Source organism: Acanthopagrus latus, chromosome 4 (assembly GCF_904848185.1).
Source record: "Acanthopagrus latus isolate v.2019 chromosome 4, fAcaLat1.1, whole genome shotgun sequence".
Taxonomy (NCBI): domain Eukaryota; kingdom Metazoa; phylum Chordata; class Actinopteri; order Spariformes; family Sparidae; genus Acanthopagrus; species Acanthopagrus latus.
The window spans coordinates 14,097,905-14,158,852 of record NC_051042.1 but is presented as its reverse complement, the minus strand read 5'-3'; the positions used below and the strand labels follow the sequence as shown (position 1 = coordinate 14,158,852).

At 42.1% G+C, this 60,948-nt stretch overlaps 3 protein-coding genes across 8 annotated transcripts; 1 reads left to right on the top strand and 2 right to left on the bottom strand.

The window, feature by feature from the left end:
* Positions 1-4,127: 4,127 nt before the first annotated feature.
* zdhhc13 (zinc finger DHHC-type palmitoyltransferase 13) lies at positions 4,128-15,185 on the top strand. Its single transcript, XM_037096439.1, has 17 exons — positions 4,128-4,223; positions 6,230-6,414; positions 7,841-7,963; positions 8,625-8,702; positions 9,101-9,245; positions 9,362-9,426; positions 10,600-10,762; positions 11,219-11,344; positions 11,449-11,582; positions 11,732-11,832; positions 12,160-12,284; positions 12,373-12,435; positions 12,528-12,621; positions 12,788-12,871; positions 12,966-13,123; positions 13,228-13,325; positions 14,565-15,185. Exons 1-17 carry the CDS (start codon positions 4,200-4,202, stop codon positions 14,701-14,703), a joined length of 1,905 nt encoding a protein of 634 aa, XP_036952334.1. The 5' UTR covers positions 4,128-4,199; the 3' UTR covers positions 14,704-15,185.
* A 1,338-nt stretch (positions 15,186-16,523) lies between these two features.
* Positions 16,524-20,204, bottom strand: csrp3 (cysteine and glycine-rich protein 3 (cardiac LIM protein)). 2 transcript variants are annotated; one of them, XM_037094427.1, is made up of 6 exons: positions 20,060-20,204; positions 19,162-19,273; positions 17,808-17,979; positions 17,281-17,410; positions 16,898-16,991; positions 16,524-16,778 (listed from the first exon to the last, which is right to left on the bottom strand). In XM_037094427.1, exons 2-6 carry the CDS (start codon positions 19,271-19,273, stop codon positions 16,705-16,707), a joined length of 582 nt encoding a protein of 193 aa, XP_036950322.1. In that variant the 5' UTR covers positions 20,060-20,204; the 3' UTR covers positions 16,524-16,704. The 2 variants fall into 2 exon arrangements, with proteins under 2 accessions (XP_036950322.1, XP_036950321.1); XM_037094426.1 differs by lacking the exon at positions 20,060-20,204 and adding an exon at positions 19,615-19,752.
* A 1,873-nt stretch (positions 20,205-22,077) lies between these two features.
* On the bottom strand, positions 22,078-29,157 carry e2f8 (E2F transcription factor 8). Of its 5 annotated transcripts, XM_037094422.1 has the most exons (14): positions 28,933-29,157; positions 28,790-28,839; positions 27,435-27,684; positions 27,193-27,346; positions 26,565-26,882; positions 26,164-26,325; positions 25,794-25,931; positions 25,392-25,607; positions 25,205-25,286; positions 24,385-24,829; positions 23,986-24,252; positions 23,746-23,881; positions 23,298-23,644; positions 22,078-22,912 (listed from the first exon to the last, which is right to left on the bottom strand). In XM_037094422.1, exons 3-14 carry the CDS (start codon positions 27,603-27,605, stop codon positions 22,745-22,747), a joined length of 2,604 nt encoding a protein of 867 aa, XP_036950317.1. In that variant the 5' UTR covers positions 27,606-27,684; positions 28,790-28,839; positions 28,933-29,157; the 3' UTR covers positions 22,078-22,744. The 5 variants fall into 5 exon arrangements, with proteins under 5 accessions (XP_036950317.1, XP_036950316.1, XP_036950319.1 ...); XM_037094421.1 differs by lacking the exon at positions 28,790-28,839; XM_037094424.1 differs by lacking the exon at positions 28,790-28,839 and having other exon boundaries at positions 27,435-27,635.
* Between the last annotated feature and the right edge of the window lie 31,791 nt (positions 29,158-60,948).

Here is a 60,948-nt window from a genome sequence, read left to right as displayed (position 1 = left end):
TATTATTTTTGCTCTCAAAGTGTTTTAAAGCCGTACAACATGACGTTCTGACAAAATCGGTACAAATACCCCGATCCGAAGTTGTCAAAGGACGTCGGTATTATTCAGTTCCACAAAGGCTTTAATGGGAGCAAAGTCTACTCGTGCAGCGCCGCTCTGCTGCTCTGTCAGCTGTGAAACACACATCCTCTACATGTTTTCTTTGGATGGCCTTACTTCCTTAATCACTCCATTTTTCCTGACCCCAGTGGCTGCCGGTTGATGAATACGGACTTACAACAAACGTAGAGGCCGAGTATGTGTTGATGCCAACGTGCACTTGTCCTTTTTCCCTTTTCATAAGAATACTGTAATTCCTCTTCATTTAGCTTTCTACGCTCACATCTCATGCAAACTGTCTTGACCCTTTCCTCCTCTTTACTTTTATGACTTCCTTCTTGACAGCTCAGTTACTTCTGCTTGGCGCACTCGAGCTGCTCTCCAGTAGCCACGCTGCATGTGTTTAATGGGTTTTACTTAAAGTTTTTTGAAATTTGGGGGGTGGGAAGAGAATAACCATAGTGGCAAAATGTTTTTTAAGTGTCAAAATCTGACAATCCCATTAAAACTCATTAAAATCAAACAACATACAATATAACACCAGCAGCTGACAGATTAGTTGTTTATTTCGTGGCACCAGTGTGTACTATATATTAATTGTTATTGTAATTAAATATTAAGTGCACCTTATATCAACAGCAGGTCTCCGATGACTTAACAAAGAGAAACAAACAACAAATCGCTGAAAAATGTGACAGGATTTAATTAACAATCGCTCACAAACAAGCTGAAACACCATGTTCTGTGAACAAACAATCAATCATAAAAACTAAAGCTGAGTTTGTCAAAAGACACCAAGATAATCAGGATGAGGGTTGGAGCAGCACACGCATACAGTGTTTTTATACAAGCGACACGCAACAAGAGTGTGAAAAACCAGCAGTCCTCAACATAAAGACTGACATAAATGTTTATGTTTGTTAGCAAAAGGTTGTCAGCTAAATGAAAAGGCTGCACTCCTCCCTGCCTCGATTGTCACTGCTGAGGTGCCTTTGCGCAACGCCCACGTGTGTGTGTGTGTGTGTGTGTGTGTGTGTGTGTGTGTGTGTGTGTGTGTGTGTGTGTGTGTGGGATCAGGGTCCTCCGGAAAAAGAAAAAAAACGGCTTGTGGAAATACTTCAGTAATGAACCATAGGCAGGATCATCCACAGTGACGGCTGATAACACTCATGCACAGTAAAGATACAATACATTTAACAAGGGTAGTTACACTGAGAATGAATTCCTTTGAAAAGTTATGCAAAGAGGGCAGCACGCACTGGAACGGAAGTATTTTTAAGATGACGTAAGCTCAAGAGTCAAAAACAGAGAAAATCAAAGTGATTGAATGATGGATAAATATGAAACAAGACAAAGCAAGTCCATAATATAATACAAACAGCATACACACACTATTCATTTTTCACATGAAGATATGACAATGAATGGCAACTGCACGCATGTAAAAATGTAATAAACACGGTATATAGTAATATGTAAAAATATAAATATAATTGCACAGAGACGCTGAACTGCAAATACGCTGCATTTTACCTGTTTGCACGGATTTTCTTTTAGACAAAACCAGTGCTTAAAACTGCTTACCACAGTAATTTAGATTTTTACGTTTTTCCTTTCAGGCAGGTGTTAGTTTCTGTCATTTATGGTTCAGAAATGAGGCTTAAAACTGGGTGGTAACACAGTGGTCTTTTTAAGTTATCTCGATGCAACAATAGCATGACAACGACAGCAGACTGGATGTTCACTGTGATCTATTATCTTTCTTGATTGAATGAACTTATGTTGGTTCACTTCTCTGCAGCCTGCAGACAGCAGTCCTTCTGATTATAGATTGAACGACGGCGCCATCTACTGCCACTCAATCTGAAGTGCAAGACCAGACTGAGGACAGTGTTCTAAATGATCCATACAATGATGACATGTAACTCAGTGCTGTACTTAGGCATGATATTTAGGCTGTAATGCAATACCTACAGTAAGAGGTTTACAGTAATTAGCCATAACATGGGATTCTTTGGAGTTGGCTATCTCATGTTAAATGGCAGTTGACCGTCTTAACACAGACGTGAGATCATTCTGACTACATCTGTCTGCTCACATGCACTGAGAATACAGGTTCTTCCTGATCTTAAATGTAAATAAAGACAGGGCAAGGGAGCTTACCGGAAGCTTACTAAGGCCTCCTGACCAATTTGAAAAACTGAATATAAAGAAAGAAAACTTGCCAATCTGACTATTTCAGAGTCACAATTTGAGTATCTGACAAGAAGAAAATCCGATGTTAGTGAAAACACAGCGCAGCTGTGTTTAGTAAAGCAGAGAGAAGGCTAAGTTGTCTCATCCTGCTTTCCACCTCATGTTTCCATGTTCAATGTTTGAGTTTGTCCACAGTTCACAACCTCTTCACTATCATCTCCATGGTGACAGTCACTTCAGATCAGGCTTTAGTCCAGTTTTAGCTTGAGGACACTCATCAAGCTGTGGTTAAAGAAAGAAAGAAAGAAAGAAAGAAAGAAAGAAAGAAAGAAAGAAAGAAAGAAAGAAAACACCTCCCCAGCACAGGAAGCTGATTTCATCTCAGTCACCCATGCTGTGATTTTATCTTGTGCAACACAAGATTTTCACTGCATGCGATGTTCTAAAATGTAATTCTGTACTGAGTTAAATGTGTTAAGACTGTGACACAACATTGGATGAAAAAAAAAAGTTGTTTGTTACTCGGTTTATTTGCTGGCCATGTAACTGTTGCATTACAAGTCACATCGATAACTGTGAAGCTTCTGTAAAAAAAAAAACAAAAAAAAACAAAGAAAGAAAGAAAAAAAAAACACCTCTCTGGCACGAGAAGCTGATTTCATACAACTGATTTTAACTTGTGATATCAAAGCATGTTTCCCCAGTTTTCGGGGAACATGCATGTTGTGTTTCTACCAAAACAAAAGCGTTTTCTATGTATTTCCATTGGGGTGTTCTACAATATGTTTTTACTGTTGAATAACGAAGGCACAAGCGGAAAACGTCCTGTAGGCGGGAGTGAAACAGTCAGTCACTTTCAGGAAGAGGAAAATGCATCAAGGAAATAGAAATGGCCAGAAACACGATTTCCTGTCCAACGCTTTCGCCTTCAAAATAAAACGACACAACACACTTTAATTCCAATGAAACATGAAATGATGTATTCCATCTCGCTTTAAGGTTAAGCTTTGTGTTGCTTCATTCACATTTGACAGCCCTGCTTTCAAAGCAGTATGGCCTAAACCCCTTGCATGTGTGCACAAATACTTGGCTGATAAAGTTGATCCTAATTCTGACTATGATCCTCCTGAATTTGTGCGTAAGGAAATAACCCCCAAACATTCCTTAAGCCAGGGAATATGCCTGCAGTGTAGTAAAAAGTACCCAAAAATTAAGCTTGGGTAAAAGTTAGGATACACTGTCAAAATCACAGTCACACATGAATAGTAACTGAGTGAGTATCTGATTTAAATGTATGGAAATTGAGTTTCAGAGGCTTAAAACTAGGTCTCACTATCACTATCACTATCATTAGCCATATTCCTATAGCGACATCATAGTGAATGGTGCACATCATGAATGTTTTTAGTGTTCATTTGAATTTGCATTATAAAATGTTTCTGATTGTTACTGACAATAACTGACAACGTTTTGAGAACGCTTTACACTACAGCAGACGCCAGACTTGAACACCAAGATAGTATAGGTCAAAGCAGCCACATCAGCTACAGTCAGCAACAGCAAGGAGGTGAGGAGCGAGATAAAGTACCCAGACTCCCTTAAAAAAAATCACTCAATTTGGGAGGTGTTGAGTTTGGGCAAACTTTCTAAACTTTCTGAAACGCTGTCAAGGAGAAATTCTTATTTACTTGAGCCTTCCTGTAGATTCGGCATAATGTTATAGCCGGCTACTTGACTCTTACTCCCTGCATCCATGGCTAAGAATGACAGGAAAATTATGTGAGTACGCCTTCCTGCAGTTTCGCCACCAAATGCCTTTATTCTGAAAATCACACTGCGGAAGTTGTACGTTGATTCTGGCCCGTCCAGCTGCAGGAACTTTGCCTTCGTTCCTTCACAACAAGATGGACTGGAATGAAGACGATGGTGTAAGTGGGATTCTGTTTATCGGCTCCTCTTGTCGTCTGTGTTGCGAGGTGACTGTTTCATCCGGCGTAGACTTGTCTGGCGTAGTTTTCCCGGTGTTATCATAGCACGTTGTTAGCATCAACTAGCTAGCTTAATGTTAAATTGTAGCCCGTCGGTGAAGCGGAATAACCTGTCCTCGGTGATCGACACGGGCTGATCAACTGTCTGGAGGGCTGTTAGCTTCTGTGGGCGTAGCTAGCCCGCCGCTCGTCACCTGAAGTGAAACTACTAGCTAGCTAAATCTCTTTACCCCCAACCTCAGCAGTCAGATTCAGCTAATTGTATTTATGTAAAAGTATGGACGAGCACGTTAGTGAGAGTGTGTTCGATTAGTCTGATTGACATGACGCTACGTTGACAGCCAGCGTGTGTCTGACCCCGTCACTGTGCGGTTACCTTTCTTACCTTCGCCCATTATAACGAAACCGCAGGTAATCCTCTCTCGGAGCTTAACTCGGTTGCAGTTTCCTTGAACGAGAGTCGTCAGCAACATGTGTCGGGTTCATCCAAATCCACATGTGTCGTGTCAGTAGTTAAATGTTAATAGTTGAGCACAGGAGTCTGACAGCTGGCTTTTGCCATATGTTGTTAAGTGAAAGGCTAACGTTAGCTGCCCGGGTCGTGTCATCACCGGCATCAACAGAGGATTGAATATAGCAACCAGGTGCTAAAAGGAGTAGTTCATCCCAAAATACTAAATTAACCCATTCATTCACATCATGGCAGCAAAAACTCCTTTGAAATTCGCAGAAGCACCCAGTCACCCTAACCCATGGAGACACAGCATCAGTGTGCTATAAATGTGTCATTTTGAGTGGAGCCCCACAGGCTGTCAATATTTTGGGATAAATAAGGAGTAAAAATAATAATAAATAAAAGTCTTATATCGACATGTTGGCCCATAATGCACACATTTTTTGCAGTGATCCCTCAAATGTAATGAAGACATGTAATGGACGTAGGATATTTTACGGTTGGACATTAAACTGTATTGTCTAAATGACATCATTGCTCTAAAACAGGAAACTTTAAACTGGGAATTTTTTAATTACATCTTTCACCCTGAAAAGTTTTTTTCTGCCTCTCTACAAAAAAATATTTTTCATATCAGTGCATTTCAGACTGAACATACTTGCAACACTGAAATATCTGTGAGAGGACAGTATCAGCTGATAACAAGGTGCGACCAGTACAGCAAACGCCCTCTAATTTACAGCATATCAAACAGAAAACATGGCCCTTTAAACTGTTATATATTATATCTATATGTCATCCGACCATCCATAATATCATTTCAAGGTATCGTCACATTGCCTAACCCGACAGCTTATGCACAAAGACCCAAATGTTTTCTAGCTGTGTTCATTATTTACCTCATTGATGGCTATTTTACACAAGGGCACCTTATAAATACAAAATGTACCTCACCTGAGAAAACAGCCAGGTCACCACAGTGAGTGAGGAAAATGTTGAGAATGTGGTCTGTGGAAGAGTTTGATAATCTTACACCAGCTGTTTGAAAACCCGATGGACATTTTCCACATTCCAGGGGAGAAAAGAGACAGAAGACAGTGACGTACTGTGTATTTGATGTCTTGGAATAATCTGTTTTTTTTCCAATGGAATCTTGATAGTTTAAGATCTAAAATAACTGGCCATCTGGAGTTGATGCGTGCATGTAAGTGTTTTGGGTATTTTAGTGTTACTTAGATAAAAGACAGGTGAGAGATGGCAGGAATTGAGAAGGGAGAGAAAGGGGAAGAGATACAGTCGAGGTTTTTGGCCAGGCTTGTTGCTGCGATGTTGCTTCTCCTCAGGCTCACTCAAATAAATTCAATATTCTTCTCAGATTACTACTTAACTTTCAGGCCCCCAGAGTCTGAGCTCCTGTTCTCTGCCATTTTAAGAATGTCTTATGGACCGTTTTGGAGCAAATCTGTGTTTTCTCTGCGCCCATTTGTTGCAGGGCTGTCACCACGGACATGGAGGTCATTCTCACAGTCACGGGCCGAGAGCGGCGCACCCCTTCATGACAGGTTTTCACGGACAGTTCGGCAAAAGCCCGGATCAGACGATGAACCTCAGCCAGCAGCCGAAGAAACGGTCGCACATGGACGACAGCAGCAGTTGGGACATAGTGAAGGCAACACAGTACGTAATAAACTTGTGCACTGTGTCAGCTGGTCCACATTTCAATGTATAATGCCACAGTTGTCAAAGACAGCAATGGGTAGGTAGTAGTAGGTAGTAATTAAAGTTGATCTGTGACCATTCAAGTTGAAAAAGATCTCTGAAATTGACCAAAACCTTGTCAGACTATAGAGTAAGACAATCACAGCTTTAACTTGACTCCTGTAGTCTTTTTAAAAATGCTTTTCAACGGGTGTCTGTACAGTATTTTCACATGGGTAAGAAGATGTACATTTCAAATATATGACTGTAATTCTATAGAGCACAGAAGTAACTACACACCTTAACTCTCCACTGTGAATTTCTGACAGCATTTGATTGATATGTTTGCTCAGGAGCTGCACAACAAAACTCAAGGAATGTACAAATTCTCTGAGTGCTCTGTGTTTAATCAGCGGACGGAGGGCGATGACTCATTCTTTTGTCCAGTTTAAAAGCAGTTTAGGACGAAAACCGCAGAGGAAACAAAGTCAGTGCTTCACACAGCAGTTATATCACAGCACTTTAAGGTAACTGAGCTACTAGCAGCTTTTGGCTAACTGATCGGGGAGTTCAGGTGGAGCCGAGCGAAGGTCACTCTTCTTTATAGACCGGTGAACAAAAGAGAAGAATATGCAGAGCCACTCCTGTCCGTCCATTCATCTCTCTGTCAGTACAGTCGGAACCGTGGGCGCACTCTTTTCACGCAGACCGAAAACAAGATTGAATGGACTTGATTTTCTACTTAAGCGCACAGTAGAGGGTTTGCCATTGATTCGTCCTTGCTTCAGCTGTACTATTGTTCATCGTATTCAGGGTGCTGTATCTTCTTTTTCTGCACTGCACAATAAAGGTGTGGATCTTCTCTGGCCTCACAATCTGATTACAATTCACCTGTCCATGATTTGAGTGCGCAGTGAACTTCGATGCAACTTGATGCATGTCAGCATATCACATTGTTAATTTACTGCTGCAGAGACTACTTTTCGATCAATTTATACTATCAGGAAGAGAAATCCAAACTCCCTTTTTATGTAGAAAGTCCTATCAAAAGTCAGACGAAAACAGTCTACAATATAAATCTGCATCTTTCCAATGCCAGTATCAGTGCGACCAATCTTTGAAAAAAAAAAAAAGACAGAACGTAAATCCATCTGCAGTGCTTTACATGTGTGCTGGAATTTACTGAAATATAGTTGACATATAGCAGCTTTAAGACAGGGCTCTTCCTGAATGTTGCGAACATCACAAACAGGACGCTGCTGCACACATCTCTACGAGTTGTCAGCAAAGTTGACCTCACCTCCTCAATTCTTGGCTAATTAGCTGTCAACAGCACAAAGCATTGGCCCGGTAGTTGCTATTCTTGATGTGTTCATTCAGTGCTTTCTCCGTGTCACCCTGTCAGGTTTGGTATCCTCGAGCGTTGTAAGGAGCTGGTGGAAGCCGGATATGACGTCAGGCAGCCGGACAAAGAGAACGTCACTATGCTTCACTGGGCGGCCATCAACAACCGCGTAGAGCTGGTGAAGTAAGAGTCGCACTTATCACGTCAGTCTCGTCACAGCTGACTCACCAGAGACACAAAAAACCTGTTTTTTTAACTTTCCACTGCAGGCATTTTAAACACGCAGGCTGTCTGTTCTGAGTAGTAGTAAGTAGTAGTAGTAATACCTTAGGCTGAAGTTTAGAGTTTAGATATCATTTTGGGTGTAAAGTCAGGAGACTCTTGGATATCCTGCCATGAAGTTTCATCCTGGAGATCATTCTTAGATTTTGATTGGTTAGATTAGATGAAATTAGGGTAAAACACTGTACTGTATATCAGTGAATTGTTAAAAATTCCTAATTCAAAGATGTATTGAAATTCATGACAAAGCTGTTTTCAAGTCATGATCACTCCACTGTATGTTAGCATAAATTACTCAAATTTAGAGTTACGTCAACCAAAGCAAGAGTAAGAGTTGATGTATTACGTCTTATTAAAAACAGCTTCAGTACAGTGAGTCCTTCCTCAGCGACCTTTCAGTGTCAGAGGCATATCAGATGTTGCGCAGTGCCTTCAGCAGTAATAACCAGCATCACAAGCAACATCCAGAAAAGAAATAGAACCCACTGAACAGAAATAAAACAAGCTCCAGCACAGTCGAAGCTCATTTGTCCTCTGCATCTTCCCTGCTGTTTCCTCACAGGTATTATATGTCGAAAGGGGCGATAGTTGATCAGCTTGGAGGAGATCTGAGCTCCACTCCTCTTCACTGGGCCATAAGGTGACTGAATGACCTCAAAGTGTTTCAATGCTAGAGTTTGCTTTGTTCTTCTCCTTATTATTTACATAACATGGTAAATGTCAAAGGAACGGTAGAAACAAAAAACAGCCTTTATTTTCAGCCCCTCAAGGCTGCCATTAAAACCATTTGCCATAAATGAACAGGGATTATATCATGTCATTATATTTGCATAAAATATACAGTAAAGACAAATGAATACATTAACATTAACCCAGAAGTTACCAGTGATGTAAAGAGAAACTCAGCTGTGGCAGTTAAATCATGGATCTGGTTGTGTTTGGCTGACGTTTTTTCTGCAAGGTTATGTGTTGGCTAGTTTTAAAACATAGTTCAGTACCTTCTCTATAAATCTGTCTTTGGCTTTTGTCCACGATGAGGCAGGGGCACCTCCCCATGGTGATCCAGCTGATGAGATACGGAGCAGATCCCTCCATCGCAGACGGAGAAGGCTACCGTGCTCTCCACCTCGCCATCCTCTTCCAGCACATGGCCATAGCAGCTTATCTTATGGCTAAAGGACAGGTCAGACCCCCACAATGACTTTACATCTGTAGAGGTCTTTTTCTCTTGGTTCAGACTGATTTTACTTATTTTTCTATCTTGATTTGTAATCCTTTCATTTGCCTGTCTGCCTGCAGGAAGTCGATGGGCCTGACTGTAACGGACAGACACCACTGATGTTAGCAGCCCAAAAGATTATTGGGTTAGTAAATATGTAAATGCCTAAATATGCTAGATGCTGTGATTGTCACATGTCTGTGAGGACATTTTCTATTTGCAGATGTAGTCCGTGTGTTAAAGTGATAGCTTATTAAAGGTGCGGTCAGTAATTCTAATCAATCATCTTTTAAGTACTTTTTTTTTTTTTGGTCAAATTCGATCAATATTTCCTCACACTCTTCTCAGCTCTGACTCTGTAAAAGGGAAACCACAGAGCCGCACACGATATTACAGCCAATCCGCAACGTGGAAACCGCCTACACTCTGACACTGCACAGCGGCATCTATAGTAGCCAGCAGAGGAAGAAGTCTCTTTAGTCTGATGAAGAGAAGTTTTGCTCGAAACATCACTACTTTGGTGTGTTAATGAGGTAGATATATGAGCCCTGCCGTGTGCGGGTTGGCTTATTGTTTTATGTTTTGCTCACTTTTAGCTCAGCGTCTGCTCATTCTGGTTTTATGTACGTGTACGCTCCTATTACTGCTGGCTACTCTCCCTCAGCCACGTCCTCACACAGTATCTGAGATGTCACGTGCCAACTTAGTATTAAAATATTTGACTTGCTATGGCAGATCTCACCTTCTTTCCTTTGGACTTGGACATATCGAGGCTTACTAACTCGCAGCCAGCAGTCGCTCTGGATTCCACTGTATTAATCATTTGGTCAACAAGCCCAGTTGTTGTTGTTGTTGTTGTTGTTGCCTTGGCAATGGTTGTCCATGAATTTGGGCTGAGGATGTTTTGAAGGAGCAGTGAGGGGATTAATGCATTTGTTTGGCTGTTGAGTTCCATTATCAAAAGTCTTTCCCCAGAATGACTTTTGACTTTTACAAACATTTGGTGTTTTGCTTTTTTCACTGGGGTGCATTTTTCAAGTTCTTCTTTGCCTTACTCATTAAAAAGGGTTTTTTTAGGTAAGAGTTTAAAATGCAGTACGTAAAATTTATGAAAAGCCTATGCAAATTAGAAAAGATGTTCTTGTGCAGCTGTCAAACTGCCTAAAATATAACAAATATTGTTTCCCGATTCTGTCTGTAGAGTCTGTAGTCTGATAACTATGAAATACAGACTTGAAGCCAATGCACGATCTACTTACATTACTGTCTAGAGATGATATCGGAAAAATAATCGACACATGTTGTTCTTCCGTTCTAGACCCGAACCCACAAACTTCTTAATCAAAAATAATGCCTCTGTCAGTGCTGTGGACAAAGTGAACAGGAACACTCCGCTGCACTGTGCCGTTTTGGCAGGAAACGTAGAGGCCGCCCACATCCTGCTGGAGGCCGGGGCCAGCGTGGACGCAGAAAACATCAACGTGAGCTTCACAGAACTTACACTGCAAAAGCAAGATGTCAGATAGTGTTGGTGTCAGTCTGCTGTCAGACTGGGAGTAACACGTCCCACTAGTTAGCAACTTGTATCTGTCATATCTGTTACAAGACCATCTGGCTGCAACAGTGAAGCCATGCAAAGTGCAAAATGTTGAAGACACATAAGGATTTGGCATACCTGGAATTATTAGAATTATTTAAAAATTATTTGTTTTATTGTCCGTTAACACCGACTCAGATAGACTGCAAGGTCCACATAAGTATGAAAATGTGTGGAGATGTTTCAGCTTCACTTTTGGGGCGCTGTCACGTCCTCAATTTTTTATATTCAGCCAATGGTTTAAAAGCAGCACATTTCTGAACAGTGGTTATCGTCTTACATTTGGAATTGAAACAATAATCTAACCCTTCTTCGTGATGTATTAATGCTTCTTCTTCAGGGTCACACGCCCATCGACTTGGCTCACCAAGTGCACAGCCCGCTGCTCATCCACATGCTCAACCACGTCAAACAGGAGAGGATTCGCTCCAACTCGCGCTGCGTGCGGATCGTCAACAGATACAGGGTACACGGACGCTAAAGACTACACAGAGACAAACAAATCTGGTCACACGTATTAAAAAAAAAACCCAGCAACCTCTCGAAACGCCATCTTATTTGCATTTACAGGTCTTTCTACAGTTTTTGCTCTGCACTGCCATGCTTGGAAGCGTAGGCGCCATAGTTGATATGAACTCAGAGTCCTGGCTGCTCAAAGGGATCCTGCTTGCCTGTGTGATAGGTGTGATCAATGTGGCCTCAAGGTGAGAGAGCCTTTCCTCTGAAGTTTCCTGACTGTTCATGAATGCAACTGTAGAAAGAGTAAACAACCCGCATATTTTGCTCATGTGTGCTCCATCTGTATGTTGTCTGCTTGTTTGTAATTTAATAAGAAATGTTTGTGTCTAAACAGGAACTTCCCAGGTCCAGCCTTTCAGTCTCTCCTACCTGCTACAACTCTCATGGCCTCAATCTTCTGGATGCTCGTCACCTGGTGCCTCTGGTTCCTTCCAGATATCCTTTCTTCAAAGGAAACAGCGCCGTAACAAGACAGTTATGTGGGTTGTTCAGGGCTTGTTTTTGCATTTCAGTGACATTTCACATTTTAATTGAGTTAAGACAAGTGTATGCCTTTTGAGATTTGTTTTAAAGGCATTCTTGGAAATGTAAGATGTTTGTGTCAGATGCATCAGTAATTGAGAAACAGGAAATAATAAAGAGATGTGAGCGCCGCACAAACACTGCTGTATTTAAGTGCACCGTACTACTTAATTGTTTTCCCTCATATTTGATATTCTACTCAAGCTCATAAAGGAAGAGTTCCTTAACCTGTAACCCCACATGGACCCAGCGCCACAGTTCAGGTCTTGTTCACTCTGAATGCCACTGCTCTGCTTTACTACTACTTCCGCACCTGCAGGACCGACCCAGGCTTCGTCAAGACAACCGAAGAAGAGAAGAAAATGGTGGGAATGCCGTAAAAGTTACCAAGTAATACAGTCTTACGTGTTAATGTCTAATACATAACTGAGCGGCACTTTGTTTGTTTACCAGAATGTGTTGGTGTTGGCTGAAGCCGGCTGTCTGGACCCCAGAATATTCTGCACTTCTTGCATGGTCAGCTTTTAACACACGACTTTTATGCTTGACTGCACTGTTCCACAAGCACCATGACAAACCCATGTTGTTTTAAACTGCTTCGTTCGCAGGCAAAGAAGCCAATGAGAACAAACCACTGCTTCTCCTGTGATGCCTGTGTGGCGAAGCAGGACCACCACTCCGTCTGGACCAACGGCTGCATCGGTACGGCAGATAGTGACAGCCACAAAATCAGTATCATGTGAAACGTCGCTGTAGTTTGAGAGCGCACACTTCACCGAGGATCAACAATCCTCAAATTTGTCATATAGTAATTAAACTATAAAGTATTGAAATGGGTCTGTCAGCAACACATTTTTTCATCCTCCAGGTGCGAGGAACCACCACTATTTCGTCCTCTTTCTGTTCTCCCTCATGATGATGGGAGCCTGGATGTTCTACGGTTGTATCGTATGTGAGTGACTCAACACTAACGGTCTAATAACAGAATCTGGCACAGTTTTAGATCTACACAGGGTGCAAATGCTTGGGCTTTGCGTGTTTTTCAGACTGGTCGATTCACTGCGTGCTGCACTATGAGGATCAGGGCCTGTGGGGAGTGGTCTCCGGCCTGGTCAGCTGCTCCCCATGGCTGCTCAGCATCCTCCTGCTGGCCTTCTATCACGTCTGCTGGTCCGGCTTGGTCCTGGTGATACAGCTCTACCAGGTGACTCGCTGCTTGTTCACAACTTGAAGAGAGTGAAGAGAGAATGAATGGAGTGTCTTCTCTGTACATGTGGTGACGGATGTGTTTCCTTTGTGTGGGAGCAGATCGCCTTCCTGGGACTGACCTCAGCCGAGAGGACGACCCTGACATTCCACCAGAGGAAACTCCGGCAATCTGTCTCCCTGAGACAGAATCCATACAAGTGAGTTCATCAGTGTGTTTACTACTTCAGAATATGCGCTGAATTAGTTTCTTCATGTGTTCTCTCTGGAATTCAAATTAGAGTTTGACCACAGTTTTTAAAACATATGTAAAACATTTTTTTTTGTACACATGTAGTGCAGCTCTATAATGTCATGTTCTTTATTTCAGTTTGCTAATGAATGTGTAATAACAGATGGTTCATGTCTTCACTTAACGGCTATGTTGTAATTATGATGCAGGGGGCACTTTATGCTCTTCAGTCAAGGTCTGGTGCATTAATGAACGTCTCCTGTACATTAGCTCTGATTTATTACTGATACCACCGTGCCAAATGTGATAGAAGTGTCTATGGAAAATCAGAAGTGAAGTCATATTGAACAACGTCCAAGCTGATGTTTGCAGTTGTCTGCTGAGAGGGCTGTGAAAGTGCAACTACATGTGCAAATTAAAACAGCAAACTGTAAAGCTGTACCTGCATCTGAAAATGAATCCGGTGGTTCGTTTTCAAATTACCACTTAATTTACAACTTCTCAGCATATCTCAGCACAATATTAAGAAAAAAAAAATATTCTTCTTCTCAGACGTTGTCAAACTATACATTTGACCAAAATAATATTCAGTCCTGTCAGGACCTTACATACATTTGTTGTGATTATTGACGCCCAGACTGGCAAAATCTGAAGAACTGTGACCTAATAAGCAGCCCCTTTTAGTGTCGACTTTAAATCAGTTGCAGTGATTCAAAATGAGTGATTTGAGGTATCTGGTTAGAAATGATTCCGTTTGAATGAGCTTTTTCTGTTTGCTGAGAATTGAACTGAAAGTGCTTTGCATGGTTTAGCCGGTTTCACAGGAAGTAAGCTCCCTCAGGCGTTAATTTATTTGCGTGAAATCTGGTTAGATAAGGCTGCAACTGTGGTTGTGAATAATAATGTAGGTGAAGCTCTTGCAAACAACGCTGGATCATGAGATTTAGTAACGTCTTGAGTTTCCTTTAGTTCCTCTCTTGTACCCTCTAAATGTGTACTACTTCAAAATATTTTATTTGGTACTCGTCGGGCCATTTGAGGAAGCAAACTTTGCAAACAGTTCTTTACCACACATGATAACAATAATAAAAAAAAGAAAATATGGTTCTGTCAGAAAAGGGTTGAATAAAAACAATATCCAACACCACAGGGGCGAATTATGTCAAAACGTTTAAGTCCTGAATCCTCTCCAACTGTCCCTCTGCAGTCTGGGCGTGGTGAAGAACCTGGTGTCGTTCTTCCAGCTGCGTTGCTGCGGCCTCTTCAAACCGGCCGTCATCGACTGGACGCAGCAGTTCCCGCCCGGCCGCGACCAGCCGATGTTCGGCCACACCGACATGGTCTGACCTCCCCGCCACGCCTCGCTCAGGGTCAACGGTCAGACTCTTACAGTGGTTCTGGACCAAAAGCACAAAGTGTATTTATTTATTTTTTTAATGGGTTGGCTCCTTGTGAAGAGAGACCACCGTATCAGAAGTCGGGAAAACACAAAGCATTGTGTAGATATTGTTGAAACGGATGCTCTTTGTACAGACTGCTGCTGCCTTATACTTGACCAATGTAAGTGAGATGAAAATCACAAATGTTTAAATTTGGGTAAGGTTAATCAAACCTTCAAACGCCTAAATTGTGATTGAAGTTTTGAGATTTTTTTTTTTTTTTTTTATGAACACATCAAGCCTATTTTGTATCATCTGTTCTGAGGAAAAAAAAGGATCTTTGTACGCGTCAACAGCTGGTTTTATGACTTTTGTAAAAGTTGCATGTGTTTAATAACGAATGACCACTATATTACTTCAATAAAGCAATGTTGTGCCTGTCTTTTTAACTGGCTCTGTGTGGACTCACGAGCGTCAACATAGGGGGGGTGGACAGTTTAACAGAAACACTGTACATCACATGTACGTGAACATCACTGTGGTGCAGATTGGTCAACTCAGCAGTAGTATTTTATAATCTTTTTCTACGTTAAAAAGAAAGTTAAGGGTTTGCTGCATGTGCACCATGTATTGGCAACTACTTTAAATCATAATCACAAATACAGATGTGCACTCTGACCGTATTAAATTGAAATCAAATTAGTAGTATGTGTTACTATCAACGGGTCTGAGAATCAGATTTTACATTTTAAAGCTACTTTCACATGTGAGTGAGTATTAACTAGTAATACTTGGGATAAATAGCAATTTCTGTTTTGATTGGCTTCTGTATTAATTTTTTCATTTATGTATATGTAATTATGTTGTATTTTGCATAATAAGAAGGGAGGAGAATACAGAAATCAATTCAGGTATAAATAATTAAATCAGTTTAAAAATGATAAAAGATAAGTACAAGAACAGAAGGGTTGATGAGTAGAGAAGCCAGCTGAAACAGAAATCTCAAGGTCACATATTCTAGATTATTAGTGCCATATCATTTATTTAGCAAGGTATTTATTGTGGCAGGTTTAGTCCTCCACAGTACATTGCCATGTAGTCCCGGGGAAAAACTTGTCTGGTTGGCCCCTGGAAATCCTTCTGATGGTATAAAGCAGCCACTGTGTTGAAAGTGTCTGCGGGTTTGTATTGATAACTTATAGGCACAAACTGTGTAACGGACAGAATCCTCTGCTGGAGGGACCTTTAAAAACAAAGGGAAAAAAAGTCCTCTGTGTCGTCATCTCTTCTAATTTAATAGAGTGAATCTAATACTGGCTGTGATATTAGTCTGACAGAGACATCTCATCCCAGCCTGCTCTGCACGGCTGCTCACACATAATTGTTTGGGAGAAATCAACTCATTCCACGTGTTAATCGCTTGTTGCCTTGATTATCCTAATTAATTATTGCGCAGAATATTTATGAATGCAAATCAATTCTATTAATAATTGACTTAAACGAGATGAGGCTCTGGGAATTGTCTCCTCACAGCAGGAAGTAACAGTGATGGAAATATGTTAATTGACTCGTAAACAGGGTCGAGCGAGTCATTGTGCAGTTGTAACCATCAACTATAATTAATAATCCAAATAAAATCAGCATCTAAAATCAGGGACATAGTCTAATAATGAGTTAGTAGCAGTCTAGCTCATTCCTGTATGTGATGTACAAAAAAATGTAACCAAAATGCCCCAGATTTAAAATTCTCTTTTCCCTTCCTTTAAAAAAAACTTTTTTCAGGATACATTTTCAGGTTTCAAAAGTTATTTTATTTCATACTCAAAATCAACACTTAAGTATTATGCAAAATTTTACCCAAATGTTCAAGATAATCTTGACTTCAAAGTATTGCTCGACCCTGCTGTTTGATACACGAGTCTCCACTGAAACAGCTGCCGTGTGACGTGACCACAAGACCACAAGCGCTCACTGTCGTTCCTCCAACATGGCCTCGTTCCCCAGCCCAAATCCTTTCGGGCCAAAGTTTTTGGCGTAGCAGACTGAAGAGAGAATTAGAAAACCATGTTGAGTTATTTTTTTCTACATTACTGTGCGTGTTCTGTGTGTGTGTGTGTGTGTGTGTGTGTGTGTGTGTGTGTGTGTGTGTGTGTGTGTGTACCTTTACAGTAAATCTCTCCATCCTTGTCTGTCACTGTGGTCGACTCCAGACTTTTACCACACAGGGCGCAACGGAAACAGGTTTTATGCCAGGGCTACACACGCACACACACACACACACACACACACACACACACACACACACACACACACACGTAGAGTTATTGATAATTATAACAACAGAGAAAAACAGAGCTGTCTAAGAGCTAAGACAGCAGTGTTGCTGCACTGTTAAACCCGAAGCAGCATGACACTAAACGGAGCCAAATTCATATTAAAAATTGTGCCTTTTCAAATGTGTGGACATAAGATAAAATACAATGGACAAAATGACATTAAAATCAAAGCCAATGATGAATCGGAGTGTCTCTGGACGGTCCTCACCTTCCCTGCTCCCATCACCTTCTCTGCTGCGTAGACGGCTTTGGAGCAGCGAGGGCATCGATCTGAACTTCCAAACTTCTGGGAAAACTTATTGGCAGTGGAGTTTGAAGCAGCTGGCTGGGCTTTGGAGCTAGAATGAGGGGGGGAAAAATCACTGTGTGATGATATTTCTGATCATTGGTGTTTGACTTTCTTACCTGTAGTTTATTTGTTCAGGTTTTGGGCATTCGGTAGATCTGTTTTTAACCAACTGACCGCAGATACTCTTTTATGTATTCACTAACTTGTAATAGTCTCATCACTTCGCTTCACTCATATCACACATATCTTACTTGCTTCTGTAGCTGTTTCAGACAGAAACCTTCATCATGCTGAAGTATGGTGAAATAAACCTCCAAACAATCAAAGGGCCAGTTCACTCAAATCCCTCAAAATTAAGGGCTATGATGAAGGGGCAACTGTATTGCTCAGCACAGCTCATGTTTTATATGTGATTTGGGTGAAATGACCCTTTAAAGAACACACACCTCTGAGGCTGCAGGTCTGCGTTCTGTCCAGGAGGATCAGAGCTCAGAGCTCCAGCTCCTTGCCCGTATCCGTAGCCTTTTGGCCCATATTTCTTGCCGTAACAGGACTTGCAGTAAATCTCGGACTCGTGCGCTGCGACCGTGGTGCTGTCCAGCCCTTTCCTGCAGCTCACTGTGCGAAAACACAAACAAGTAGAACATTTCAACCAGTTGTGTTTGGCTGTGTGTAAAAAAAAAAAAAAAAAAGGGCTCAGATCGTCCAGACTGGGGAGTGTCACGGTGGAGCAGTGGAGGTTAAATAAAGCCTCCACCTAGCTTGTTTTATCAGTCAGCGTTGGCGTTACACAAGGCCAGATGTCTTGTGTTTGCTATTTATAGGCGAGGAGGAGAGTGTTGGATGAATGTTTGAGTAAAGATGAACACTTAGCAGATGGATGAGCTTATCGCGGAGGCCTCTCAACGCTCCCGCTGGAACAGCCCAGCAGTCCCACAGATTCACGTCCAGCCAACTGCAGAGTGTTTGTTTGTGTTTGTGCGGAGAACAGCAAACACATATTAGGCGTCCAAACCGAGAACCGGGATTAGACCTAGACTGGCCGTACGACAACATTCTGCTGGGCCGCAACAAGCCAGAGAGCAGCGATTCACTTTCAAGAATATGTTACATTAGATAAGGGAGTTTTAAGGGTGAAAAAGTGAGCAATTGATGAGAGAACATAAAGTGCTGGCTAATTTGTAAAAAAAAAAAAAAAAAAATAGAAACAAAAGAGCAATAGGAGCAGTGAAGATTAGAAACAGCGAGACAAATATATAGAGAAAGTTGAAATTAAGATGAAATGAGGCAAGAAAGACAGGAATGATGCAAGGAACAATCTTTGAGGGAGGAGAGATTCAAGGAAGAACTTAACGAATGAAGGGGACATGCAAGAAAGGAAGCAAGTAAGAAAAGACGGAGGGAATAAAGACAACAGTTTGCAAGAGAGAAAAAGAAGGAAAAAAGGGGGAAAAGCAAAAGAGGTCAGAAGAAAAAGAAAGAAAGAAAAATATATGTTAAAAAGCATGGAGGGAAAAGGTGAAAATGGAATAAAAAGAAAACAAAGAGGGAAGTAAGTGAAAAAGAACAGGAAGAAAAGAGGAAGGAATAGATGGGGAAAAAAATCAACAAGACAGAAACTGAGTAAATTAAAGATGTGAAGGGATTATTGAAATATTAAAAAAGGCACACGTAAAACCCCAGTTCAGAATGTCTCAACAAATGTCTTCAAAAAATATCTCAGAAGTGTGACTCTGCCGATCCACCCCGACACTCTCCCTGTTGAACCGGTGAGGAGAGGAAACGAAGGCGTCCGCTCACTGCAGATGAAACAGGTCTTGTGGAAGCTCCTCCCGTTACACTGGATCTCCTCTGCGTGGTACGCCGTCTTCTCGCAGGCCGCACACTTGGCACCTCCTCCCCAGTTTGGCATCTTAGAGAAACAGAAAAACAACCTCAGAACCGCAGAACTGCTCAACTTTAGTCAATCTTCAGAGTACCGGCTCAAATGTAAAAGATTACACCCCAAACAGTTATTTAGAATCTAACGAATGACTACTTGGAACATTATTTTCTCAGCTACATGAGTTGTTTTAGGAGAAACGTGTCTTTAATCATTCTGCTGCAAACATGGCGCCTTTATATTGCTTGCTTTGTCTGACTAAAGCTGGCCCTATGAGGCCAAACCTCAAATAAATTCAGTTTATAGTGATGTAAAACAGATAAATGACTGCAAATGATCACACAACACAAAAATACAGTTGACTCTTTCACCATTCTACTCAAATTTCCTGATAAATCTTGTCGTTTTTTTCGCCTCGCTTTGACTCCATGGTCCCTGATGATGTGTCGGTCCTGCCCTTCTGATCTTTTGAGTGCCACGCCAGTTTCCACTCGTATCAGAGGCTGAGCACCACCTCACAGGACTGGTATGTGATATTCCAAGAATAGAGGCTTCACTGAGACATCACGCAGACAAAAAGCCGCGCTGCCTCGGCATCAAACGTGGAGTTTCTGATTTTTGTTCGAGAATGACCAGCAGTCTCACAGAAAAGTGTCTCTTGATGTTTATGTTCATGTAGAAAATAACAAAAGTCTAATACAGTAAATATAATTCCATCTGCAGAGTTAATATTCAAACCAGAACACAACACGTCCCCCCTGCGGTACAACAAAGAACTCAACCTCTAACAAGAAGCTTCAAGGAAACCAGTCCTACCTTGAATCCACGCCTGTGTGCTTCGGTCCTGAAGTGTGGCAGTGAACTCTCCTGGGCAGTTTAAATACCGTCCGTCTCTCCATCACCCGCGGGCCACCGGTGACGCTTCGATGAAACTATCCTCCTAAAATAACCCGTGACAGAGCAAAGCCCTCTGACCCTTCATCACAGGCTGAAAGAGGCCTGAACATCAGCCCCTCACACATTTGTTCTGGACCCACAGCCATGTGACAGCTGCATGCAGGGGCCATGTTACATGATAATGTATAGAAATGAGGGGAACTCAAAGCATGTTAATGACAGCTACACACCTGAATACGTTTTTGAGTTACACCACTTTTCAGTTTTTTTTTTTTTGTTTTTTTTTTCCTCTTTGGATTCCTGTGTTGATTTTTCATGGCACTCGTTTGATGAGCAGGAAAAATGTTATATTTTCTACTTTGGTACAGAGTACAGCAACGATCCTGCTGAAATAAAACTTTTCGGAATTTAAATTTTTTGGAAAATATGACTCATCGTGCAGGCTGCGGTCTCGAGAGTGGCATGGTTAAGCTTGCTGCTCAGGGTCTAGCGTTAGAAAAGCAGCCAAAAACACAGTGACCTGATTAGCAAGTGAAACACATCATCCCAGCAGTTTACCCCGGGGACTCTGTGATGCTCCCTACATGCCAGGAAAAAAAAACTAAATGAGTTGCTTGGGTCAGGTGGGTGAAACGTGGAGAAAGGCCTCAGTAATGTTGAGACATTTCATGCTAAATTCAAATCATATCGCACAGAAATTAAACTTGTTTAGCCACGTGGGAAAACAGCCTGTTTCCAGATCTCTTAATCACCACCCACACTTCAGATCTGTCCAGCAGTTCATACGGACATTAATGTTCTGAAAGACATCTCCCACTTAAACTCAAGAGGTCAAGATTAGCAAGTCAAATCCTCCAGTCAGCTGAGTCCTCAAGAGATACTGAGAATGTGTTTTGGATAAAGACGCTCCAGTAAGATATTCAGTGAACATCAACTGAAACGTGCTGTAGGAAAATAGAATCGTGCGAACAGACAAATGTATATCGAGTTTCAGACCAATGCTATCAGTCCAGTCAGCTGGTGAAGATGAGCAACAGTTGGAGACACTGTGGATGATTAAGGCCGGACTTATATGTCCTGACCGCCGTGCACTTGCACTGACAGTTTAATTGTCTTGAGGTACAGTCAAAGTGCAGCTTGTCAGACTTTGCTCAACTTGCAGTAGTGCCAGTCAGCGCCCTGCCAGCCTGAGCTGCCAATCTAAACTTTTCATCCTGGGCTTTTGGAGATTGTTCTCTGAAAATGGCCGCCTGCCGCAGAAGAGGTTCTCTGTAGGTTTATCACAGGAGGCATTCCTTTCACATTGTCTTCATAATGTCTTTATTCTAGCTGCATTATCTCGTAGCTCCTTGGCCCTTATGGTACATTTATATCAGCATTAATGGAGCTTTCCCCCTTGTGGCAGTTTGGTTTCTCTGCCATATGTGCTCAATAGTTGCTGTTGGCAGCTTCTCTCTTCAGTTCTAACATTTTGACAAATCATACAGCAACAGGTGTGTCTTTGCAGGGTGTCTCCACAGACACCTCACTAAAATACTCTGGCAGCAAGAGGCATTATCAGCGATGCATGACCTTGTTAGGCAATGGCTTGAATGCAAGGCTTTCATTAGTAGGTAACAATCATCTGATTAGTTGATGGACAAAAAAATGAAGTATAATCTTGATAATCAATTGATCATTCAGTCTTTTATCAAGGGCAAGACACTGTCTGTCCTGTTTCTCATAATATAATTCAAAGCCTTCTCTGTTCGTATCCTTGTAAACTGAGTACCTTTGAGTTTCTGCCAATATTTAGACAAAACAAGCAATCTGGAGATGTTATTTCGCTGACTATACAACCAGTTACCCTATAATAAAAGTCCTCTCTAGTATCAGCTGCATATGTCTGCTCTCATAACAATCCAATAGTTGTGAAGGAGTGTAACTGTAGACCAAAACGCACATGAACGCCACATGATGTTCTTACAAAAATGTATTGTATTAAAATTCAATTAACATTTTACATTTAGCAGGACATCAAACATGAAGGCAATCTCCTTATAAATTAAACTTATCAAAATGTCTGATTAGTCTTAAAATGAATCACATATTCACATTTCTTGACAATTCCATTTGAACAGGGGTAACAGTTTACATGTACATATGTGCAAACATCATTTAACAAAATGATCAATCAACAATGTTGCCAATCAAACTCATCTTTCAGTCGAAAAACATCCATCTGACATGTTCTTTATAGTTGACTTTTACAACTCTTGGTAATTTCAAGAAAAAAAAAAAAAACGATGGTTGTGTGATGTAACTAAAGACAAACAAACAGACAAAGAAATCCAAATTCCCTCCATTAGATTTTGCAACTTAAATCCTACCAGCATGACAATAGTGTTCATGAGCATCTGCTGAACTTGCTTAGAAATCAAGTTCCCACGTGTCCACAGGGACACAGTTGAAGTCTGCATTGCAGCTATTTTTAGAGCGGCCTTTGAGTGGAGGCAGTGAGTCCGCTGCGAAAGGTTCAGAGGTAATGAAGACTGTAAAATGATAAACCAACAGAAAATAAAGACACCCAAAACACACACACACACACAGCACACAGAAATCCCTTCAGGAGTCCTCAGTGGCAACGTCCAGCTTCCTCTGAGGGATGTAAACAGTTTTGGGGGCCAGGTGTCCACCGGTGGTTACCATGGCAGCCAGAGGGGAGAGCTGGACCGGTGTGTGGAAGAAGCTGTGCTGGGGGAGCCCGCCGCCTTTGGGGGTGGTCATCAGAGGCTGGACGAGAGACAGCGGTCAGTTAGTCTCTAAATTTAGACTTGTTACTTAGAAACTAATAAATAATAAGATTAATGTGGACCAAAATAACCGGGAACTACTTTCTTCCAAACAAACAGCCCTCTAGTTAGATACACATTACTCAAAATCCAAACACATAACTATCCACAAATGAATTGATTTAAAAACTGAACCCTTTGTCAAGTGTTTCAATCAACTTGTCAGTGTCTTCATCTTATCAAGTCGATGTCTAACATAAAAGAGCAGCATTAGTATTTCACTCCCATGAAGTTGCGGCACTACCAGTTAAGTACTATTACTCAAGTGGCATTTCTGACAAAGCTCCTCCAGAATCACAGAAGACCTAAAACAGTTTGTTCCCTACCTGTTGCACACTGAACAGAGCCACTGGTTGCCCGTTTACAGACTGCTGGATTGGCACAGGGGACACAGGTTTGATGAAGACCATGCCTCTCTGCTGCAGACCCAGTGGGCCAGGCAGCGGGCTGTGTAGGGTGTTGCTGGCACACTCTGGAGTCTGGGGGACAGTGAAGCTGTTTCCTGGGCTGGAGCCTGAGATCAGACCCAGGTTCTGCAGGGTGAAGTTGAGGATGGCAGGACTGGGGCTGTTGTGGCGGTGGGCCTGCTGAAGGACGTGTGGCGAGGCAGTAGCGGGTTTGTGAAGGCGGATGCTGGTGGGTGTAATCTCCTGGGCCAGGGAAGGTCTGGAGCCTGTTTATGACAAAATAAAATGATTCCGATCCTCCTTTACTGTAATCTGCAGTTTTTAAAAGCAATTTGAAATATTTAAAGACATTTGGGGACATATTTACCTGCGGTCGGCGTCTGGTAAATGTTGTAAGTTTGAGTTGTAGCCTTGCTGCTTTCTCTCAGTGAAACTTGAACTTCCTTGTCGCTGATGAAGGACTGCTGGGAGATTGGGATGAGGTATCCAGCCGGTACTAAAGTCTGGAGGCAGAGAAATAAATGTCATGAACTGCTGTTCAATCGACTGACACCAGAGTTTTAAAAGCGCTTCTGCTGTTTAGTTGAAGCCGTGTCGGTGTTTTTACCTCTGTGTTGAGTTGTCCTGGTGTTAGAGGCACAGCTCTAACCGGTGTTAGCCCTGCCTCGCTGTCAGAGTTTGCCGTCTTGTCCTCTCTGTCCAGGAAGGTTTCCAAGCTCTGCTCTAGTGTCTGAGTGACTGCAGCACCACCAGGGGTGTTTACAAACTCCGGGTCCAGGTGGAGGGCGCGAGGCGAGGGCCGGCTTGAGAGCTGACTGGCGCGATGGGCCTTCAGGCGGGCCTGCAGGATATCACACAGCTTTGGAGAGGTGTCCTACGGGAGGCCAATTAGAAGAGTGAGGAAAGCATTTTAAAATGTTTTAGGTAAGAAAAATGTTCCTCCATCACCCAGAGTTCTGTAAATCTACCATGCAGGAGGTCATATAGTTTATTTTCCATTTTTTACCTTAAAGTTGGGGTCTGTCCTCTTGGCTTTGGAAGGGCTGCTCTCCGAGACTGAATCTGCACGCAGCCGTTTGAGCGTATACTGGCCCGTCGGGCTCTGCCCAGTCTTATCCTCAAAGGTCATAGAGCGCACAGCAAAGCTGGATGGCTGCGGCCTGGCCAGAGGGTTCGGCCTGGGGGAAGAGGGCTGCAAATACACAGCGTAGGGCCCGCCCCCTCGCTGCTGCGGTAACAACACGGGGATCAGGGATGAACACTGTGCAGGGATGTATGCAACAGAGCCCGCAGGCAGCGCCGCCAGCGGGGTGTGTGGGGTGAGGTGAACAGTAGTGTTGACTCCGGGCTCCTGGGTCGGGGCTAGTGACGGTGCCTGAGGTGGCTCCATTGAACCAGAGGAGGTCGGCTCTACCCTCACAGCAGCAGGTTTTTGAAGTTTGGGTCCAGTCCTGGAACAGATGCAGGATGCTCATTTATCACTCAAATCTAAATGCAAATCTACAACAACCTTTAAATTAAAACTATGGTTGGGAGCTGAACTTGACGTATATTCTCTTGTTCTAGATTCAGGTCATCTAGACAATTCAGATTTATGATTTTGAAGACCTGTTTAAGATAATTTAAGGTTAAGTTTTGGTCAAATCATCTTTTTCTTATTGAAGTTTGCAGTTGGTTTTGTTGTTTCTTGACTAACAACAAGTCATGCTGCTCCTGACAGCAGCATTCTTACCAACCACATCGGCGCCACTAATAGACAGATGCAGCAGACTGGATTTATAGAATCCTAAACAGTTATGAATTAGTTTAAATGGAACCAAACTTACACTGACTCCTGGTCAAGTTGGATCTTACAAATGGCAGCAAGTTGGGCCATTTTGTTAGGGAAGTCACTGTTTGACGATTCACCTGAAGACGAAAGAAGAGACAAAATTTTACATCAGCGTCACCACTTCATTAATAAACAAACAGCACAATAGTAACCTTGTATTAAGAAACATGATCTGTACTCACTGAGAGAACTCTTGACAGGACTGCTGGGGGCTGAGTTGATCTTGCGGCGGTCTTCCTGAATGCTCTTGGCCAGCTTTATGAGGGAGGGGTGTCGGGTGAAGCTGCGTTTAGCTCCAGGTGATGAAAAAAGGTTTTTGGCACAGTTTTCTACAGATGAACGGGACTCCAGGATGCCTTTATTCTTGGATTGGCATTCGGATGTGGAGTCTTCCAGGTCTGAAACACAAATGAAATGTTTAGTCAACTGAAGTAATATTTTGAACACACTATCAGAAACTCTGGCATCCAGTTTTTAAAATGTTTCAACTCAAAAAACAGTTTTAACCATGTCCAAAATTCTTCCCATCATTGAACCGAGATACTAACAATCCTAACTAAATGGGAAAAGAAGTCCAGCGATACCTTTGACTTGTGGGAATTCTTCTGGGCCGACCCATTCAAAGGCTGGTTTCCTCCCCCTCTCTGCCGTCACGTGGACTTTCTCGATGAGCTTCAGGCTCCGGAGCACGTTAGCTATATCATACAGCCGCCGCACTTTGGCTGCAAACACGTGAGCAAACAGCAAGATTATACACTCTGAGGTCTTTAAATCTTTGTAACATCTGCACGTGTCTCCACGCCGTCCACACTATTAACATCTACCATCCGATATTAAAACACTGCATGAAAAACAAAACAAAACAAAACACGTTGAACATATTGGCACTGACATAGCCTCAAGTCAGCTGCTCTTCAAGATGAGTGTAAACTCTATCTGGGGCTCAGTACTCACTCTTGAACTTGTTCTTGTCTTGATCTGCACCCTGGTCCTCTCCGATCAAAATCTTGGCGGCCACATCCAAACTGACAACCCGGGGATTAGACACCAGGAAGAGCATGACAAACTTCTGGCTCATCACCCTCAGAGATTTGTCCTTTCGACTGTTAACAGAGGCTGGACAAGACAAACAGGAACTTAGAAATTCTGATTACTGTGCATTAAACAAAAAAATAATAACTATAAACAGACTGAGTTCCGGAACATTTGTATGACTTTTTGTTCAGGAGGGGCAGTAAATATTTTTTCGAAGACCATTATTGCTTGTTATACCCAGGAATAACCAAAAAGACTAAAATAGACAGGCTCTAGCACCTTCTTCGGGTCTAAAATCTAACAGAACTCCAGATCATCACCTGCTTTGAACTCTACTCCTGGAAGCTCCACAAAGAAGAGCTCCCTCTGGCCCTGCTCCCCACTCTCTGGGTCCACCACCACGTCCTTGTTCTCCTTCTCCTCCCCGTCAAACTCAAACTCCTTATCCAGGAGACGCTGCCGGATCTGTTGCATCTGCTGGCCGTACCGGTGCTCCTCGCCCACCTGCTTTAAAATGGCCAGAGTCTGGGCCAGTTTGCTCCGGCCATGCCACGTGTAGCGATTCTTGGCCGAGCGGCTCACCATGTGGAGGCTCTCCAGCACGTTCATGATGTCGTAGATGCGCCTGCGTTCTACATCTGTATGGAAAACACACACAGAATTGCCTCAAGTTAATACATTAATGGGTATCATTATCAGTAAAATATCTGATTGCAGTAAAGGAACTCGAACCAACAGCAATAAGTCATACAAGACTAAAATAGACAAACAACATTACCTCATGATTACTAGTGGTATCATTAACTGACCATTGAAACAAGAACACTCATACAAAGTGTTTAGTAATGAAAGCAACCAAAAGCTATGAGGTATGTGACATTCACTGTGATCACTGTGGTTGGATATTGTGTAATTCAATTTGTTAAGATGGCAAAAAAGCAGACGTACTGAGCTCAGTGGCCACATCATCCAGGCAGATGTCGTTGTTGAGGGCCGGGTTCGGGCAGTCTGGGTAGCGTGAGAGAAATTTATGACAGAGCAAACCCAGACTCTTGTCTTTCCTGCTGATCCATTTCTCAGACTCTTCTCCATTCTCAGTGTCCTACAGGAAGATAATAGAAATCAACAGATAAGAAATTTGTTAATTTGAACCGATCAAAGTTTTAGCGCCGTTTTAGTGTTTTTTGTACCTGTGTAGGGTCGACACCCTCCCGCCCGTCGTTGTCCATGCACAGCTCCTTCTCCCTGTTCCTGATGTCTGGACTAGCTGCACTGATGAGCATTTTGAGGTTGGAGGTGGGTGTCCAGGGATCAACTGAACCTGCTTCCCTTCCTTTTTTAGGTGTAGCGAGGGGACCCATGGTTGGATGGTTCTCCGTTAACACTGCACACTAAGCAAATAATTTCCTGAGTATTTGCTGGTGCTACAAAGCCATCATCCTAGAGGGATTAAAAAAAGATTAAAAAAAACAAAACCAAAAAAAACATCATTTCTACTGAGGTATATCTGGATTCATGACAAAAAAGTGAATAAGCGATTCAAACTCTCTACTCATATTTTCCATGTTAGATTTTATGTTATATATTACATTCCGTGTATATTTTCCACCTTATCATAGGAAGATAATATGAATTATACTGGCTCATCCTCCTAATAAATGACATTCATTTAAGGAGCGATGTCAAAAACCTTCAAATCCACTTAACTTAGCTGCATTTTGCCTTGACCTCCAAGTTAACTATTAACCTAAACTTGTTCACATCGTTACATTTGAAAAATCAATGGCCTAGTTTTTATCGTATGTTATTCCCCACAATAATCTGTACCAGTAGTCGCACATCTACATTAATTCATTCTTCACTCCTACATAAAGTTCTTACAGCACATATTTTCACAGACAGTCTTACCGCTTTTTGCCGAAATATTTGTCGGGTACCAACAATTAAAAGCAACCAAGCGTTAAAACTATGTACCGACAATTAAGTTAGATATTAATTTGCTCCGTGCCTTTCACGAATGCTAAGATTAATCACAAAATCAGTTTAAATCTAATCAAAACACCAGATTTTTTATTGGCGGTAACTGACGTACGTTCCAACGAATCGCCGGGCCTAACGGACGCGCCGGTCCCGCCCTTTTTGTTGGAAGCAACCAATCGGAGCGCCGCGCCGGACAGCGTAGCGGAAGTGGTAACACTGTCCCGCGCAGGTAAACTGTTTTTGAAATCCTTGGCGCGGAACGTCTGTACGGTACCAGCCGGCAAGCTCGCTTTAAACTTCCAAACGCTGTTTCAAAGTCTGAATCCTCGCTACAAGGGGAGGGTTTCATTTCTATGATAACACGTTTGAAAAAGCGCGCAAGTTCTCCCAAAAGTTAATGTTTGTTGTCATGCAGACAGCAGTGACCGCCCGCCGTCTGGTGAGGTTCAGGGTTTAAATTAACTTGCATAACAAAACACAGCGAAACCAGATAATCTAGAAACGTTACACACATCAGCAGCTTTGGTTTAATTAATTCACTGTTACTATATATAAGTTACACGACCTGCAAGTGTAAGTAGCAGTTCACGCAGAGGAGGCGGTAACCCAGCGACACTGAAACCAAAGCTGTAGTTAGTTTAAACATACAAATAAAGACTTCTGATCAAACGTTAGCTACACCGATTGCACAGATACACGTAGACTTACCCAAATACGAAAAAAAAGCCTCCCTCTAGAAGAGACGTCCCATCGTCACGGCGATGTGTTGTGGGTATCAGAAACGTTCCTTCCAAAAGGCGAGTCCGGGGCGCTAAAACGTGGATTTAAATACGAAACCTTGAGGTTCCACGCAAAGATAAGTCAGAGTCCGACATGCAGTAGTACACACTGGGTGAAGCTCTCACTCTTCTGCTTTCCCGGCAGCGGCCCTCTTGGTCAACTTTTCTACAGTGGTGAAAAGTTTGCCCAGTTGTGTCGGTGACCACTCGTCACCATTTGGCCCGCCCAGTCGGAGCATGCGCTCTGACGTCAACCGAGCTCCCAACCCCGCACTTCCTCCCTGCGTGATACAGGCGGGCCCGGATCATCAGATACTGTATGTCCCTCACATCTGTATTCCAGATTGACATAATGATGGTGAACTAATTCAGTGTGAGGCCAGATGAATATTCAGCAGTGATCATTTCCAGACTGTTCATGTATTGAGATCTGAATCTGCCATGATCATGGACGCCTATTATATAGTAATCCTACAGGGGACATATGGCTGGATTATCTCTTTAGGGGTCCCTGGGGAACAGTTTGCTGTTGGGCCCCCGATGATCACCTACCATCCAGAACTAACAGACCCACCACACTCACACTGTTGAACGATACTGTAGGCGATGTAAAAGCAGGATTCTGATGTTATATACGTGGTTAAGATGGAGCTTAGTTGGACCATTTAATACAGGGCTGATTATTTTAATTGTTAAAACATGGATTCAAACGTTGTGCATTGCATTATATTTAACAGGGTAAATTGCACATGTCTTTTGTAGAGTATGTTCAAGTATTTCCTATATTGTCTTCACTTTTGTATGATATCATATGACCATCATATGATCAGATGACCCCTTTAGTTATATTCCACCTCTATCAAAACCTGATCTGCATGGCACTAATTTCTACTCTGTTCCAATTTGGCACCCAAAATAGCACTCGCTTCTCCTGCCGACTTGACTCAGTGGTTATGAATCTTGGATGGAAAAGGCTCTGTAATCTCTCCACCAGCACCTAAAAACTGTGAAAGATTAAGGTTTGCCACACCATCTCATTTGCCCTAATGATAACTTAGCGACGACAGAGAAGGAGACCTACATACGCACAAGCTGTTGTAAACAAAGTAGCCCGAGGACGTAGGCAGCATGACAAAATGATTGGCCTTTTGGATTGGATCTCTTGCAGAAAGACGGGGGGATGAGTTGAAACAAATAACTCACAGTTTAGGTCCACTGTGAATCCCGAATCACCAGTAAATAACCTCATTTGTTTGGTTTAAGCCTTTGAATACATTGTGGTTAATGTGGATTTGCATTATCTGAGTGTTGGGGTATTTCCTAAACTGTTTGGCTGCTTATAGGAAACTAGTAGCAGCACAAAATAAGAGAATGGAGGGACGCTGCTGCGAGCCTTGAGTATAGAGCAACTGTCACAGAAGCCCAGGCTCACAAAGTGTCACAGATTAACTGCGGGTTTGAGTCATTTTCCTCAATTGTAGATTTGTTTTCACCATTTGAGTACAATATAAAGTAATGCAAACCCTGCTGGCCCTGTGTCAGTTGTGTGTCTGGTAGCTGATTTGTTTCTGTTGGACTCAGTCTTCAGCTGTCATTGCGATGTCTCTGTGTCGGCGCTAGGTGGCGGTAGAGCTCTCCTAGCCGGGAGTCGCCATGGAAACCGACGGGCGCCTTCAAGGATGTTGCGAGAGAACGGCGGAGCTTCAAGTACCCACTGACGTCATGTTAGGGATGTGAGGGAGAGCTAGTGGGACCTTGATGCTGCCTTCAGGTACCCCCCGTAAGTTACTGACTGATAAGTACTCATATAGCCAAAGGGGTTCAATTAAAAGATCTGTGCATAAGATTAGAATCTTTTTTTTTTTTTTAACATTATACTTTTATATTATCACTCAGGTTTCTGATTGCTAAACAAGGTTTGTTTTTAAAAGGTAACAAATCTAACACTAGCAGAGGTAGGGATCGAGTTGTAATTCCATTTCCCAAGAGTAGGCAATATGTCGGTTAGTAAAAATTCATTTTGGATAGATTGTGAAGTGAGAAACAGGCTAGATAATAGCTATTACTGAGGGAAACTGTTAGACAACAACACAAACGGCCATGAAAAGGTGAAAAATGGATTACACTCTCCCTTCTCACTCCTAAAATCAACATGAAATGAACTTTAAAAAGGGTCAGAGAGGGCATAACAATATACAGAACACTACATCAGTCTGGTTAGAGAAATGGGGATAAATCCAAAGAGTATAAAAGATAACAAAACCAACAACCTCAAGCTGAAACGATAATATTAACTTAAAACAACAAGATAAAACACGTTTTACATGTGATTTTTAAAGAAGAAAATGGTTTTGGTGCAAAAAATAAATAAACAAATAAATAATTGAAGCGACAGCGTCAGGGCGTGGAGATTCCGACAGCGCCTGAACGTAGCAGCTGGCTGCTCCGCTCGCAGCCGGAGGAACGGACAGCGCTGCACACGAGGCAGGGACCATCTCCACCGGGAAGGACAGAAACAGACAAGTGCGAGGTGAGCACCATTTCTTAGCACACACACTGAGCCCTAACGTCTATTTCCTCTCACAGTTCATTCATTGTTGTTTAACTGGGGCTACGAGGAACAGTTTGCAGAGAGCTCAGAGCTGCAGCCAGCCTGTCACGCAGCCTTACGAGGTCTCAGATCCTCCTGTAGGGATGCTGCAGCAGCTCGAAACCTTCGGCAAGCAGCTTTGGTCCAGATTGTAACTCCTGAGATAGTGTTGTTGTTTTTGTCAGGCGCAGGCTCGGTAGTCGCGTTCACTACAGTGCTCACTACAAAAAAAGAAGTGAAAAGCACGACAGCAAGTTTTGGACCCCTAAAAAGTTGTTTGCTAAATAAGTGTTTTCTCCGTGTTGTGAATGGTGAACGCTCACACCTGCAAACTGGCGGTTTGTTGAGACCCACTCTGTTTTTTTTTCATACAGGCATTACAGACAGGTTGTTGTACCTGCCAGCATTTAAATACGTGGCAAGTCAAGCAGAACTTCAAAAATAATTTGAACATTCCTGATTTGGTTTGTCCAGACTGCATTAAAGGTGCACCATGTAGCTTTGAAGAAGACATTTTAGTCAGAAGAGAAAGTTCTTTACTGCCTGATTTATTTTTCATATACCTAGACCAACCAGACCTTAAAGTTTTACTTTGTTTATATTCTGGGGGCCTTGTTTTGGACTGAGAACATCTTTTTTATTCAATTATGGAAAACAACAACAACAACAACAACAACAACAAAAAAAACAATCTGAGTTTGTGCAATTTCCCCATTAATATTGTAAATATAAAAATTCTGATTTCAAAATGTCTTCTCCAAAAACATGCTGTCTGTAGGTTGCTGAATATGTGTCTCAGCTTGTTTTTGACACCTCAGCCTTTTGCTTGATTGCCTCAGTTTGACTCTGTTTTCCCTCTCAACACAAGCCCCTGTCAGGATGCCACCCCTTGACCTTTCAGCTGTGAGTGACGGCAGCTCTGCTTTCTCTGGACATTTCTTGCTTTCCCTTTCATAAATTGGTGGATCCTTCCTGGAAAACTGACAAATTATATGCACAATTTGCTGCATAAAACCTGAAACCTGCCCACTTCTTCCTCTTTTTTTTTTCTTCCAGTGGCAGACAGATTGAAACTCAGCCTGTGGAGAGGGATCAGGATGATGAAATCTCCATGGCAGCAGTGATGGTTTTGAGAGAGCGAACAGTCCTGGTTATCTCAGGTTTCCGTTCTGTCCCCAGCCCCTCAGGACATAGAGCTGCGAAGAGAAACCACCAAGAAGCGATATGACTGAGACGAGGTGTGTGGCTGAGGTTGCATCCTCCCAGAGATTGGGTGTCACCTTTTTCATGAAGCAAAGTTGATGGACAGACAGTTTTTCCTATTTTTGCAGAGACATTCATGCACCACAACTGGGAACCAAGTGGGAAGGGGACTTAAATACTTCAAACAGGTACTTCCCTGTCATAAAGGCTGGATTTTAAGCAGTGGCAAAGTACTCACTCACTTATGGGAAGATGGAGGCAGGAGCAGAGGCTAGTCCACAACAGCACCCGAGGAGGAAACCTGTGCTGCACTGCTTGGAGGACCAGAAAAGGGTGAGTTAACGACTGATCCTCCTTATCTACCAGACCTGTCTGTCTCCTCTGTGTTGTGTGATGGCGTAAGAGTACAAACAAGGCTGATTTAGTGCTCTTGCGTGGACAAGCAAGCTTTGGAGTACTGAGTTGAGCCTGGGACAGGCTGATACATGGGAGATCAACGTGCAAAGCATAATACATACACAGCTGACTACTCTAGAACGCCTTCTCTGGTAAATATATATCTGTTTTGAAAGGTTTGAGAACATCCCCTAACCCGAGGTCTCTGAAAGCTTACACTTAGATCCAAAAGAAGATTAAAAAAACAGTCTCATTGCAAAGACAAAAATGCCTTTACTTTGTCAGGGAGGAGTTCTAAGTATCTGCACAAGTCTTTTGCATCCTTGCATTGTGACCTAGTCTGACCTTCACCAGGAAAACCAACTGAGCTGTCAAAGGAAGCATGACTGTTTGATTAAAAGCCAAAGTCTGTGAAGTCTTCTTTGATGGTTTGTGGTTGTGTAGAATTACCTGAGCTGTCTGCATTAGGATTGATGGAGCACTTGATACCGGGACTAATTTTCCCAGTTCCAGCTTCGCTCTGCATTTTCCACACAGTGTTGATGTGGTGCCACAGCTGTATGCAAACCTCGCAGCTCTAGTTTGACTGTGGATGAAAGGAATGCATGTGTGTGTGCTGAAAAGCCTCGACAGCTCCTCTTCTTTGGTGTATGAACCCTTTTCCATGTTATCAGACACATTCAGAAAATCTTGCTTCACTTCTTACAGTTAAGCTGATGCTTGGGAGATACAAGGTTTTCACTCAACTCTGACGATGTGCAATTGTGAAAGATGGGTACAAAGGCACCGGGTGCAAAGGATGGATAGATGTCTAAGTCAGAGCACACCAGGCACACTGAATTTATTCTGCTCGCTTGAAATGAAAGCTGATTCAGCTACATTGATGCTACATTCAGTGCTCTGCCATCAGTGCCGCACTGGACAGCGCCTGTTGGCGGCTTTTTGGCGGGTTGTGGATTTAGAGTTTTTAGCTGTGAGAGAAACCACTCTGAATGGCTGGTCAGGGAAGTGGACCAGTGTCAGTGACAGTCTTTTGAGCCTGTCACTCTAGTATTCATGATTCATGTCTTATTTCCTCCACCTATTCACCAGTGCCATTTGCAACTTTTTGCCAGATGTATTCTCGATTCGAAGCAGCATGTTAGTGAAAGTGGTGTCAAAAAGGCTGCTTAACCATTTACAAAGGTTGTATACCCACAGAGGGGTATTTCTGTTCGTGCAGGCACAGAACACTTGTTTGCCACCGGCTGTAATTTTTTGGCTCAAGTAGACATGAGTCAGCCTTTGCACACAAGTCAGACGGCAAATAGTCCGGGTTGGGTGACCTCACCTGAGTTTCCAAAATGTGGGGTCCCCTGCCCAGGGCAGCTGGGTCAAAGCATGCATGTCAGAGTTGGAAGTCTGGTTCTGATCTAAATGTATGGGGATCCTGTGGCTTTACTCCCTCTGGTACAGGTGTGCTGGGGATCACATTTGATAAGAAGGTTTATTTCTCTTCTCATTTCTTTGCTGTCCTTCCTGGTCCTCCCCCTGTAAATAATTGATTTGATCAGGTGTGTTAAATTAGTCACTTGGGATTATGTAGAACATGAATATTAATTGATGCGACCATAGTCCCAGCTGCTGTTTTCCAATTTTCCACACTGCAGAGCTGCTCTCAGGATGCTAAGTGACACACTGTGCAGAAAAAGGACAACATTTCTATCCAGTGGTTGGTTCAAGCATGACGCCCACCGTTTATGAATCCCACCCGGACAAGTTTTTTTGTCAGCATTGTTGTTGCTATGGTAACCAACCCTGATACCATTCATAAATTCAGTTTTCGCGCTCTGCATGATCAATGACTTATCAGCAGCGACATGTCTAAATTTTATTAGAAGTCTCAGTTGCAGCTGCAAAAGTGGCGGCATCATCAATCGGATCCCAGACGAGGCCAGACGCTCTGAGCTCTCCAGGGAAGAGGGGTTGTGCCAGACTGAGCCAGTACTCACCTTCCCTCTTAATGGACATCAGCCGACTTAAATAAATTGAAAGCACTGAGGTATTAACGTGGACACACGGGCTTCCATTGTCGGAGAATTACCTGAGGCTTCCATGCAGCAAGGTGCAATGTCCCCAGACAATTACCCAGGCTGCGTGAGTTCAAGATGCTATATGTGATACTCATCCCGGTAGGAGGTAATTGGATTTTGTTCCCTTTTGTAGATTTACTCTCTCACATGTCCCGAGCTCTATATATTAATGTTCATTGAGCAATCATGAACCTACATGGGAAAGCAGAAGTGAATCAGGGATGTATTATGTTGTGGTGAATGAGGGCTCAGTGTTTGATGGAGCAGAACTGCAGACTTTGCTCCAATCAGAAACCTGTCCATTTGTACTTTGTTGGGATTGAAATAGGTTTCAGTGAGATTGGATCTATAACATTATGAATTTTCCATCTGCAGACAGGAAATTATTAAATAACGTACGGTATGTACCTTGTTGTAGCTCTAACTGGCAGAAGGGAATCCCGTGGAGCATAATGTAACCTTTTCAGAACCTGTTAAAAACCTTGATCGACACTGAACAATGCATTAAAAGAGAGTAAAAGTATGTTTATAATACCATGTCCCCGTGAAGCACCGGGATTAGAAGTTGTTCAGTTTGACCAAAATGTATTTGGTTCCTGATAATCAGATGATTCTTGGGAGGACAGTGACCACACCAGCAGGCCAACATCCAGAAACATCTGTCATCATCGTCAGTATGAAGAGCCAGAAGTCAAGACCTCAACTCCTTCTAACATTATAGTCAAATGATTAAGTGACCTCAAGCATTTAATGTTGTAAATCTGATAGAACTGTACCGGCTGTCCTTTCTTGTGGTGTGAGCTGTAATTTAAAAAGAGATAACATTTATTTGCACCTTTCTCCCTGTAAATAATCACTTTTGTGATTCAAGGAATTAGATTAAAATGTATAATTGGAAATTAAATGAACGGACACCAGTGCCACCAGTGTAAAAAGGCTAAAATAAAATGATTAATCGGAATACATATTCATCAGTCTAGTGATTCACTGGACAGAATAAGCAATGGCTAAACACTAACGCATACGGTGCTGAAATGCTGAATAGTTCGTTAGATTAAAATGTGAATTTTCGTAATGTTTACATCCCTCTTTTTTCATTAAATTCTGGCTTTGAGTCTAAAAAAAGAGATTTCCTTTCTTAGCTGCTTAAAATCGACTTTTGTTTGACCATAAACCACATATTCATCCTTTTTGATTCATTCATTGTGTCTCCTCTCCATCACAGATTTATGTGAGCCAGCGTGAAATTCAGTTGGAAAGATTTGAATGCCTGTGAACCAGGTTTAGACAGGCATGCTTAATTTATTGGAGCACAGTCAAAGAAAAGGAGCTGTGAGCTGATTTTGATTAACAATGTCTGAGCATCATATTGGACAGTTGGCATATCGCTGCCTCCCATACAGCCTGGATCCTGGGAGAGCGCTAATGAAACACTCAATTCTATGTTACTGAACTGCTCTTTGATTTATAGCCTGACCTCACAGCGAGTTGTTGTGGATATAGTACAGATTTACAGCACTGATGTTGAACATAGTGTTGACATAACCCTGTGTTTCCCTTTAGTCATGTTTTGAAGTTGCCTCAGTGTTTGGTGAGAAAGCAGTGCTCACAATATCTTTATTATCCAGGGTGTCAGAACACGAGCTGGGTTTCGTTACGCTGAGAAAGTGCGAGGTCCTCAAACAGGCAATCAGGAGAACATAAAGACTGAGTTTGACAGCAGAGCTCAACCCCTCTCGCTGGCGTCTGTGAGAGATGACGAAGGGCACTCACAAGGTGACGGAGAGCATTCTGTAATGGAATGTATTATTGATTCAGCCCATTGACGATGAAAGGGATTTGACACTAATTGCTCAATCAGGACCATTTGAAATTATGTATTTGTTTTCACCGGTCGTTTCTGACTGCTCATTAACCGGCGTTTGATACGGTTGGGTGGGGTTCTGTAGGATAATGAGGTGTTTACAGTGGTTGTGTGTGCTGCTCTGCTGCAGTTATTCTCTAACAGTCTCATAATTAGCTCAGAGACACAGATGAGTAGGAAATCCTACATGGCTTTGTTTATTTCCTTCACATGATGGACTTAATCCTGAACCCCAGGATACAGTTTGTACCCCGCAGGAGAAGCCTGCTTCAGGGTTTCTTCCCATGGCTGCCAGGCTCTAGTGATTTCCAGCCTGGGAAGACTCATGAATGTCCTTTTTTAATGATCTTAATATGGTAAGCTATCAAACATAATGTACAGCATGCTGACATGCACACCAGCAACACCTCCATTCATCCATCTATCCAAACATTGTCACAGTGCCACCAGACTAAGAATGGAAGCCAAATCACAAGTTTTCCCTAGCTACATTCCTCCAACTCCTTCTGGGGTATCTCATATTGGATATGTCATTTCTCCAGAAATAGAGGTTACATGAAATATTACATAACGACTAATGCTCTCTGTGGACAATCCTTGGAATACCTCCACAAGGAGGTATAAAGGAAGCATCCTTATCAGATGATGAACTGCTTTAACTGGCTTATTCTGCTACAAAGCTGCTGCATCTCTACTCCTGTATCCCTTCTAGCTCGGGTAACCTGAAGGTTCAGTTGTTTGTACCAACAGTCTTTGGCTTGTCGTACACTGAAAAACAGATCAGTTTCACATACATTAATCACTTATTATGTGTAATGCAGTTGCCTAATTACATTTAAGTTGATTTTGAAAATAACCTATAATGGTAACGCTGTGAGCATCCACACTGATGAATGAAAATATTCCATAGACAGTGGTGCCAAGCTTGAGTTGCTGTAGCCTACATTGCAAGGAGAAACAAAAAGAGAACAGAAAGATGAGTTCATGAAACCCTACAGAGATGAGACACTCAAACAGATCATTTTTATTTATTTATCAGTTATCTTGACAGTCATCAGAAAGGACATCAGTAAAGACAGAATGAACTTCAGGGACCCCATCAGCACTGTTTGGCAGTACGTCTCAGGTAATATGTAGCCTGATATTACATTATATAAGTGTTTAAGAAGTGGACGTGATGGTCTGTAGATTCAAATTCAGATTCAAATTTTTTGGCTGTCTGAGTTCATCAAACTGCTCTGAAAGGGATCCAAATAATGTTGTTTGCCACGGCTGCTGTAGTTGTGGTGTGGACTCCACCATCCACCAGAGACAGAACGATTTTTAAAGCAGTCTATTTTAAGTTTGTGTTAAAGTTATTGTACTTTAGTGCCCTTTAGTGGGCTTTTAAGGATTATGGAGGTAACCACCTTTTTTTTTTTTTTTTTTACATTTCCTGCTTTCTCTACAGTGTTTCCTCTAACAGGGGACACTTAGCCAGACATATGGGCAAGGTCACTGTGGCCGTACCCTCCCTGAGCTGCCAACCTGCTCATTAGGACTGCAACATCTGTGCTTTCCACCACTCAGATTGCTGCAGTCAGTTCCCTCTGACATCATTCTCTTAAACAAGCTAACAAATACTGAAGGTCAAACCTTTTCCACTAGTTGTGATCATTTGTTGCTGACACCTGAACACATTTGAATAATGACGGGTATCTATGCTCTCAGCGAGATTTGACGCTCAACTCCAACCTCAAGTCGTGACATCCATTAGATTTGTTGATCACCGCCGCGAATCGTCTCTCCACTGTTACATTGGCTTGTTGCCTAGATATGGAGAGCGACCAGAGAGTTGACAATTTGTCATTGACAGGGTTTGATTGATGATGTGTGCTAGCCTCTCTGCACTGCTGGTATTGAAAACTAATTGAATGTAATACCAGAGAGATAGGATAGCATGATGACAAACGAGCAGCCTTGTGAGGTTATTTAGAACCTATTGTGGACATTAGCCCCCTTTAACAGTTGTGTCCTTTCCTGACTGGATCTCTCTGATAAGTGATTACCATCTTTAGTGATCGTAGTGGCTGACCCTTGTTATCTTATTTAGCCCAGGATGCTATGTTGCCCAAGCTGACGTCAACCACTTTCTTTTAAAGGTTTTCAGTTAACCAGTAAAGAATCGGCATGAGTAGCCGGTTCTGGCACTTTGTGATAGTGAAAATCTCATGAAAGCTGTTTCGCCAGTAGAGATGAGGGCTCTTTTAGGCTCTGGTTAAGCTTTTCTTGCAAACCAAGGCAGCTGCAGAGGAGAGACAGGGGATTTATTTTGGTGAAGGACTGTGTTTGTCCAGTCATGCAGCACTGACGAGCGCTGGGGCTCAGGGGTTTGGATTGGGGAAGGGGAGGAGGGGTTCAGAGGGTGGAGGTGGGCCCAGGCAAGTAGCTCTGAGGCTGGGGGTGGGGAGGATGCTGCACTCAGGATGCTGCTTGGCCCTCAAGAGCCATCTGGCCCTTACCCTCTCCCAGCGCCCTGAGGGAGGGTGAAGGACAGGTGGCAGGGGCTGGTGGGATGGCCTGGACTTCGGCTATGGGGCAACACGATTGGCTAGCTGGGCCCCCTAAAACACGACCCCACACATACCAAACGCCTTCGCAGCTTCGTGTCAGGAAGGACATCCTCGATGACCCTAGAAAGAAAATCTTCTGGCTTCAGTCTGAATTCAGTCATCCTTTGGTACTTTATAAATGCATTTACAATTTATACTACACAGATAAATAATTATAAATAATATAAATAGTTCTATTAGTTTTAGACATCTGAATAGTTTGGTAATGAGACCCATTTTGCCCCTTTTTCTTTGAGCAGCAGCAGCTTAATCTGCTGTACGTGCGTACACATTTGTAGCACAGCGATTGTAGTGAAACACAAAAATGACAGTTGTGTCAAAATATGACAGTTTAACAAAATAAAAGATACACTAAGTGCTATCTCATCTAATTTTATGTAACAAAGTAAAAGATGGAATAACCAATTGAGATGCAAGTGTACACAAAAAAGCTGCATATTTCCCCGCTCATTTTAATTGCATGAACAGTTTTCTTTTATTAAAGACAGGATTTTTGCCCGAAGCCTCCATAAATTTTTAGCTCTAATGGAAAAAAAGGCTGGTGATGACTTGTTCTGTTTCATAAGGCTGTATTGGTAAAAGAAAGCCAACACACAGCTGAATTTGGACTCTACAAATCAACAAGATATCGGCATTTTTAGTTGAGTTGTGACCGAAGTTACCGTGGGCGACAGCTCGAGCCTATACAACTGGAAAAATGATGTCGTCAGTATAACACCCAGCAGGGTGTGTGATGGTCCGGCTGTCCTGACTCGCACAACATTGTAATCCCCGTCTGGGGGTCAGTGGCCAGGATCTGGTTCAGTCTGGTTCAGGGGAGGTGCTCTGCTGATGAACAGGTGCTCCAGCTCGCTCCTGTGGCGACAGGATTTCCTCTCTGCCGTTGTATTCATATACAAACACACACACACACGGAGAACAGCACATCTTTTTAATTCTTAATTATTTCAGCGGGTGGCCTTAATTGGGATCAGTCTTTGAGGACTCTTCGATCTTTAGTTTAATTTCATTGAATAATGAAGCGATAATTAAAGCTGAGAACCAGGGTTTGTCATATAAGCTGTCTACCCCCCATCAGACATAAAGGCTGCTTCCACGTTCACTGATTAATTATTATCACTTTTAAAGTCAATTAGATGGATTCTTGCCAGTGGTTATATTTGGAATTATTAGATATGCATTTGTTTTTTCATTTCAAGCTCATAAGAAATATAGAATTCATGTGCAGCTCCTGTGAGAATAGCTTCAGGCTCAGGTTGTGTGTGACTGGAATAGATAGAAACAGGTAGGCGAGACTTAAGAGATTTAAACACATTGCATCTCTTGTTGCTGCTGGCATCTGAATACATGCCAAAGCCCAGTGCCTCCAGATCAGCATGTATGATACTGTAAGTGGGTCTTTCTTGCCTCATTGGCTTAATGTGAGTCCACTTCAGCCTTTGTTCTAGAAAGACAGGGTTATCTTGTGTCTGCAGTGTGTGTGTGTGTGTGTGTGTGTGTGTGTGTGTGTGTGTGTGTGTGTGTGTGAGGGATTGAGTGGTTGTCCCAGCCTCTCCAGGTTATGTTTTCTCCAATCCATGCCCTCATCTTCATCCTGGGAAATACAGTTGGAATTGAATTTTACACACCAGGAATTTTCCAAGTGATAAGGAGGGATGAGGGGTAGAAAAGGTGCTGCTTTTTATCTGTAGCCCCAAATGTGGAGCTGGAGGTTCTTCATGTTCCTCCAGCCAATTCCCGACATACATACACGCATACACACAAACTCCACAGCCTCTTAACCTCAAACCTACCTCTGTCATTGTGCCCCAATAGCCAAGGCTGTGTTGGAGGCTGCAGACAAAGGAACATGGAGGAGACGGAAGGTGGACAAGCTTTCTTTACACCAGCCTTCTTTTGTTACAAGAAATAGAGATTTCTGTCATGTCTTGTTCGATGAAATATTGCTGGACAGTGTTTGCCTGCAGGGCTCTGGGCACACAAATGGCATCCCGATGATGAACAGTGGTACTAAGGGAACATGGGACCTTGTTTTAAAATTTGCTGCAGGCCTGTTTTTCTACAAGGAAAATTACGTTCAAAATGCTGTTATCATTAAATTATGTATTTATTTTGAGCCCACTTTTTTCCTTTTACCTTGGAGAATTCAGGAACATGGCACCATCAGGGTTTATATTAGACCAAGAAACAGAACCATATGGTAAAAAACAAGTTATATTGCAATTACTTTGATAGATAATGCTAATTTGCTGTTGGCTGTACCACATAAAGCTGTTTTCTTACATCTGGAGAACAGGGCATCTCTGCAGCACTGCAGTACCTCATTATAATGCTGTTTTGTCACACATTTAGATTTGAAAACTTTGATATGGTGTTTATTTTATTATAATGGTACAGCCCAAGCCAAGACTAGAACCAAAAAAACATACATCCACAGCTACACAGATAACATGGCTCTCAAATGGTAATTGGTTGCATCTTTATGAAATCCAAGCCCTTCATTATAGTGCCTGTTTTGTAGCTTCCGTGAGATAATTTGAGATAATTTATCTGCCATCCTACCGAGGGATTAGACCTCAATGCTTGTTTTATCTTTCTTAATAAATAATCCTGTTTTATTCATGAAACATATTTTACACCAGTGTCTCTCCCAGCATGTAATCCGCTGAACATGAAGTGATGAATCAGACAATGATTTCCTGTCTCCAGCACCTTCCCCCAGCCTCTCTCCACCTTCCCAGACACCGCTGTTGCTTTTCTCTGCATTTTAATGCACTCTCTAGTCGATGCGCTGCAAGGGAGTCAGGGGTGGTGGTGAATGTGGAGGATAAATAGGTACACAACATGCAGAGGTGGGAAGTAGCTAATTACAACTGCTTGTTGCTGTACTCCAGGAATAATGCTTGTAGCTTGGGGGTGTTTTTATTTCTTTTGCATATTGGGTAGCAGACCGACTATGTATGTTTCATTAGAAATGGTTATATCACCGCAACAGTTTGATGATTGGGAAACATTCTAAGCTGCATCCGACCTGTTGTCAATTGATTCAGCTGATGAATTGTGAAGCAAAAACAGCTTAATCTTGCTCAGCAGTTGCTCTTTGGCAACAAATTGAAAGATAAATCTGATAAAATACAAGTCTATTTTTTTGTACTTCACTTCATTTCATGCAGCTGTTTGAAAACAACACATGAACTTGTAATAGATTGACCATCAAAAACTTGTTTTCTTGGTCCACTTGGGGGCAGTGGACACAACATGACATATCATCACTTTGTCAAATGTAAACTTGAGTTTCATTCCTTTTTTTGAGGTGTTGTTGGTTGCTACCAACTCTTCAGTGAAATGTCTGGCTTGAGCTGCTAAATATTCCACTATGTTTTACCAGCTATTTGCTAACTGTCTGTCTGACAGTTGGTGCTGAGCAGGTAGTGTAAGGTGGGGTTTTAGAGGGCTGTCATTGGAAACCATTGCATACTGTGGCCTGAAACAATACTATGGGAGCACTGAGTGTGAAGAAGATGGTAACGGCCAAGGCAGCAAAACAACAAGTTGAAATTCACCCAAGTTCAGTAAGCCAACGGGAGCTGCAGATTCTGATGATGATTCTCTGCAGGTTCTGAACTACTCTCAGGTTGTTTTCATCCGGTATACATTTATTGATAATAGCTGCTTTGACAAATGGTCGTTGTGATGGCAGACAGTAGAGACTACGCTGTTTGGTCCCTCTATGTGAGATTAGTGTGAATGTGATGCTTTTTTTAGTTTAAATAGGTGAAATGTGTGCACATGTCTGACAGCTTTAATTTTAGTTGTAAGAGCACGGAGTGCATTTATTTAATCAGCTACATTTAGGGCATTTAGTAGACGCTTTTGTCCCAGGTAATTCATACATACATTCAGACATTGATTTCGGCTGCTATCATGCAAGGTGCCAACCTGCACAACAGGAGCAGTTTGGGGTTCAGTATCTTGCCCAAGGGCACTTTGACATGCAGGGAATAAAAAAATCTAGATATTAATGACCCTTTTAATCATAGACACATTATTTAGTCTACTCTGAGCAGGTAGTTGATTAGATTACAACATGCACTAAGTGGTGATGATTTGTGCATTTTTTTGTTAAATTGGAGTCCTGTGCTGCCATCTGCACAGCTGATTTCATATTCGAGTAAGATTTGACTGTCTACATTTCAGTTGTAAGCTTAATGGCTCATTAGTAGAGTTACCACAGATTACACACAGCATTGTGTTTATGCAGATATTTAATATTTTTGTCACAGTGGATCAGGATCCAGAGTTTCTTCTCCCAGGAGAGTGTGTAGTGTCGTGTCCCTGTGACGGCTGCTGGATGCTGCCTCAGCACTATTTTGGCGGGCAGTGCTGCAGTCATGGAGCTCTGCCGTAATTGAGCCATTCAATTCCTGGGAGAGCACTACGCTTGGTGTTAGAACAGATGTTTTTCATGTGACTCTGTCTATAGTTAAGACACAATCAATGTAAATAACAAGCAGCTGGGATGACGGGAGGGACAGGGTTTCTGTTTCAGGAGGAAGGGGGACCTGTTAGGAAATATGTAGATATTACAAAAATTAATATGAGGATATTTGTTTTCATTTACACTATTAGAATTTTGAATTTTCAAATACTCATGCCCTGCTGTGTGCTGCATCGACAAAACTGAAGTCTTCCAGTGGGTGACAAACTCTCACAGGAAATGTTTTAATCTGGAGGACATCGTGTAAACTCAGGCTGTTTGTGAATGACTCTTGATATGGATGGTTCTAACCAAAGAAATACAACATGCAAACAGAAAGTTGTGCTTTTGCAGTCAGTCATTTACATTCATTTGACGCACTGAAGGCTAATGAGGCATAAATATCCATTTTTGTGTGATGATTTGGAAATGATTACATTTGCACCAAAACATCAGCAGAAAAATCTGAGAATGAAGACAGTCCACAAACATGTTTTCTGCCACAGTAAATAAACAGTCTCCACACACTTCACAAAACTGAAGCAACATATAATGGCAATATATTAATTACGGGTAAAGGGGTTCTAGGTTTGAGTGTTTTTATCAGGTTGCTTTCTTTTTGTAGGTAGAATTGGCTGAAGTGTAAATAGATTTTGAACTTTTGACATCAGTGGTTTTCCTGCATCACCTCTTGGATTGCGACATATCTGAAAACTGTAGATGTATGCGTGAGACATCAGGACCAACCATGCAAAAATATCCCCACTTATAATTAACATGTAGAAGCTAAAATGTAAGTTATTTTCCAGTGTGCAGCATGCAGTTTCTTACAGAACTAAATACAGAGTAATGGAGGAATAGCACATAATTTCATAGGGGTTTGGTACAGTTCAACATCTTTAAACATGCCTGACTTGAAACATTTTTTTTTAGATATCATGGGTGATGGGAGCCGGTTGTGACGCAGTAGACTGAGTCTTGTCTGAAGACTTGCTGGATTTCTGAAAATGCTGTGACCTGTATTGAATTATAATGATTAGCCCTACCATGCTTTTGAGAATTTATCAAGGTAATAATGTGTATCGTGTATTGTGGCCTCCAAATATTGCAACAAATATTTGAAGGTCACATCATCCAGCCCTATATTTGATAACATGCATATAAAAATGATAACCCACCCTCACATATTAAGATTTTGTAAGATGATCTTTGATGTTTGCTATTGATGGATAATCCCGTCTTGGAGCAACACCAGACCCAGACACTTAACTTCTTCATTTGGCATTGTGATATATGCAGCTATCGATCAACAAACTCTCTGGACACAGTAGGTAGATAATCCAGGATATCAAAACTGTCTTGGTGAAAATGCAGCTCGTGTTGGTAATTAGATGAAGGTCTTGTATGAGGTGAAGTGAGACTGGTCTGTTGCAAGGGGTCAGTCCAGGACACAGGGTGGACATATGGAAGCCTTGGAATTCAAGGGTCAACCTGTATTGGATGATATGGTAGCAGAATACACACACACACGCACGCACGCGGGCACGCACGCACACACGCGGACACGCACACACGCGGACACGCATGCACGCACACACACGCACGCACACACACACACACACACACACACACTCTTGGGTCACCACAAGGCTGTATTCCTGTTACCCTAATCCAGGCCTCCCATCTCCCCCATCTCTCCTCCTCTTCCACAGCAACCCCCATCCTCGTATCACTTACAAACATAATCAATACAGGCTCTCTGCTGTTATTGATCCAGCAACGGTGTATACACAGCTGCTGCGCCCAGACTCTGGCCTCCTGCCTGGAATCAAGGACCCAGAAAAGGACACTTGATCGCCCGCACCTGGTTCTCCTCGGCCATCTCCAAGATGTGCCGAGCACAGGGGGATCGAGGGTGAATACGAACATCAAAGGCTCCGACAATTAATCAGTGTTTGTTAGGAAATCTGTTTGTCACAGATCAATGACCCGCATTCACAATATAATGAAGTGTGCTCTTGAATTGTAACTCCAAGGCTTTGTAAAGACTGATGAGTAACTTCGAGTGCTGACCTTTTGATTAGCAATCAAAACATTGCGGATGGTTTCAGTGCCTGAATCTTTTCTGCCAGTGTCAGCCTCTGAAAGTGATATTTAACATAACTACTATGATGACATATCCTCTGTAGATTCATGAATAAGGTCTGAAGCACCAAAAACAAAAAACACCAATCAAGAATACCCTAAAATGTACATCTGTGTCCTTTGTGCCAGGAAAAAAACGCTGTTTCTTCTTGACACTAAAGAAGATCACCTCCATCATGCTGAGAAAATGTTACACGTACTGGGATCCTGCCAGTATAACTAACTGGCTCGTTGACAGGGGCAGTTTGTCCAATAAAAGAGCTGCTGATGAGGCTGCTGGAGCTTTGTGCACATGCCAGAGATATAAAATTATGTAGATGAGTTATAAGTGCAGTACTTCCATGAAGGGCCACCTACTCTGCCGGGAACCTTTTTTTGTGTTGTACAATTCAGTCCTTTAACCAGCTCATTTTCCACCAGTTAATTACGTTATTGTGTTGCCTTGACTGGAGGCAGAAGGCACCATTAGTTCATCCGACAGCAGTGGATGTGGCCCTAAACAATGTCAGCTAGTTGGTCAAATCAGTTTCTCACAGTATTTGTACACTGAGCATTCTGTTATGAGTTAAATTTGAATTATAGCTCCACAAAGACACACACACAAATGTCTTTGCTGAAATACTGTATATGACAACTTCTCTGTTTTGTACAGAGCGCGTTGAATGGCAGTGTGAAATATAAATTAGGTAACATCACTAACATCTGTAAAAGACTAACCCTGTGCAGTGTTTCCTCCACATAGACTTGACTAGGGTGGGAAACACTATTACGTAAAATTACATACCGTGCATGGTATTCTAACTATGGTGTCGTTGTGCTACTATTTGCCTGTTTTACAATATATACAGTGTGTATACAAACAAACTGCAAAAATGCTCCAAAGTAAACTCTTATGAGGTTTGGTCTAAAGAAATCAAACTGCCGGTGTGATTGCATCACCCTCTGTGATTGATGGTTGCCTGAAGGCTCTTGTATAGCTTGGTGATAGGATTGAATATTGCCTGGAGGATCTGAAGGCAGCTCTGCCCATAATGACAGCAGGCTGGAACTGCACCCTGGGAATTCAATTATCTTTAATTTTACCTTTCCCACTTGGACATATTACCCTCTGTCAGAGCCAATCAGTGTAATCACGTCAAATCAAATATGATGTGTTTTCCTCCGATTGATTCATGCATGAATTGGACGGGCTGCTTTGGCGTAATGAAATTGTTGCAATAACCTGCAAGAGCTGTAAGTCCTCACTATTTCAGATGTGGTATTGGCGTGAATTTAATCAGAGGACCTGTGGTAATGCAACACTGTCAGATGTTTTTGATCAATCGGAAATGATACAAGGATTAGTGAAAAATGATAAGGTCTTGAAGGAGTTGGATGGCATTAATGGGCTTGGTTTGATTTGTCGCAGAGAAAGGATGCATCACTGACTCCCATCCACAGAGTGTAACCCCAGAGACTGGAGTTCAATCCCTGCATCAGCACTTTGCCTCTCTGTGTTCTCCTTTCATCTCTCTCCACTTTGGTTTCTTACTTAAAGGGACAGTTCTTCTTACCTGTAGTGCTGTTTATCTATCGAATGATTTTGTTGTGAGCAGCTGAGTTTATTGGAGGGATTGGCTGGAGAGGTGTCTGCCCTCTCTCAGATATAATTGAACAAGATGGCAGTTGGCTCATGGTGCTCAAAGTGGTGATGATGCTCTCTTGCAAGAAATCATGACCCAGTTACTCAAGATAATCCTGACCCTGAACAGTTTCATGTAGGGACCATTTTCTTTATACGGAATTACACCCATCAGCCGTATATGTATGCAGAACGACACGTCCATCTACTCATGGATAAGAGTGAGTCTTAAATGAACACATTACTAGTGTCCTCCTGAGCTAAGCTGTTATTTTAGCTAGCTTGGTTAACTAGCCTCTCATCCGTGAGTAGATGCACGCTTCCTTCTTCGATTTGATAAGGACATGAGAAAGTTCCGAATTGAAATTCACAGCAAGGTCTGAGAGGGGCAGACCTCTCTAAAGCCGATATTTCAGAGGAGATCATTTGTCACCCGAGAAACGAAATGGCTCCTTTAATGTCAGTAGCTGAAAAAATGTGTCAGACTTCTTTGGTTTTGTTTAGTTTTCAGAAGCTCATTACATTCCTGCCTTGTTTTCATTTTACTACTCATTTGTGACCTGATGAAATCATGCCCCGTTTTTTCACTGGGTTAGTAGTTGTTGGGGCGTTTTGCTGTTTTCATACTTGGAATTACTCTGCATCCTAAACATGCAGCCTCTTCATTTGTGTCAGCGGCTCTGATAGAAAGAAGGTTATTTTTTAACTTGATCTGTGAACTTCCCAGAGATGATAAAATAAAATGCATCGTAGTGTTAGAAAACGGTGCTTTTGCTTCAGAATGCATTTGTTATACTGGATATAATGGTTCCTATTTCATTTGGCACCTGTCATAACACGCCTACACCTGCAGTCCCTGGACTTTTCCAAAGCAGTGCTGTTTTTCTCTAAACTGAGCCTTATCCCCAACAGTTGGTGCTAATGCATTGCTGACTCTATTTGATTTTTACAGCGGTGTCACGTCAGGATTAAGCGTTTCACCTCGTCACAATATTACTTGTGCGATGATCAGATTAAAGTGTCAAACAAGACTCTTTCCTCTCCATTATGAACCACACGTGCCACACATGCACACACACATCTGTGTTGTGGTGGTGGTTCCCATCACTTTTGAAGGCAGGGGTGCTTGTGTAAGCACTACAGCAGGGGTCACCCAACATGGGGCTCAAGGACGTCGCACTAATGTAATCTTAGCTGTTAATAGGACTCTGAGGGAGGGTATGATAGCCTAAGAGTGGGAAAGCACTGTAATCTGATACTGGGTACTTACTGTATATACACCACAGGGCATGCACGCACACATGCACGCACCCGCACACACACACACACAAACGCATCTTTTTTCGTTTATCTGTACTATCAGTGCTGTTCTTTGAACAACCTCACAATTGTCTCATTACAAAACACGTAAGTGGAGCTAAATGGTTTAAGCCTTTAACCTTTCATTCTGATTTGACATTCAGAGGTTACAAGAGTGTGTGTGTGTGTGTGTGTGTGTGTGTGTGTGTGTGTGTGTGTGTGTGTGTGTGTGTGTGTGTGTGTGTGTGGGTTCATCTTAACAGTGATCACAGTCAGGAGGGATCGATAAGGAGCGGATGAAGGCTCCAATCAATACCCATCAGAGTTCCGCTGATCAAATATTTATCCTGAAAGAGAGTTGAGAATAGACTCCCTGTCTGCCTGTTGCTAATTTTCTTTTCCGGGTTTGTCTGCATGAGCCTGGCCTATATGTCTTTGTAATATCAGTCAGCCTCTGGGCCTGCAGTGCCTGTTGACACAGAGATGCTTCACAGAGATGCTTCACTCAGGAGGAGAACTTAGTTCAAGGGTTTGTAACTCTTAGTGCTGAGTTGGGGTAGGGCAGCACTGTGACTTGGCCTTGTTTTTGTGTCACTGGGCACAAGATGACAGAAGTTGAAACTAGTTAATGTTTTTGAGGAGATGTGTCTTTGATTGCTTGCCAAACCACAGCAGGCAACCAGTGAGTGACAGGAGATCCTGGAAAAACAGAATTTTTCATTGTGGTCGCCCACAACTCCTGTCTCTGTCTTTCTCTACCCCTCTTTCTCGTCCATTCTGTCTTAAAGGGGATGTAGATGTGCTTAGAAGAAATTCAATTAATATGAAAGTGGAAAGTGTCTTTCAAATGTGCTTCTATGGAGCTTTGTGCCTGTTGAAGGGATCCAAGATGCTTTTGGTGCACATATGTAAAGATGGGAAGAGTGAAGTCTTTCTCCACGTTCTGTTTTTAATGTTATGTATTTATTTTGCACATAATTACAACAAAAGAAATGAAGAATGATGCGAGTGAGATTTAGAAAAGCAACCTCACCTCAAGATGAGTACAAGCAAATACAAAAGTCAAGTAATCTGTAAAAACAGCTAAAAAGGCAACCATAAGCTAAACACCAAGCATATCTTTGTATTCCTTTCTCTTTATTATGATAACCGGGTACCTGCTTTAAAAGAAAACCCGGGCACATTGTCAGATATAGATCTGAGGATCATATCTTCACATTCAGTCTAATTAATTTGCTCTGACTTCCCTGTGTAAAGCTTTACTGCTCAGTTGTTCATCCATCTATAGCACTGTTTTGTCAGGCGGGGATCAACGCATTAGCAGCTCCTCCTCAAACACGTTTCATCCAAAACGCACATGATAACAGCATGTAAAAACATGTTAATTTATTGGCTGTTGGGAGCATTGTCTCCCCATCTCCCGTGTCTCCCTCGCTGGGGGAAAAAAAGGATTACTCCGAAATCCGGATGGATGGAAATGTTGGGCGAGGTGATTACATGGCTGCTCTGCTGTCCTGATTACGTTAATAGGTGTGTATTTATTCATGTTTTTCTGCCCACTCCATCTCCAGCCATCTCCAGCAGGTTTAATGCTGCTTGGTTGTCAGGTTCAGGGGGTTAATTCAGTGCTCATGTTTTCTCTCCCATTGAGCTTCTCCTTCCAGCTGTTTCAGCTATTGGCAGGCGGCGGCTCTTAACGCTCTTACATCAGCCCTCCCGAGCTCGCTGAACTGTGGAGCTGGCAAAAGTGAGTGGCGAGGGGAGGAGGTGCTGCAGGAGAGCGGGAGTTGGTGCCAGTTGGCTGAAGCAGCGAGAAAGTGAGGGTTTTTTTTCCGCTAAAGAGACCCCCTGTAGCTGCAGTGATAACACAATGATAGTGTGTGAGTCGGAGGCAGAGGGGCTGTGTACCTTGATGCAGTGTTGAGCATGAGATAAGACGCACTCACTCTGACACATGAAAGCAGCATGTTTGGAGATGTGTGTGTGTCTGAAGTGGTCGAATAGTGTGACAGCAGCAGTGCGGAACATACAGACTTGAATTGCGTACAAAAGCGACTGGGGAGTGTGTGTGTGTGTGTGTGTGTGTGTGTGTGCTGTAACAACATTCTACAGAACAAGCAGCTCCACTTATTTAACTTAAATATTCTACCTTTCCTCCTCGCTTTCTTTGTCAACCCTCCTTCTCTCACTAGAAGCTAATGAATTGCCTCGATCTTAATGAAGCTGATATTAAAAATACATGAGAGCACAAGTTAAGAACCACAATACTAATTGCTGAGCTCGTATTATTTACTGATATTGACTTATTGCGTCTTTATTGGCCTGAGTGTATGTCAGCAGATGTGGGGAAACACTGCAGCACATAAATGTTTCGAAAGCGGTTTTAGTATATATACTTATTTGATCATTATTTTATGAAGTTTTGAAGTTGAATACAGATTTATTTATTTTTTTGCTTTTTTTTTCAGTGCAACCGATACTCAATCTCAGGGGGCGACACAGATGTAAACATTGGGAATAAAAACATCTAGGTTTTGTCAGGCGGCTATTCGGCAGGTTCAAGCTGTTTTCTCTTTCCAGGCTTTGAGGTACAAACATTTGGTACTTTTGGCGCCCCCTATTGTTTGGGCTCAAAATTATTTGGTAGGCTTAGTCCCAACCTTAACCTGAAGATATGTTCCAAATTGTATGATGACTTGTTCAAAAGTTTGTGCTGATATGTTTCAAATGTCATGACAGTATAACCACTGTATTGTTTATTGGGTCATAGGCCACGCCCCATTACACCAATCAATATGTGACTGTACATAAAAGCAATACCATATTGGGCATGTTGGGCTTGAACCCTGATGATCAGATTCAATGCACAGAGCGAGAGATATCAGCCTTTTTGTTCCAAGCATTTTTTTTTCCTTTTCAAAACCTGCTTCCTACGTTACCCACAATGCAACTTAGCAGCTGGAGACAGTTAATTAGATTAAGTGCATCTTCCTCTTGAGCCACAACATTTTTTATAGTACTTTTTTTTCAGATATGCAGTCGTAAGTAGACCTGTAAACACACTGACATTTGTGATGTAACCCTTTATTTTGAGTCTTTTTTTTTAAATGCATGTATGGAATGTTGTGATCGAATACAGTGTTGTCTCTGCAATGTAATGGATGATGTGGTCGATTCCTCTTTGTGTCAGTATTCAGTTTCACACATTGCCTATCTTTACTCCACTGCCCTCCTGTACCTGCTCCTTTCACTGCATCATCCTCTTTGCATCAGAGGTTTTAACTGCAGTGCTGTGAATCCTGCTGGTAACTCCTGTAAAATCCCCCCATCTGTCTGTTTCCCTCTGTAAATCTCTCAGTTTGAGGTGGAGGGTTTCACAAATCACAGAGAGGTTTAGTGGCTGTTTATAACAGTGACTTAAATTTGTGTTTCCAGGTGACAGAGGTTGGAAGGCTCTAAAGCCGGGATAGTCTCTGAAATTCAAAAATGCTTTGTGATTGCAATCTTGGACAAGTCTTGGAATCTTTTTGAATTCTAGCCAGCGCGATGCAACAATTGTGTCATAGGAATCAGTTTAGGAGGTGAACCCTCCCCCCCTAGAAAATGACCAACCATGCCAAGTGTGGCTTATTTGTGGCTTTAGAAATGAAAAATTCACCTTTTTATTTTTTTTTTCCAAAGCCAGATTGATTTTTTTTTCCTTTCTATTACATTAGTCTCTCTGTAGGCGTAATTTCTTTATGGTCACAGCCAAAAAAATGACATTTCTAGCTGTGAAGGTGCAGATCCTTTGTAATTCTGTCAGTAAGGCTAAACCTATTTCCCACACAGCATGTGTGCTGTATTCAACCACAATATGAAAGCACATTTGTTTCCATCCTACCTGCAGTTACATGAAGGAGTTTGATACAGAATCAACTGGGTTTCTTTTTATTTGGAGCGCTTCATCAAGGTCAGCTTGGGCTCCGCAGCACCTGCCAAAATTTGACGGCTTTGCCTCATCCAGAATGCAAATGAGGCAGCTTGGGTGTTCGCATATCTTAATTTAGACTATAGTAAGCAGTTTTGTCGAAAGGTTAACTTAGATTTGGAAGCCCAGCCTGCAGGCAGCTGAGTTTCAGCTCTTTTAGAGTGATGCAGTATTCACAGGAGACGACGGGAGTGTGTGCTCTCTGTTTGTGCACATTTGTATATTTGTGTGCATGCAGACGTGTGTCTATGCGTGTGCATGCGTGTGTGAACGGGTGGTGCAACGAAAGAAAAAGCTCATTTATCACAACATGCTCTGGAACCTTCCAGGGGTCAGCCCGCTGTCCAAGTCTTCTCTAATGAAGAACACAGCTGAGCCAATCAGAGCTCGCTCCCAATGAGACGGCCCCAGCTGCCAGCCAATCAAACACGTGAGGTTCAGCGGAGCGACGGGCAGAATTGATGAGAGGAGTAAGTCCTAGTGAAGGATCACCATAAGCTGCCTGAGATAACACTACAGCGGAGCCGAGAAACACTCAGCTCCATGGAAATGCAATAAAGGCCGAACCATATCTCACTGTTGGGCGATGGGGGATAACAGGTCTATAGTGGAGTATGGAAAATAGCCCATTGAAATGCAGTGTGAAATACAGCACTGTCGGAGCTATACATGTAGAGCAATGGAAATGGGATGATGTGTGAAAGCAATTGGTGTGCAGTATTACCTTTTGGTACATAATCTTCTCTAACAGGACAAAGAATGAGCAGCTGTGGTGATTTGTTAAATCATCGTTGTGGAGCTGGTGCACCGAGGGCCTCTGCTGCTCCTGTGAGCAGAATACAGATTAAAGTTTGGCCTCATAGTTCACGCTGAGGGCACACTGACGCTCAACATTTTTGTTTGTCTTGTTTTTAGGAATGTAAACTCCTGCTACATTACTTTTGTGCCATTTGCAAGCACTTGTCTGAAGGATGGACCTGGGACTCTCAAGTCGAATCATGAATGCAAGAGATGAGCAACAGTGTGAAAACGGTCAAAATCTTTAATTAAACAACAAAGGTACTAGTCTGTGTAAAGGAGAGATGTCAACTAGAACTCCTTAGAGCCTTCTTGGTGAGAAACATCCAATCATTTTGTTTAAAATTCTGTGTGCAACTCCTACAAGCTAAAGATTATGCGTTGTAGAAATGAGATAAAGAATTCAGCAGTATGAATTTGTTACAGATAGATAGATTTTTCTCAAATGTGCATCTTTTCGGCTATATAGAAACACTTGACTTGAAACAACATAAAAGCACAAAGATTTATGGGTAAGAGGAGGATGATGGGGATATCTGATAGCCAGGAGTTCTTCATGCTCTGAAAACAGAGCATAACAAAATGAAGATACATACACCCTCCTTAAATTACAAAGGTTGTCCTCACATTAAAGCATTTTCTCAGGCTTGCTTTGACATGATTAATGATTCTTGGTTTGTGAGCCCTGACCAATGATTACTGGACCGTTGCGTCTCTTATCTTATCAACCTGCCAAGATGCTGCTAGTCTGGATAAAGGTGTCGGTCACAGGAGAAAACTTCTCAAGGAAAGTCAAGGACTTCTCATGGTGTGTTGACTTGTGTAAAAGTGTGTCAGGAGAGCAAACTCCAGCAGCTGTTTTTCCTCACAGAATCATGGCCTCGTTTTTACAAGGGCTTTCATGATGGAGGGTTTACAGGCATTACAAATGAGACCTGGAAGACCAGTCTCTGTGGTCCAGTTGTTTTATTTTGGGGAGTCCTGGTTTTATGCTCCATAATGATTTGTCTTATTGAAGAAAATTGGGGTGAATGCTATTCATTTTCTAGACCAAAAGCATGTAATGATGGAAGTGCTGAAGCAGCAGACTGGACTAGTTTGTTAAATGGGGATCCTGTTCATACACTCACAGTGCTTTATATAGTGGTCTCTTTGAAATAGAGACATTTTTTTAAATGATTCCTTCCTTGGAGTTTTCTTGTGTGTTTACATCAGAGACAAATGGTCAGATGTGCCTCGCCTGTGTTGTTACATTAGCAGCTTTTCGCAGCTTCAGTTCTGTAATGCGCGTGTGAGATACTTGAAGAGAGAAAAACGGCCATCGATATCGACTGGAGTGCAGAGGCACTGTCGCCGGCTGATGATGTATGAGGTGAGGAGAAGCGTTCATCAACGAGTGGGAAGATTACTCCTCCATCCCGAGACACCTCTCTCTCTCTCTCACTCTGTCTCTGTGAGGATCCATCACCCTCTCCTCCTCTGCACATCATAGTGCTTCCTCTCAGACACTTTTCACTGGGCTCTGTCCCTGGATGTTTATTGATCCCTTCATTTTTATTTTCCTCCGTCTTGATCAGAGGTTATTGACCCTCTGTAAATTCCCACACCAGCAAATTCGTATTTATCCAGCTTGTGTCACAGATTCCAATATTACAGAATGATTATATGCATCAAAAACATATCTAACAGGATTTGAAGTGAAGGGACTGGAAGCAGCTCGGAGTGTGTTTGTATGTTTTGTATCTGATGCAGGCTGTTGGTGGGAGTTAAGAGATAGTGCACGCAGTAGGCTGGTGAGTCTTTTTGTGTCAGTCAGCACAATCAGACCTGTGGTAAACGCTGTCACTACTGTGAGGTAAAGGTACTAGGAAGCTAGGAAACAAGAAATTAAATGAATTTAAAAGACCTTGTCTTTTTTCAAATGGTTAATCCAGCCATCCATTTAATGTGTTAAACACTGGGAATTAACTAGTGGAAAAAATAGATTCAGTAGAATAATCAATTAAGAGTATTATTATTACTTGCAGTTCTAGTCTGCAGTTAGTAACAGAATGTAAATAACCTGTATGCTATGAAATAAGGAGAGCCTCGCTGCATCTGTCAAACATTTATGTAGTAGATTGAGCAGTCTGTGTTTATGTAATGAAAATCTCAGTATTTTATAAAGTATTCATATTTATCATGCGCTGCATCTTCAGTGAAAGCACACAAATCTAAGTTGTCTACAATCTAGAATGTGTTTGTGCAGAATCTGGCCATAATGTTCCTAATGGCAAGAAACAGCAGCATCAACACCAGTAACTCAGAGAAAGCATTTAACACGGCCTCCATTTTTAATCATGATCCATCAGAGTTAGATTGATTAAAGCGGGTTTGCAATCCAAACTAAGGCATCTTGTAGTAAAACTCAGAACACTTTGGTTGTATGATCACTTGGTTTCCTCATCTTGTCTTTTATCTTTGTTTCTTTTGGCAAAATCCTTCCCAGGACTCCCATGTGATGAATGTATAGTACCCTGTCAAGAGTGAGATGTATGTTGTTAGCACACATACATGCTCTGTAAGCACACACTTCACTTGTACATTTACCACATCAGCATTTCTGTCACCTGGTCCCCTCAGGGTAAAGGTCAGCAGACTTGCTGGTCATCAACCCCCCAATCATAGTCTCCCTTTAAAGGACCGTATCACCATTTTAACTGCATTTCCTTTTATCTTTTCAGAGCGTGACAGGCCTGAGGGCTTCTCCATTACACTTGTCATTAATGGTGGGAATCATCGCTTTTTGGGCGGCTCTGCTTGCCACAATTCCAATGCTTAGTGATGCAATCAGAGGCCAAGCAGTAGCAAGAAAACCTCAGTTCAACCCCGAGACCTTGAATCTTTTTCTCAGTCAGGCAACACTGTGAGACTTTGAAACCAGTAAAGATAAAGTTAGAATTTTAAACCAGGGAAGCAGAAGTTAGACTTTGAAACCAATGTTTTGTTGCTACTGCTCGTCCTGTGACACATTGATAACCTTTACCATAGAGGCTTCTGTCATGTGAAGAGTTGCGTTGAGCATATAGACCGTAAAGTAGAGTGCAGGTAGATAGATTGAAAATAAGTGAAGTGGTCTCTGAAATTCAAGTCAGGTCAGAGTCTGACTGACTGGAAACCTCTCACTCCCTCTTGCTGTTTGTGTACTGTCATTACCCCTGTTAAAATCTCTCTCTTTCTCTGCATCATTAGTACAACACCTTAATGTATTTTGTGTAATTGAGAAATTCACAAACTTAAGTAGGGGTAGATGAGAGGTAGTGAAGGACCGATGATGTAAATTACAGCACTTCAAAATCACTCCTGAACCACATTTAGTATTAGAGACTGGTCGTGTCTGTATCTCTGTGGACAAGATTTCCCTCGTGGAAGCTTCTCATACAAGAGCTGTTGTTGTCAAGCAGTGACTTCCAGCCCGAACACTTACATAACAGTCTCCTTCATGCAGACAAAATGAATGCTAAACTGGTTGAGTTGCTGGAAATTTTTTGAAACTTTAGTGACATGCCTCTTGCAGTCATGATGTCATTGTCTTTTTTCACCAATGTACTGTGTTTTGGTTTTGTGCTTTTAAATACTTAAAAAAACTGATCAGTGATATTTGAAAGTCATTCATTATCACCAGTCCAAATGACTTTGGCCATGCTCTAATTTTTGCCGCTGTACTATACAGTGGCCTTTCCTTGGGTGCAAGTCACCAGGCCTGGCTACTAGTGGTAAACATCTCAGTCACAACTTTGTCTATATACTCCACCTGATGTGGTAGCTGCCGCCATACTTGTCCAATTTGTCTACCTAACACAGCAAGCACACAGCATGAACAATAACTTTATTGGTACCTGAATCCCCTTATTGAAGAAACGTCAGCTTTTATCTATCTATCTCTTTTATTGGGTTATATTCCCATCAGTGTGATTTACAATATCAGGGTTGACAGTGAGATGAAAGATGTGGATTTTTTTTTTTCAGTAGTCAATAGATGAGTTTATGGTCAGCCTGCTGATCGTGAGATAGGAAATTCTTTAATTATACAATTAGTCTTTCTTCGTACAAACTCGCACCTCTCTGCAGGCTGTACAAACACCTGTTTAGAGCCTCTTTTTAATCCGTGGCTTCCACCAATACTATTGTCTTTTATTTTCCCTCATTTACTTCTCAAAACAAACACAATGGGTACAAGCTGTGTTGGCTCCAGGACGGCGTATTTGCCAAGTTAGCTTTGGCATCAAAATGTTTGAGGGAACACAATTCTGTTCAGGAAGGTGTACAACAACAAAAACTGCGCGGCGACAGAAAAAAGTCTCATCTCTGTCTGTGGATGTGTTTGACCGAGAGAATACAAAGCAGAGACACAAATACGTACACTCTAGTGATTCTTTTGTAAAAAAAATGAGCCAAGATCATTAAGGGCCAAGGTTTTCCAGAGTCTAATGGTTTCCCCTCCAATCAAATGCAAAACGAGCTAATTTCACCATCAGCCGGTGACAAGGAGCCTATCAGTGAAATCAGCTGGTATAGATTGTGGTTGGAGAGCAAACCTCTCCGGCTCTGCTGCCAAGTAATTACTCTCCCTGAGACACACATGCAGATTGACTGTCTCCATTTATTTATCTTATGTACACACAACCACACAATATTACCTATATGAGAACATGGTGTGTAAATATTTCTTTTATCCATAGATTTATAATTCTCTTTTTAGCGATTTGTCTCAGTCCAACCATGTAAAATCAGCTCATTTGAATATTAATGAGCATTTTGAAATTCCATACGTCCACTGAACTGCCTGCGAGACCTCTCCAAAGATAAATGAATAAATGGATATGTAAATAAGTGGAGGTGGAGGTGAGGTAAATAGAGTCTGGGAAGGAAGAGGCATGAGCTGTGCATGTTCCAAATTGATTTCCGCTTCCCTGCACTTTAACTCATTTTCTCAGCTCAGGGAATACCTTATGAACCCTTGGAAATCCTTGCTCAGGTGTCTGTGCATGTATGTATTTATGTGCATACACATTCAGAGTCTCTATAAGCCTTGAATTTGTGCTAGGGTTGGACACTGAGGACTGGTTCTTAATTGTAACTGGTTAGAAAACCTGATTTATGATTGTGCTTTTTTTAATTCCTGAAAAGGACATTTCGACCTTCTATTTGTTGGTTAGGCATGTGTCAGCAGACTATATAGTGTGGCCCTTTAACACCCTCAAGTCTGGCTTTTTGCTCATTTTTTTAGTTGGCTTATTTGCCCATTCATTGGTTACATCTGTCAATATGCGCAAAAAATATGGAAGCCCTATTTGGCCATAGGTCAAACATATTTCCTCAGTTTTCCCTTGATAACGAGTTGAATTGTATGTGTTTTCTCGAGACCATAAAATATTTATTTCCGAAACACGGAATAACAAATGTTGTGCAATAGATAGTGCATCAGGAATTTCTATTGAAAAAGCCTGGCCCCATAGCACTTCGCTTTGTTTTTATTTTCATCTAATTATAATTCTTGTATGGTGGCACTATTTGGTGGACTGAACAAGCTGATGCAGTAGTGATGCAGCAAAATGTAATCACTGTGCAAATACATCTCCAAGGACTCCATGACTACGATGAATGACAGGATATTGCACTTGTCCATATTGCGATTTTGCTAGTATTTTGATTAGTTGTGCAGCCTTAATCACTTAATTCAAGGAGCAAATCTTTCAGAGGCATTTCCTGCAGCATTTTTGATGATGCGTCCTTTTTCTGGCTCACTTCAGGACTGCCTGCTTTCACTTTTTGCTTCATATACCATACAACTGAACAGATTTATGGCACCTCTAAAATGAGAAATAAAGCAATTTTGCCTTTATGCATCACTTGAATGCTTCATCGAAGCCAGTAAGGTGTTGAACACTGAAAGCAGCGACTGCATTTTGAATTGTTTTTTTGTTCCTTTTTTACATTGGTGGAGTCGGTGATTAATGATAGTAGTATTTCAATGTATCCTACTTACAGAACATTAGGGAGACCTTTCTACATGACAGACCCATTTCAGATTATTCATGCCTTAATCATCTTTCTTTAACCGTCTCCCATCTTTTACATCCATCTCCTCTTTGATTTCCCTCGTTTCCACGCCATTTTACGAATGAAGATACCTCAGCAGATGAAATCAATAAAGCATCATAACTTTCATCTTGAATCCCAGCTGCTCAGGAGGTTTTATGTGAGAACAGGTGGTCCTGATATTGTCTTGACAGTCTGCATACTTGACGCAGATGTGTGCTATGAAGCCTCTGTAGTCTTTCCTTGCAATCTGATTTAAAAACTGAGACACAGGGAGTGGTATCCAGAAAACGTCCTGCACAGCAGTTACATTCTTGTTTTGTTTCCCTCCCTGTTAATTAATTTTACTTATCAGCAGGTTATCTTAAAACCTTAATGGCAAATATCCATGGTAGATGAGACTTGCCAAAGAACAAAGAACAAAGGGATTCTTTAAAGGCTAAGAAATCAATTTGTATGTAGGTTTAACAGTAAGTTGAAGAACTGTTCATACAAACATTCATGCTGTCTGAATTTCTTCTTGCTCCTTCTGTTGTTTTCTTTCTTCTCACACATTTCTTTCTTCTCATTGAGAATATTCTTTCCTTGCGTCCCATTGTGGGCAGGCAGATGTTACTGCAGACCGCTTACTGTGTGGCCTTCTGGTAATTGGGGGTTAGGGGATGTTGTGTGATGTGAAGAAGTAGCATCCAGCAGCAGGTGTTGTTAAGGTAGAACACCATGCAGCTGACTGACAAAGGTGTGTGCTTTTGATGTTTGTAGTAGCATTCTCTGCTCTCCCCGTCTCTCGTTTTCTGTTCATTTGCTCTGGCTGCTC

What these genes read in the sequence shown, in the direction of transcription:
- zdhhc13 (XM_037096439.1), top strand. Translation starts at nt 4,200, where the DNA reads ATGGACTGGAATGAAGACGATGGT. An exon ending in AACCGCGTAGAGCTGGTGAA is followed by an intron (nt 7,964 to 8,624) that starts GTAAGAGTCGCA and finishes GTTTCCTCACAG; the next exon opens with GTATTATATGTCGAAAGGGG. An exon ending in GGATCGTCAACAGATACAGG is followed by an intron (nt 11,345 to 11,448) that starts GTACACGGACGC and finishes TTGCATTTACAG; the next exon opens with GTCTTTCTACAGTTTTTGCT.
- csrp3 (XM_037094426.1), bottom strand. An exon ending in CAAGACCTGTTTCATCTGCA is followed by an intron (nt 17,980 to 19,161) that starts GTGAGCGGACGC and finishes GTTTTCGCACAG; the next exon opens with TGAGCTGCAGGAAAGGGCTG. An exon ending in TGGAGAGATTTACTGTAAAG is followed by an intron (nt 16,779 to 16,897) that starts GTACACACACAC and finishes TTCTCTCTTCAG; the next exon opens with TCTGCTACGCCAAAAACTTT.
- e2f8 (XM_037094422.1), bottom strand. Translation starts at nt 27,605, where the DNA reads ATGGGTCCCCTCGCTACACCTAAAAAAGGAAGGGAAGCAGGTTCAGTT. An exon ending in AGGAGTAGAGTTCAAAGCAG is followed by an intron (nt 26,326 to 26,564) that starts GTGATGATCTGG and finishes TGTCTTGTCCAG; the next exon opens with CCTCTGTTAACAGTCGAAAG. An exon ending in GGACAGACCCCAACTTTAAG is followed by an intron (nt 24,253 to 24,384) that starts GTAAAAAATGGA and finishes GGCCTCCCGTAG; the next exon opens with GACACCTCTCCAAAGCTGTG.